Source organism: Lactuca saligna, chromosome 7, assembly GCF_052625555.1.
Source record: "Lactuca saligna cultivar CGN05327 chromosome 7, ASM5262555v1, whole genome shotgun sequence".
Lineage (NCBI taxonomy): Eukaryota > Viridiplantae > Streptophyta > Magnoliopsida > Asterales > Asteraceae > Lactuca > Lactuca saligna.
The window spans coordinates 709,277-781,365 of NC_136423.1; the positions used below are offsets into that span (position 1 = coordinate 709,277).

The following is a 72,089-nucleotide window of genomic DNA, read 5'->3' on the forward strand; positions in this document are numbered from 1 at the left end:
CGATGCTCATACTCGTGTATTATGATCAGTGGGTCGATCGGATGGAAGATTACTTGAATGGAATCAATGAAGAGTTATGGAAGTGCGTTATTGGTGATGTTCGTCCACCACATGTTGTTCAGAGTATTGGAACTTCTTCTAATAATCAAAATGTTCAAGGGATTGCTGAAAAACTAGCAAAGAATGAAAAGAAATGCATGAAAGAACTCATAGGTGCTCTACATCATGTTGTTTACAATTACATTCGTAGTTGTAAAATTGCTAAAGACACCTGGAACACTGTGAAGGAAAAGTTTCAAGGGAATGAAAAGACAAAAATTAATTCAGTGAAAAATTGTCTGGTTAAATTAAGGAAATTCAAACAAAGAGATGGTGAATCTATCAAATTGTACTACGATCGTCTGAATGAGTTGATTTACAAGTGCAGTCAATATGGAATCATCGGGTCAACCATGGAGTTTAATCTTATGTTTGTTATGGGGCTACGAAAGGAGTGGAGAAACGTGAGTTTGATGGTGAAAAATCAACAAAGTTTTGATAATTTTTTGTTGAATGACTTGTACAATCTATTGAAAACTCATGAATCTGAAATCAATGAAATTGTTGAAGAAGAGAAAATTAGTCTGGGAGGTCCATTAGCTTTGGTTTCGAAAGTAAGTGGAAGGGAAGCAGAGAGAGAAGCTAATGAGAAGGAGGGTTCAAATGTTGAGGTTCTGATTATAAATTCCGATGATGAGGCAATTACATTTTACTCTAACAACCAAGTAAATAAATTCTTTAAGAAGCCATTCGATACAAGGTTGAAAAGTAATGAAGTGAAAGGAAGTGTTGGTGGTAAAACTGGAAGTGATGAGAAGAAGGAAGAAAAGAAGTAAGTTTGTGAGAAAGAGGAAAAGAAAGATATAAAGCTTAAAGGAGATGCTGGATTCGACTGCCATTATTTCAATGGGGCGAATTATGTGCCATCTGACTGCCTTCTTCGAAAACGTGATGAGAAGAAGAACAGAGTGAAAGATGAAGATTATTATGTGGAAAAGTTAGAGGAAGTTCGTGCAAAGGGAGAGGGTTTGTCTTTGGTGTCCAGGGGAGCAGATGAAGAAGATGGTACTTATCAAATTTGGTCGTTAGGCTCGGATGATGAAGAGATGCGAAATCCTACACAAGGAGCGATGTTGTTGTGTATGAGGAAGGAGAGAACAAAAATATAACCGGGAAGTGCTTCATGACAACATCTTCGCATAAATCTCCGATGACTTCTCAGGTATGTTCTATTTTACAGTCTTTTAATATTCCTTCAAGTGCTTATGATTCGATTTAATTTGAGTTTGATGCAGCCATTACTTACGTTAATGATTTACTTACTTTTGCTAGTAATGAGGCTAAGAAGTCAAATACTCAACTCTTAGAAATCCATAAGGTGTTAGATTCAAAGAAAATAAAAATCAAATACTTAGATATGCAAATCACAAATTTGATGTGTGATAGGGATAATCTAAATGTAGATGTTAAACTTTTCTTAAAACAACGAAATAGACATTGTAACTCTGCCAAAAGATTGTATGGAAAATTAACAGCTTTGCATCATTCTTCGGACATTAGCAATGAACAACATAGGAAACTTTTTCCCTTTTTAGAATTTGAAAGGGAGAAAATTGATTATATTTCCTATGATTGTGAACAAACAATTGCTGATTTTGATAAAGTTCCGGATAATAGATATGCATATGGACTAGTAAAAATTGATGAATGTTTGAATGCTAATGAATTAGTTGATATTGTAAATGACACCTTGACCAAAGACGAACAAATTAAGATTTTGAAAAGAACTGAGAATTCAAAAACTGATCTTTAAAACAATTACGCTGATATTATAAATGATTATGATAATATTAGCAAAATTGAAGAGGAGGAAGTTATTGATTGTTCTTAGTTGTCTATCATTAATGTCTCTTCAATGGGTAAAGGCAAAGAAAAATGTAATGATTCTGAGGTTAAGATTGACAATGATCAACATTCAACTTCGAAAGTTGTTGATCATAACCATGTAACTGTTGAAAATTGTCAAACAGATAGTGACAATGATGAAGAGGTGTCCACAGAGACAAATGTTCCAAAAGTTTCTAAAGACAACAACATACCTCGTATAGTTGAATATCAGGTGTATGAAGAGACAAAGGAATTCAACAAAGTCATGAAAGAAAAAGGTTCTCACTATCTTCAACCCAATTCTATGGTTTATCTAAAGTTTAAATGTTCGGATGATGTTGTTTTTCCAAACCAAGTTTTTGTTACAACGGGTAATGGAGAAAGTGTAAAACCTGAAATAGACAAACTGGTTGATGAGGATAATAAGAAAGCTTCAAAGGAAGGATTCTTTTCGAAAGCACCGTTAAGAACAACCTTACCAAAAGCTGTAACACCTTTCAACGTCAAAAATCAAGTCGAAACTGGACCAATAAAACTGACAAATCTCAAGTTGAAAAAAAAAATAAATGTCAAAGTTACTGAAATATCAAAACAAGTTTGGGTTGAAAAATCTGAAAAATCAAAAGAAGTTTCAAAGGAGGATGAAGTTATATCTCAAATTGTCTAAATCAATTCTCAAGATTTTAAAGATCAAGTTAACAAACTTTCAAAAGAACACAATTTCAAAAAGACAGGCAAGATTTTTTTTTTGGCATAACATTGAGTCACGCAAGAAAAAAAATGTTTTGCTTAATGAATCTTCTGAAAAGAAAGTGTCTAACAGTGTTCAGATTTCTTTTGAAAAGAAACAAGTAAATAAGCCAAATTTCACTTAAACTTCAACGATTTCATCTCCTCAACCATCTCAAAATGATTCTTTTATAAACAAGGAGCATGTTTCGAAATCAACACCAAATTCTAATGTTCAAACTTCTTATCCTGAGAATTATGTGAAAAATAATCAATCAAAGAGTTTTCAAAAGAATTAATCTAATCAAAGGTTTCCAACAAATACTTTTCAACGAAACGATTTTAGATCAAATGAACAAACGAATTATTATCATGTTTCACCTCTAATTCAATTCGTGAAATCTCAAAAGGTTTTTCAAAGAAATAATGTTGGTTATCAAAATCGATATACTCCTCATGTTTCAACACAAAAACCAACCATACACTTTGAGAAGTTACAATTTCATGGACGAAAGTTCAAATCTTATAAATCTAATCAAACACCTTTTCCAAATTCACCCTTGAAACAATCGGTAAAACCTTCATTTGTTAAAGGGAAAACAAATGTGAAGAATCTCAATCGTTGGTTGGAAGGTAAATGAAAGATATTTTAATCTTCGAATTTTTCTCAAGAAATAATCAAGGAAGAATATGAGAAGTATCTGAATGAATCATCGAAAGGAAGTTCATCTTCACAAGAGTCAAATATTTTGGTCAAACAATCGAAAGCTCTTCCAAAGGAAAAAGTTAATGAGAACCAAGCTTCAAAGAGAAAGGAAAAAGTCAATGACGATCTTAAACCAATGAATACTTACTTTTATGTGCCTTTACCTAACGAAGTAGACGTAATTGATAGTCTCAAGTCTAAAGTTCGTAATTGGATTAAAGGATCATCGTTTCACAATATTTTTCAAACTAATTACCACAGACCCAAACAACCTTGGGGACCTAAATTCTTTCATTAATTGCAGGTCATGAGTGACGAGGAGTATGATGACAAATGGTATATTGATAGTGGTTGCTCTCGTCAGATGACTGGTCGGAAGGAGAATCTTCGTGATTATAGGTCTTTGGAGAATGCTAGAGTAGTGAAGTTTGGCAACAACAACAAATGTCATGTACGAGGATACGGAAAAGTCACAAATGGGAATTTCACCATCAACAGAGTTGCATATGTCGAAGGTCTTCAACATAACTTGATAAGTATTTCGCATCTTGCTGTTGGCACTGGCAATCAAGTGGTGTTCAACGAAGAAGGCAGTGTAATTTTGTAACGACCCAAATTTCAAAGAAAAATTTTCATTTTAGAATAGGAAAACATATTCACATACATTAAGAAACCCAGTTATAATTTTTTTCAAAATATAAGTCAAATACAACTTTCATTGCAAACATCAGAGTGTCCCATAAAACGCCTATGAGAGAGTGCACACCACACCATCACACCCTGTCCTTGCCCTTGGGATCAGAAGTACTTGAAACCATAAACAAACCTGTAAGCGCGAAGCTTAGTGAGTTCTCCAGAGCATACCCCACATAAAATCGACATAACATATTAGCTATAAAAGCTACCTCTACCTCATGACACATAACAATTAGCTATAAAGCTACATTTACCACAAAATGCATATCAATTAGCTATACAACCTACCTCTACCACATAATACATATCAATTAGCTATAAAGCTATCTCTACTATAGCCACAAAGGCTATCTCTACCCTTAGCCTCAAAGTCTATATCTACCATTAGCCCTGGAGGCTATCTCTACCACTAGCCGTGAAGGCTATCTCTACCACTAGCTGTAAAAACTATGTTGGGATTAAAACCCTAATTGTGATTTGATGAACAAGATGCTGAAAATAAGAACAAACACAAATATGAAGATTATGTCGAATGATCACTTGATTTATTCAAGACATGAGGAATAAATCACACTTTCAGCATAGACTAAAGAATCTAACACTACATAAGAAACCTCACATGGCAGATACATTTTGCCTCACTCTCTTAACCCTAGTAATGAATAATACATGACTATTTATAGGGGAAAAGACAAGTCTTGGGATTTTAACCTACACTTCATCAAAGGGGCCCATTACCATCATCCATGGAGTGCTTTGAAACCCTACAATCTCCCCCTCAAAGTATGGAATGGATGACAATGCTTTAACTTCCAAAACAAGCATCTAGGGAATAAAAAGATCTTGCAATAAGGAATAGATGAAGCAATCCACGAGTATTGATTCTTCAATAGTCTTCAACCACGGGCTCTAGGATATATAAATCAAGCACTGAAGTAATTTCTTTAAACTTCATTTTCGAATGTAATCCCAAAAAAATCTTCATGAAACCAAGCCTGCCATAAAAACCCATTTCAGAACAAGGAAACCGAATCACTTCTTGTCTTTGAAGAGCTCCCCCTCCAAGTCACAATGATCTTAAAATAAGCTAATGATATAAGCCATCAAAAAATATCATGTAACAACCCAAACTTTAAGATTCGTAATGCCACTTGATCGAGAAAATACTAGAATTCGGAGATATAACAAGTCCTTAGTAGAGTTCGATAAAGAACTTCCGCTGTAAAGGATACTTCTCTATAAAAGCTTTAGCAGAGCTCGATGAAGAACTTCCACTGTAAAAGCTACCTTCATAATTTTACCACAAGCTTTATCAAAAATCCTCAACTTTGAAAAGTCGCAAATCCAATTTCGAATGACCATACCAAATTCTCCGCCGATTTATAATATAAAACATGATTATAAAGCCTTCAAATGGTCATGAGAATGGTCTTGAATAAATAAAAATTTACTAAGCTCCCCCGCGACAAAATGATATACACAATAAAGTATAAAATCTGAAAAAAGTCATGAAAATTTGACGTTATCACGAAAAATGACTTTCCGACCCGCCAAGACTTGATTGAATCTATAATTTCCTGTTCACGAAAAAATGTATGCATTAAAAATTTCAAAACTGTTCACCGCCCCCCAAAGATTTACTACTTTTTTTTGAATAATGGGTCGAAACTGTCACTTGCTAAAAGATAGGGGCTGGAATGGTAATTCAGAAATAATATACCCCTTTATTTGTAACAACATTTGGAAATGGTCCAAAACTGCCAAGGCATGAAAAGTATAGGGACCAAAAGAGTCAATTCGCTGAAGTTTCAGGGACTAATAATGTAACATGTTTATCTTCTTCCTCAATTCATTGACCGCATAAATGAACATGACTGGAATCGTGAAATCATCAAAGCGAACACCGATAACAAAGAGAACGTGCAATCCACTACAAGAAAAATGCCTTTTAATGACGCACGAACAATGAGACTCGCTGATTTACGATACGCATTTTTGTGCGTACTTAAAAATAATGTCAGACTTCCAAAATTTGAAGGATAGACAACACGGATTTTTGCGTGCCCTTAAATTAGTGTCTTTAGGAAAAAAAATAAAAACACGGAGGGCACTTTATCTTAAACGTGCGTCCTCTATAGGTGTCGCTTTATAAATTTAGTGAAGCGACCTTCAGAAGACAACGGGGGAAAATGAAACCCTAAAATTTTGAAAACCCGCCTTTCTTTTCTACCTTCTTTTTTGCATCTTCACAATCAACTCTCAGCTCTTGTTTCTCTATTGTGAGAAGTGACGGAAATAAGGGAGATTGGGATGGATTTGCCGGTGATGATGAACGGAGGTGCTTTCCGGTCAATTTCGGAGATGGTGTTGTCGATTTCGATGGTTGTTTCCCTCTTGCCCTAATTATCTTATCGATGCTCCTTCGTTCCTCGTCCAAATTGCCGCCTAACCTTAGTTATCGACGCTCCATCCTTCCTTCCTCACTTGTCATCTTCTCTATCTCTTCACTGTTTCCATCTCCTTCCATCTCGGGTCATGTCTTCACAAATTCGACGAAAAGAACTAGGGCTTTGAACCACATCTCAATAAATGTAATTAAGCTTTTCTTTTTTGTACTTCAACGGTTCTTTTCCTTACAATATCTCCAGAAGTTGATCCCGAAGCTTACCCGTGTCAATCGGAGGTCGAAAATTACGTTGAAAGACAATCGCGTCTCTGCCCTTTGTTTATTCTTCGCTTCTATAACCGTCTCATCTTCCTTCATCTTCTCGGTTTTCCATCAGGTAATTATCGGTTTCGCTTCTCTTTATTTTCTTGATCTGAACTTAAGTTCTTCATATCCTATTGAATGATGTTAGTTTTGAATTTATTAATCATCGTTACACTCACACACAAGTAATTTTGATTGTATTTTGATCGAATCCAAGAAAACAAGTTCATATACCCCGTTTTGAATTCTACATGTCAATTTATGCATTTGAGAAAGCTCAAAAGTTGGATCCCACTTCAAAACTGTCCATCTTCAATGGATTGAAAGGTTAACCACTCTCACTCTCTAATGGTGTTCTGGGTTTGCCCTCACTTTATGTTTTTATCAGGAACATGATCCAAACTTTGTTTCCCTCTATTTTTTTATGTTTTTGTTTCCCTCTCGTTAAATTTAAACTTTTTCTTCATTATTTCATACTTTCTGAGGGTTTGAATCTAATTTGGGGATTCTATTGATTTTGGGTGGTTAAACTCAAAGAGAATTTGGAATATAGCGATGCATAAACTTAAAATCGTATGATATTCTTTCTTTATAGATTTATTAGGTTATTTTTCCAATTTCAATTGACTTCTAGATAATTGTTTTTGGATTGGACATTTTTGCCCTTTCCTGGTCAACCATGTAGTGATACATACCATATTTTCTCCATTCAAGATTGGTCTGGTTCAATTATACTTTCCCTCTTTCTCTCACAGGTAACGTGATTGATCTATTTTTTTTTTATTATTTTTGTTTATGTTCTTCATCATTTTCTTCCATTCTGAAATTAGGGCTTTTGATAGCTAACGTGATTAATCTTTTTGTATTATTGATTTTGTGTAACAATATGAAACATGTTCATTACAACCTCTCTAGCAACTTTAACTTTTAGTTGTATAATAATCTTGATGTGTTTGTTTTTTTGTTTGTAAGTGACTGAAATAGGAGCAACTGAGAATTGCCAATCACCTGAAAGGACAATATATCTTATGGGTCGGGCTTTTGGGACTTGCCTTGTACTTTCTGTTGTTACACACAATCCTGAGATTGATAATCTTTTAGTTTTGTCCAACTCAGGTGTGTGTATGTTTCAACTGATGAATAATTTCTTTTTTCCACCATTAACATATTCAATTAATAGTGCTGTCTCCTTTGCAGCTACATGTTTCAATGGGTTACAATTTCGTCCTTTGATACCCTTTTTAGAAGCCATGCCAAAGAAAATTAGTGCCAACTTGCATGATATGCTAAATCTGATCAGATGTATTGAATCAAATTTACTGAAAGCTATAGTCCTAAAAAGATAAAGACTGTGAAAAAAATGAGTTAGTAATCACCTGTAGCAAATAGAAATGTGTTAGTAATGCATACTTCCTCTAAAAAAAAGATAATAAATCAGAAGAAGTTGAATAACAGATGTGAGACATGAGCAAGAAACATGTTTGTGAAGCTAATTTTATTAAGTAACATACCTTGACATGTTTCATGCTAAAGTTAGATACATTTCGGTAAAGCAACTGTTTTTTTATGTTAGCCTTTAGTCCAGATGTCATCTCCTGATTAAATAAAATAAAAAGCATAAATAGACAGTATATAATAATATAAGAAATATGATGTTGGTAAATTTAAAGAAGAAAAGGGGAGCAAAGGCAAGAGCTGTATTACATGAAGCTTGGTGTGAAAAGCTTCATAATAACAGAATCTTTAAAGAAGGTTAATCATGCTACATTCCACATAGAATATTCATGAAGTGTTTACTGATGTTGTATATACTGTAATTGCAGGACCCACGACTTCCTTCAGATCTCAAAGGAGAAACCTTCCTCGCCTAGTTGAGTTTCTTGAGGTTGCTACTAAGCAACTAGTATAGCGACAAATATTAGTTATCTTTTTTATAAATGTCAAATGTCCTTTATTTATTTATTTGTTTATTATCTGAATCATCTAGTATTTTTTGGTGTTAGTTATGAAGGGATTAATAAGTCGCTGATTGAAAATAGTGCAATCACCCTGGATCAATGAAAATAGTGCAATCATGATCCTTACTAGTTACTTCAATACTTGCATAGTGCATACCAGTTATATGAAACCAAAAGAGGATAGACCATCGAATAATTAACCCTAACTCTAAATCCACAACCAAACAAGGAACAGGAAGTAAAGCAAAGATCACAGATTCTCAGTCTATGACACCTTAGTCACATACAACCTTGGTGTATCCACTTAGCAACTATTGACATACTAGTAAAGACCTTTTTAGTTCTCAAGTAAGTAATTATAGTAACACAAAATACTCCTATAGTATTATAAGTTTATGTTCTGTTCTAATGTTTTCATTGTAGTAGTGTTGGTAAGTTTTAGCCTTGTTACAACCTCACAACCATTCTTAGGTACATGCTAGTCACTCCTCGGAAGATATAGTTGATCAGCCTATATCACTCCTAGATTTGACTATACGTCTCTAAGCCTAATTGTGTTGTTCAACAATCATAATAATTTTCTTCTGTCCTAGAGACACTGATTTTAGTATGAAAGCAGGTATGTATACTTAGTTAAATATTTTATTGTTTAAAAGTATAAACTCTTGGTCGGAGCATTTGAATTCTGTTGTGTTTATAGTTTGTATATCTTTTATGGGTTGATATACACGATTCACTATAAACAATGCTCTAATACAAATCTGTTACACCCTAAAATAGGAACGGAGGAAACGTTTTGGGGGTGGAGGACGTCATGTAAAGTATTACAACAAAGCATAATAGTAAACACACAACAACATCATCCATCGCATTAATAATATAATTTAATACAAGTGTGTTCTATATAATTATAAGACGCCAAAATATGAATCAAAATAAGAGACGAGTCTTGAAAGCCCCGTCTCCTCAAAAACCTGGCATCGATACCTATCTACTGATGACCTGAGAATACAAGTTATTTTGAAAGAGTTTATCAACATAGAGCTGGTGAGTTCATAAGCATTTTAGTGTCATTGTTTCTATGAAAATTTTTGTAAGCCTTTGATGTATCAGTTTGTAAATGTTTGTAGTAAATGTTTGTATCTCTTATAAAATCCTATATTTTCTACTAAAAAGTAGCCTTCTACCAAGGAATCAAATGTTCTGTATGTTTGTTTCTTGTAAACGTGTGTATTTTTCCCAAGTGTGACTATCATTAACAAAATATAGTTTTTACATTACTGTTTATGTGAGAAGATCACAATGTGAATGCAATGGGAAAATAATAAAGTACTGTAGTGTTGTATATAATATCTACTGCTGTACTAACTACCTTAAACCAATTGTTAATTAAGGTATAATGAGATATGGTTGTAACCATGATCGACTAGTAAACACGACGCTCGAAGACGTCGAAATGGTATGACATTCTTCACCCGTAGACCTGTAGGTCCCACTGGAGCTAGCAGCAAGGTGTAGGATGGTTAGTCTTGTATAGATCTATACACAAATTCACACTCTCCCTCCAGGAGACTCTGGTTACAAATCGAGCCGTATCAGTGATGCCATGCCCCGAAGTAGTGGCTCACATTTATGTTATAGTATTCTTGTATATGTATTGTATGTACTAGTGTAGTGTATGTTCTCTCTGTCTAGTATGTATTATGTTCTCTAGTGTATAGTGTGTAGTATGTATTGTTTCTCGTTATAACATTCTCTATTTGTTTCTCTTTATAGTGAGTATTGTTTCTCATTATAGTATTCTCTATATGTTTCTCCTTAGAGTGAGAATTGTTTCTCTTTATAATATTCTCTATCTGTTTCTCTTTATAGTGAGTATTTTTTCTCGTTATAGTATGTATTGACTCATGTATGAACTGACTCTTTGTATGTTTTATTGTACTAGAAATATTAAGTAGTCACTTCATAAACTATACCTATTATAATTTACTTGTAGAGTTGTTTGTATAACTGAGTGTGTTCAACTGAGATAAAAGCTTTTATCTCTATACATATATACATAATATATAACTAAAGATCAAACGACACTCAAACAAACAACAGGGTTGTCACACCTCAAAACCACGAACGGCGGAAACGTTCAGGGGTGGAGGAAGTCATGTACAGTATCAGAACAGTGTAATATAATAAAAAAGCAACAACATCATCCATTGCATTATAAGTAGAGTTTTAATACATGTGTGTTCTTTCTTAATGTACAACAATAAAATGAATAATCAAAATAAGGTGAGTCTTGTCTGTGCTCCATCTTCTCGATAACATGGCCATCTCACCTGTCTAACTGATGACCTGATAATACAAGTTATTTTGAAAGCGAGTATCAGCTTTAAAGCTGGTGAATTCATAAGTAATTAAGGTGTCATTGTCTGGCTTATGAAAATCTATTATGAAGGCCATGTAAACCTTTAATGAAAATGTTGATGTAAGTATGAAAAACCCTAGAAAACCCCTTGCTTTCTATAAGTATGAAATGTAGTCTTCTACCAAGACCCGAACATTTTGTTAGTAAAATGATAGTTTTTCCTTCTATTGACTAGTACTAAAGTACTTAGTCTACTCATCGTTTATGTGAAAGTATCAGAAAATAAAGTAAATAGGAAATGTATACTAAAGTAAATATTATCCTGAGGTACTAGGGCTAACACAACGTATGTAACTGTTAACCTAAGGTACTAGGGCTAACACGACATTTATAACCTAATGGACATTCGAAGATTGTCCAATTGTCCTCTGTAGCAGCAGCAGGGCGGAGGAAGGGTTAGTCCCGTAAAGGTACTCCTAGTATAAGTAATAACCGTAGGCATCCGTAGATGTTCATCACCCACTGTTGCTAACAGATGGGTTCCGGAATGGTTAGTCCCGTTCGTATATCCTGAGGTACTAGGGATAGGGGCCCATCTAGGTATCCCGAGGTACTAGGGATAGGGTCCTGTCTAGATATCCCGGGGTAGTAGGGATATACAGGAAGATTTACACAGAAGGTACTAATAAATCATCCTCGCAATTCGAGATACCAGTATTCATGTTAATGTACACAGTTAAGTGTATCTACGTAAAGGTACTCATGTAATGCGTTCATGTAAGCGTGTTCATGTATCATGTAAGTATATGTAAACGTACTCATGTATCGTGTAATCAAATGTAAATGTACTCACGTATCATGTAATGTACTGGTATAGACTCATGAATGAACTGACTCTTGTGTGATTCCTTGTAATAGGAATTATGTTTGATATCTCCAAATTATCCATATGATAATTTACTGGAAGGTAATTGGTTGTTCAAGTAGGTTTATACACTCTTACTACTCAAGGGTGTCAGAAACTAAATGAAAGTTGTAAACTATAACATCAATACATATATAAGAATATAAGTGTACATGCATAGTTTTGTTCAAGAATGTAAAATGATGGTTTTGCAAGATATCTAGGAGTTTTGAACAATAATTAAGAATGACTTGATGTCATTTTAATAAACATTTCAAAACTAATACTTTTGTTATCAAGGTATTTTAAGATAGAAACCCACTTCATGTGTCACCTTTTGAAATATGTGAAATCTACTGAGTGAAAACACAGTTATAAAATACATAAGATTGATTTAATAACATATTGTTTTCTACTTGTATTCCCCCCCCCCATTAAATCGTTTAAAATCATTTAAAACATTGATTAAGGGGTATGAACTCACCTGTAGTTGGTGATTGGGATTAACTAACGGTATAGGATTGCTAGGTGTCAAGCGAGGACTTGTACACACACTACGATCCTAATGAACATATAATCACACATATATGAATTCAATTAGTCCTAAATCACTAATTGATAATGTTAAGACATCCTAGACATAATAAACACTTTATATAAGTGTTTTAAGCCCTAAGGATTGCATCTAAGCTAATGTGGGACAAGGCACTTGTGTTTAGGGTTCCAAAGGACCATATATGTGAGTTTACTCCCCATATACCATCACACATAGAGTTTACGGTTGTAAACTCTTGAGTTTACAGCCGTAAACTCCCAACTTTGGGGGTTTGGTGTGTTTTGAAGTCCCTAATGATTCGTAGAATTATTCCAACTTGGTGGCTAAGTCCTTGGAAGGGTTTAAGGTCTAGAAACACTCCATTTAGGAGTTTACGGCCCTAAGGCCATTCCCCTTAGAGTTTACGGCCGTAAACTCTAAGTATGGGTGTTTTGGATGATTTCAAGTCTCATGCACAAGTGGTATAATTTCTAGGCATTTGTTTAAAGCTAATGGGGACCCTAGGCACACTTTGGTGCCCTTTCTTGGTGTTTACGGCCTAGGAGCATTACCAAGGCCGTAAACTCACTCTAAGAGGTGATTTTGATGTGATTTTGTCCTTCAATTAAGTGGGAAACAATTCCATGTAAATGTCTAAAGCTTTAGGTGACTTAAAAGCACCATTTGGTCCATTTCAATGGAGTTTACGGCCTAAGATTACTCTTGGGCCGTGAACTCCCATGTGTTGGTGTTTCTTGATTGTTTTCTTGTCCTTAATACACATACAAATGAGTCTAAGGCAGTAGCATAACACAAGGGTCGGTCTCGACTTTGTTTCGGGAGTTTACCGCCCAAGAACACCTTGGGGAGTAAACTCCTAAATCTAGTGATTTAGCCTTCTAAATCATGTTATAACTACATATAATGCTTTCTAACACTACTAGAAAGAGGTACTCATGATTTGGGATAAAAACCCGAAGATCCGTGAGAGAGAAAATGGCTTTTCTTTAGTTGGAAATGCGAATAATGAATGAATTTGGTTCAGAATTCTATTTATAGTCCCGAGATATTTTTGGTAGAAAATATTTTTATTCCTGAAATGACCTCTAATATAATAGGGTGATGGAATAATAGAGTTGCACTAAACCCTAGTGCATCCACTCTCCTGATATCTCCTGAAGTGTAAACTCTGAATTACTCAAACTTACACGAGAAAGTCTGAAAATTAACTGTGACTGCTATAACTTCTATTGAAGTGATATAGTTTGTACAGAATGGAAATTTCGGATTGTCACATCATCCCCCTGTTAAAGGGAATTTCGTCTTGAAATTAGAATTTAGCCAAGGAATTAGGTACGAATGATCGATTCGTTATGCGAACTTCCTAATCGACTGGTTATCGCGCCCCTAAGTGAAGTCGGGTTCTCGGTTGGTATTCCAATGAACCTTCACTAATGGGTAACGATGTTGCTTCGTCTGCTTGACCAGTCGGTCGAGGGTCACTACAGTTCTAATACGGAGTCAAGGATCTCATAAATCTCGATCTCGTCGAGAGGGCTTACGAAAGTCCTAACGGAAAGATACTGTTTCAAATTCGAGTCGCGAAGGGTAACATGTACGTTATTGAGTTCGCGGAGTAGGTCTAGTTTGTGAAATGCAAGACCGATTCTAGTAAGAATCTCGGAGGTCCTAACTACATTGGATTTTTAGCTTTCCACGCTTTATGAAGCGTATTAAGCCGTTCCCAGAGTGAGGTTTCCTAAAGAATTTGGTCTCTCACTTGGAATTCCAAATGTTCTTTCTCTCGCTTACTTCCCAGTCAAGGGCCATCCCTTGCTGGGTCAAAGTCGAAAGGGTTCCTAAAGTTTGTGGGGAGTTCCAAAAGGACTATGATAGTAGGTCTGTAAGGCCTAGAATTTGGCGAATTTTCCGTCAGTGACTACGGTGCCGACAAATTCCAATGGTTTTGGATAATTTGATAGAGTATTCAAGAATTTCCACAACACTAATAGTGTGTCTCAAGAAATTTGTTTCTAAATTCCAAAACTCTTGTTCAGAGAAATTTATGAAGAGTATCTCCGAGGGTAATGTTTCTATGGGTTCTTTCTTACTACGATGGTAGATATGTAGTCATTATATGGAGAAATGACGAACTGATCCCAGTAAGAAAGGCGTACTCCACTCATATAGCTCAGGAATACTATGGGCGTATTGGTCCTATCCGAGGGGTGTCACTACGGACTCGAAGTGTCCGTATCGAGTTCAGAGGGTAGTCTTTAGGACATCCTTCCCTAACACTTGAACTGGTGATATTCGGATCTCAGGTCCATTTCTAAAAGTAACACTTTCCCTGTGGTTGTTCAATTAGCTCTTCTAAGCGAGGCAAAGATAACGATTTCTAAAGGAAATCTAAACGAAGTCTCTAGTCGTCGAGGTACATATGATGCACTCCATCGACTTCTGGTAAGAATAGACCGGAGCTCTCAAGGGTGAGAAGCCTGGTCTTCAAATTCTATTGTTGAGTAGTTCGTGGTGTTGTCCGGACTGTTCTTGTATCTTCCGTAGGTGTTTAGAGTGAAGGCGATCTGGTTATAAGAGTCATATTGGGTTCTAATTTGGTTCCTATGCCAATGCAATTACTCGGACTCCTGGACAGTCTCCGTCCTAAAGTTCATATTAGAATTCATACGTGATTCAATGATCACAGTTTCGTGTATACGAGTTGTATGTAATTAAGACTGAACAGGTATTCGAATAACTGATTCTTCCTTAATCTCACATCCCATCGAGGGAAAAGAAATTAAGGTGGAATCATCAATTCTAAACCTGTAGAACATTAATTATATATCACTCTCATGCATACATTCTTCAGTGATAGATCAACCGTATGAATCCTGGAATTGAACTTGACGTACTGCACGAGCGATAATGTGGGGATTCCTTCGGAAAGGAAAAGAACTATAAGGTACTCCTGTCATGAGTACTTCGGTGTTCTGATATGACGGCTTCGCTAAAAGACGTTTACTGAGAAAGAGACGTACTTATGAAGCTGGTATTGAGAGGATCGAATTGAATCGAGTCATATGATAATGTCGGAATCATAAAGAAACTTAAGGACATTAGATTTGAGCATAGAACGTTTACAAACAAAAACAACCGTGCAACCATAATTAGAGTTACAGTACTTTAGATTTGCTACAAGACTATTGCTGCGAATCAGATATACTACAAGTATACGCAGCACGAGCATCCCTATACCGACAGGATCCCACAAAAGATAAGACTCTAGTTGCACTAGTTTTAAACATGTTTTTGAACATATAGCATACTGACGACTTGGAAGGATCCTATACTATATTAGGGTCCTTAACTGCCTCTTTGCATTCTGAGGTCAAACTCCTCTGGATTTGCCATTGTCCTTCTCCGATGGACAGTCCCTCTTGAAGTGTCCCATGACGCCACATAGATGGCATATCTGAGAGGTTTCAATATTTGTGGTTGAAGTGATGTGTGGGATCGGGATATTGCAATAACGAATGGTGTGTCCCTTTTTGTTGCAGTTTAAGCACTGCATCTCCCAACAAGGTCCATGGTGGTGATAATTGCATTTGATGCATTTTGGGAGTTTGTATGCATACGGCCTGACTGGGTTATGGTTAACTGGGATAACAGAAGGGATGGTAGTTGGAGGTGCTGATGTCGTGGCTGTGAAGGTTGTTACTGGTGGTTGTTTCCTGTTCTCCCTTCGAAGTGACTTGTTCTTAGAGTTAGTCCAAGTCTTTCGTTTGATACTCTTGGTCTTAGGACTTGGGGTATCGTGGTAGTTTGTTGCTTGTTGAGGTACTGGATTGTTACTTGGGTTGGAATTGTCGTTAACAAACCCGCTAACACTTGCGTTGTTGGCGTTCATGTGGGTCAGAAAAGCTGACATGGCAGCCGAGACTGCAGCTTGAAAGGTAGCTGCATCAATCTGAAGAGTTGGTGTTCGGTTGATGGGCTGATTGTTCTTCTTGGGAGCCATGATTCCGTTACTGAAAGGAAATGAATTTGCAAGTGAAAATGGTTGAAACTAGACGTAGTTCGATCGCTCATGCAAATAATAGAAGTATGTTCTCTAAGGTTCGACCTACATCCCTATGATGCAGTCCTAGTACGGAATGGAAGTATGTTCACGATGGTTTGACCTACATCCCTATGATGTAGTCCTAGTACAGAATGGAAGTATGTTCTTACAATGTTCTCAAGATGTTTGTTGTTCTAGTCGAGATGTCGCAGGTTGGCGTATAACGTGATCCAACCGTTAAAAGATACTCGGAGATGTCTCAGGAGTTAAATTTCTATAATCCAATGACTTGACTAAAGTATGTTTTAGATATACTCTAATGAAAGTATGATAAGAGTATTCGAATAAAGAATGACATAGAAGTTAGCTGACTGTCAATATATTTGATATTCATGACGTACAAGTTTGGGAAAATGACCTTGTAAAAAGGTCTTATATCATATCCAGAGAAGATAGTTCTTGAGAACATAAAGTCCTAACTAAAGTACTTACAGTACAAGGTAGTTTCATAGAAAACGTAACATCGGGCATAGACAGGAACATGATTCCTTTCTAACAAGGAATATAAAGTAAAGCATCCACTACTGGCGACGGTCATCCCTCTGGTGAACTCTCAGTTCAGCTAGTTGGCGTTCCACATCAAGTAGGTGTCTTTCGTACACTCTCTAGCTTACGGAAAGTTCCATGACTTCGGCTCGTGATTCAGCCAGTGCTTGCAGCAGGGTTTCATGGTCTCTCTCATACCCCTCACGAGCATGTTCAAGGTGACTGGTGCGAAGCATATGCATTCCTCCATTTGTATCAACTTCTATGATACGTTGTAGGGCTGTCCTACCCTGAATTTCGTTTCGGGCAACTCTTCGGATCAGAATTGGCATGATTCTGTCTGCTGAGCCCCCATTGCTCAGGTCATACAAGCTTCGGTCACCATTAAATGGCATGGGCTGATCTTGTCCTTGGCTCCATGTTTCCAAACATTCCACCCACTTAGGCGTCGGGCCATTAAAAGGTAGACGAGGGTTAGGAATCGGAATGGGAGCTGCCTGGGGTAGGTTCTCAACCTCAGGTTCGGAGATGGCATCGTCTGAAAGGTCGTCAGCATGATGATCATTCAGAGGGATTGGATGATCATCATCTGGTTCTTCTCCAAACCATCCAGCAATCACTTTGTTCGGAAGGAACAGGTTGTCGTGGGGATGGAATCCAACCATGTTATCTACGCGAGAATTGAGGTAAGAAAATAATTATTAGACGAACTATCTAGATAATTATTTAGTAAATCTTCATTAGTTCCATCGCTATTTGTAAAGTGCATACCAGTTATATGTAATCAACACAGGATAGGCCTTCGATTAAGTGACCTTAACTCCAAATTCACAAGGAATAGGGGTAAAGCAAAAATTTCACCGATTCTAAGTTTATAACATCCTAGTTACATATAACTTTAGCGTATCCACTTAGCAATTATCAACTTAGGAATGGAGATTCCATTTTAGTTCTCAAGTATAAAGTACTTATAGTAACACAAAATACCCCTATAGTATTTTAGACTTAGGTTCTATTATAATGTTCTCATTGTGGTAATGTTGGTAAGTTTTTAGACTTGTTGCCATATCACAACCATTCTTGGGCATGTGCTAATCACTCTTTGGAACATCATAGTTGATCAGGCTATGCCACTCCCAAGGCTGACCATACATCCCCGAGCTTACCTGTGATATTCAACAATCGTAATACTTTTGTTCTTGTCATTGTGACACTGATTTTAGTATGAATGCAGACACGTATACTTTGTTAAATGTTTTATAATTTATAAGCATAAACTCTTAGACAGAGTGCTTTAATCCCAATGTGTTTATAGTTAGTATATCTTTTATGGGTTGATATACTTAATTCACTATAAACAATGCTCTGATACCAATCTGTCACACCCCAAAACCACGAACGGCGGAAACGTTCAGGGGTGGAGGATGTCATGTACAATATCACAATAGTGTAATATAATAAACAAGAAACAACATCATCCATTGCATTATAAGTAGAGTTTTAATACATGTGTGTTCTTTCTTAATGTACAACAATAAAATGAATAATCAAAATAAGGCGAGTCTTGTCTGTGCTCCATATTCTCGATAACATGGCCATCTCACCTGTCTAACTGATGACCTGAGAATACAAGTTATTTTGAAAGCGAGTATCAACTTTAAAGCTGGTAAATTCATAAGTAATCAAGGTGTCATTGTCTGGCTTATGAAAATCTATTATGAAGGCCATGTAAACCTTTAATGAAAATGTTGATGTAAGTATGAAAAACCCTAGAAAATCCCTTGCTTTCTATAAGTATGAAATGTAGTCTTCTACAAGAACGCGAATGTTTTGTTAGTAAAATGATTGTTTTTCCTTCTATTGACTAGTACTAAAGTACTTAGTCTACTCATCGTTTATGTGAAAGTATCAGAAAATAAAGCAAATAGGAAATGTATACTAAAGTAAATATTATCCCGAAGTACTAGGGCTAACACAACGTATGTAACTGTTAACCTTAGGTACCAGGGCTAACACGACATTTATAACCTAATGAACATCCGAAGATTATCCAATTGTCCTCTATAGCAGCAGCAGGGTTTCATGGTCTCTCTCATCTTGAAGATGAGTTTTTGAGAGAAAATGGGGAAAAGTGAGAGAATATGAAAAGTCTAACCCCTTCACTGTCGTTGCTTTGGAGAATAAGAAAAGGAAAGGAATCTTTGATGCATGGGGATCTGGTGCTCCATGCATGGATAGTTGGTGGGTAAGGCATGGGATATTGTGATTTGCATGAGAAATGAGGAATTTTATCAAATCACAAAGTCAATCCCTTTGTCCTTTTCTTGATTTAGGATTAGGTTTTCCTAAATCTCAACCATTTATTTTTATGAAGAATATGCTTAAAATAATTAATTATAGCATAAAATAGGGGTCTAAGGGGGTTTAGGATAGGAAAAATACGAGTTTGGTGTGATTTTCGGCGTCAAAATATCCTAAAATGATGAAATGGTCCGAAAATGGCAAAAATCCGGAGTTTAGAAACGAAATCCGAAGTCATTATGAAATTTCCAGAGTAAAGGAGGAAATTCCGAAGCAAACAGTGAAGTTCCAGAACAAATCTCGCAATTCTGGAGTGCTCTTCTCGGATCCGAAGTCGTCTGATCAATTCCGAAGCCATCCTCCAAATTTTGGATTCATGCGAGCGACGTCCGGTCCGGCCAGCAGTCTTCCGAAGCAAGAAGGTGGGGGGGGAGGAGGGGAAGTTCGGAAGTGGTGAGTACCTTCTGATTCCTTAGAAGGGTGTTTGTGTAACAGCCCGGAATTTCAGGTATTGTTATAATATTGTTTTGGGGTGTTTTAGGAGGGGACTCGGCGAGTTGGAGCCAGACTCGCCGAGTAGGACCACAGACTTGGTCGCGGGTTCGCGACTGGACTCGACGAGTCCAGATATGGACTCGGCGAGTCTGCGCTGTTCAGCGGAAACCCTAGCCATTTGGTTTTGGAACGTATATAATGCACTTATAGGCCGTCATTGTCCGTCTTTAGTCGACTGAGAAGAACCCTAATCGGTTGTGGGCATCTAGAACAAGATTGAAGGCCATTGGTGACATTGAAGAAATTGTTGTGCAAGGAGGAGAAGAGTTTTGGCTAAAGGAACAGCAAGGGAATCGAGTTCTGAGTATTGGGGACACAGAGAGTGCATTATTCAGGTAATATTTCGGATCATTTCTGCTATGTTGATGTGTGCATGGATTTAGGGTTTATGGAACCCTTTTGGTGATTAGATTGATTGTTATCCTTGTTACCCAAACGACTATAACCCTGTATTAGGACCTTTAGAGGTCCAGAAGGTCCCATGCCTGTGTATTTCGGGACAATACTTATCTCAGGAAGCAGTTTGATCGACTGCATGGCATGGACTCGCCGAGTCCAATGAACAGACTCGGCGAGTAGCTTGGAGATTGACTGGGACTCGTCGAGCTGTTCTTCAGACTCGGCGAGTGGAGTCGGGGTGGCCCCACGATTCTTCCATGAGGATCTCGTCGAGCCAAGAGAGATACTCGACGAGTAGAAAAGGAACATCAGGGAATTGGGGAGGACGTCTAGACTCGCCGAGTCGCCTTTGCACTCGCCGAGTCCGGTCAAGTTGACCGTTGACCGTTGACCGTTGACCAGAGTTGACCTACATGTAATTTCTTAGGGTCAGTTGTCTTGAAAGATAAAAGTATTAATAAGGGGTATACGATATTATAGGGAGTCTGCAGCTCGGCGGATCGAGTGCGAGTGATTTCAAGAGTCGCTAGTTTTCATTACCCACGAGGTGAGTCTTCTCACTATACTGTACCCGGAAGGGTTTGACTGTGTGACCGGAAGGTCGGATATGATATGTGTTATACGTGCTATAAATGGAAAGGTAATTGCTATGCGTGTAATGTATGTTTATGTGGGCCGGAAGGCAATATGTTATGTGACAGCAAGGTCAGGTATGATATATGATATATGTGCTATATGTGTTAGGATAAATGTATTATGTGCTGTGTATGTTTATGGGCCGGAAGGCAATATGTTATGGGCCGGAAGGCAATATGTTATGGGCCGGAAGGCGATCATGTTACGGGCCGGAAGGCGTTGTGTTGTAGACCGGAAGGTCAGGGCCTGGAAAGGCGTATATGTGTAAGTCGTATACTGGGGAACTCACTAAGCATTTATGCTTACAAGTTGTTGTGTATGTATTTCAGGTACTAGTGAGGACCGTGGAAGGCGCCGACGTGACGCGTACACACTGTTGTTATTTTGAGATCTTGGGGGTTTTATGATTGTATTTTGATATGAAACTTAGAACATTTTTAATCAGTTGAATAAAATCACTTTATTTTAAATGAAAAATTTGTTTGAAAATTTGCGTTGTTACAATTGGTATCAGAGCCTTGGTTTGAGGGATTCGGGTGTACCTTCGGGTGTAACTGAACTCAAACCGAGGATTTGAGGAAAATCTTTTAAAAATAATAAAGGCATAAACTTTTATAAATGGTAAAGTGGTAATCAAGAAAGAAGCAGTGTGCACGATCAGCCAGCGCCCGAACGGTAAAGATCCCCAGAATACCTTACAATGTTATGTTATGCAATGAATTATAAATTGTTATGCATGCTAGAAGACTAGGTATTCATGATAGGACTAGAGTGGCCTGATTTGTGATGCCTTAGTCTAGGGAGTTTGCCGATATGAGATATTTGATAGCGTGCAGGTAGATAGAGCATATCGAAGTAGAGTACTCACTTTTCGGGGTTTAGGGAGGAAGATTTAGGGCGAATGCTGATACGGTGTGGTCGGTAGTATTGGGCCCGTACTACCGAAGACACCGGGTCGGTGGAAGACCCAAGTAAGAATCCCTGGATATCGGAGATTGAGTAGGGTTGCGTTATCGAGTACAATTGTATTTGATGGAGTCTCTGATAATTTTATGTTGTATTTGTTGGATTAGTGTCTAAGTCCATAACTATATTGGTATGTACTTGACCCGATTATGAGCATGGTCCTTTTGGGTTGCCTTCACCATAGCAATATGTAGGATGATTTAAGGAGATTAAGTTTTAAATATGATTTATTAATATATTATGAGAATAATATATTAAAGTAGAAATCATATTGTTTAATTAATATTAGTCAAGAATTAATTAAGAATTAATTTTGTGGCTAAAAGAGATTAATTAAATATAGGGGACTGGACTGCAATTATTGGATAATTGAGTTATTGGGCTAAGGAATGCTATAGGAATAAGGGGTGAACGAAATTATGATGGAAGCCCTTCATATTTTCGTCCATAGCCTTGTCCAGAAAGTTCCATGGGCTGCTTAGAGTTTAAGTTGTCCATTAGGGTTTTGACTGAAACCCTAGAAGCCCACACTAGTATATAAAGGACCCCTTAGGCCCCAAAAACGTGTACAACACTTCCATTAGGGTTTCCAGCCGTTTTTGGTGCCTCCTTTTCTTCTACTCTTCATCCAAGTTGCATATGGTGTTTGTGACTCCATTAGAGGTACTACACTTGTGGTACTTGCTTTCAAGAGCTAAGGAAATTCAAGGAACTAGTTGTTATTGCTATATAACAACAAAAGGTATGTATTCTAGCTATATATATGAATTTCGAAAATTATAGTAGCATGCCAGGTTTCTTTTTGTGTTCATAAAGTTGTATAACTAATAGTGAAAACATAGATCCAATACTAGGGTTGCATGCACACATAGGATTGTTTGTATTAAACCCAACAGTGGTATCAGAGCCTGGTTTTTGTTTTCAATTAGCTTTTATTCAAATTTATGAACTTGACATATTAGGGTTTATGGCTAATGAACCCTAAAGGCTAGGTAATTTTCGCAATTAGGGTTGCAAAACCCTAGATGGCGATTTTTGCTAGGGTTTCCCAAATCCTTTCCTTAGCCTCCAAGATTTTGAAATCTAGGGTTATCCAACCCTTGGATTTCAAAATTACCTCCTTCCCTAAGGTTAGATCCTAAATTTTAGGGATTTGGATAATCCCATATCTTGTAATTATCTTTTAATTGTTAAATATGGTAATTCAAGATCATGAATTATCCCATCCCTTATTTTCGAGATTTAGAGAGGGATTCAAGGGATTAGGATATCTTAGATGTATAATTGGTAATTATCCTCATAATCTAGATAATCCCTTGTGATTTAATAATTTAAATTAATTGGTTAATTTATGGTAATTATTAAATCAAGAGTTTTAATATTTAAAATTTTAATTTAAATGTCTTAAATTCGAAAATTTTAAGTGAGATTAAAACCTAATTGTTTTGAAGAGTTTCAAAACTTGCCCTCAAGTTTTGGAATTTAAATTGTTGATTAAAAGTAAATTTTGAAAGTCTAAAATCCAAAACCCTGATTTTGAAAAGTTCAAATTAAACCCTTATGGTTTTATTAAATTAATTAAGTGTATAATTAAAAGAGATTTAATAAATCCATAATGATTTTGGTTAATTAAAAGTATAATTTAAACCACCTGGTATTTTAAAAGTGTAAAATACACTCTTATACTATATATAACATTAAAAGCTTAATATTATATATGTATAACTGAAAAGTCAGTCTTACCGTTAGTAGGCCTCATTCACGAAGCTAGTCTATAAGGGGTGTTTAAGGAAATTGCCTATAAAATGGCGATTGAATGGGTATCCACTCTTACCCACCGCACTCTTGACTAGTGGAGGGTCGTTAGCCAAACGGGTAGGATAGGACAGAAACCTTCCATTATAAGTACAAAGTAACTAAATGCTTTTTCAAATTCCCAAATCATAGTTACTTTAGGCAAAATGTGAAATTGTATGCTAACCCATGGAATTACACTTCGTACCCTTGTCAAACGTTAGTGGAGCGTGTGTGGTTAACCGGCACACTAATTTGGGGATGACATTGGTAGCGAAGGGTGACTCGATGTTTGTCATAGATAAATGGAGCGTGTGTGGCTAACCAGCACATTGATTAGGTGATAGTAACATTGGGTGCACCACGTGATTCGTATGGTTATTTACACCTTGTTTGTGATCCTCGGCATCCCAGTCACAAATAGTAGGGCATAATCGAGATTAAACATGCCATTGAAAAGTTCAATGAATCTCAAAAGATCTAGGAGTTTCAATTCATTTAAAACTTAAACTTCTTTTTCGTTTTTCATGGTGGAAATTGGTAAATCGTCATTTACCTACCTTCAGATATTCTGCAACTAGATTACGGCATCCCTCTTCTAGGTTGTAGAATGTTGTGTTGGATCCTAGCTTGATGTTTCATTTGGGTGTTGCATCAAGAATTCTAATCAACTTAACTTGAATTTTCTCCCGTTTTGTAGATGTCTGAATCTTACAATGATCTTCCCAAATCCTTTGGAACAAGCTTTCCAAATGAAGATGACGTTCCGAGATACGATCAAGGAAATGAGAGTCATGCTTCACCTCCTCCACCTCCTCCAATTATTCTCCCTGACCCACAAGTTCAAAGGCTTGAAAAGTTCAAGCTTACTCAAGCCCTTTTGGCAAGTAAACACGAAGATGGGAAACCTGTGTGTGCGCACGTCTTGGAGATGAAGTCATACATTGATAGGTTAAACATGTTGGGTGTCGAGATTTCAAGTGAGTTGGCTGTTGACTGGGTTCTTCAGTCACTTCCTGAATCATATAGTGAGTTCGTTAGAGAGTACTATATGATGGACCACGACGTGACCCTAATTGATCTCACCTATTTGCTTATAGCTGCTGAATCAGCAATGATTTGGCGTGCTGGTCAAGCAAACTTGTCTAGTGAATCAAACTCCCAAACTTTAATGCACACTGGCAACATTGGAAGTCCAGAAAGAACTAAGTCTGTGATTGTCCGATGTGTTGTGCCAAAGGAGTCTATTTGCTTTTATTGCCAAGAGAAGGGGCATTGGAGACGAAGCTGCCCTAATTACCTGAGAGATCTAAGAGATGGGAGAGTCAAGACGTATGGCTCTGCTTCAGGTAAAATCCATTAACTAACTCTTTTAAGTTCCTATTCTAGATTCTTAATACATGATGTGATAAGATTACATTTTGATGTTTTGAAGGATCGAGGAAAAGAGAGGAAGCTTGAGAAAAGAAGTGAGCTGAATCTAATCATGAAGAAATGGATGTCGATCGCATTACTTGAAGAATGGATTCTTGAGCTACTACTTGGAGTTAGAATAGATTGTTAAGAAATATATAATAACATAGTTTTTCAATTGAATTACATTGTAAGGACAAATTTTTTCCGCAATAAAATAAATTTTGATTTTGTGTTATTTATTTATCCTTACAATAAAATATATGAAAAATTGATGTTCATGTACTTCTATTATTAGCAAAATGGATTTGATTCTTAATTATGGAAATGTCAAAAGTGTACCAAATAGGGAGACTTTCTCATCGCCCAAGTTTCAATTGGACAGAAACTTGGAATCTTGCAATGTGTATTGTATGATGAATGGAAAACTTTCACATTTGGGAAACTTAGACTAATTCTTTGGCAAAGTGTCAATTAAAGGACAAGGAGATCAAGTACACAAGGTTGTGTGTTGATCAAGTCCACCACAAGAGTGACAAAGATATTCGTCATGATTTACTAAAGCTTAGTAAATATGATTATACTTATAAGATTAAGTATAATTCTGAGTTGATTGAAAAAGTTTCAATGAATAGTAGAACGAGTAAAGAAGAATCAAGTAGGCAGAAAGATAAAAGTTTCTCTTTTCTAGGAAGAAGGGAGAGTACCTTTTATTGTGTTTTATGATAAGTCTTAAAGATTAAGAACCATGTCTCAATAGATCCTCTAAATGATTCTAAGTGCAATTGCATGTCTAAGAAGAGGAATCAAGTATTGTAGAAATGGTTAAATCAAGAAGTCAATCATACTTCGTTCCAATATCAAGTCTTAAAGTCAAGATTGTGACATTGAGTGAAAAGTCTTAAGTAGGTTTATAACACTCATCAAATGTGGAATTTGGAAAAGTTTTCTTATTCTTGCACATTTGAAATTGGTAAGTTGTGTTGTCTTGGATAAGACAAAGACCAACTAGGACCAATTGTGTGAAGTGTTTTGTCTTGATAAATGCTTCACTAACTCTTGAATATTTGTTTGTCAAGAAATGTTTCTTGACAAGAGAATCTTATATGTCAAGAAGTCAGTGGGAGTCTTAATGGTCATGAAAAATTTCAAGAACAAATCAAGAATAAACCTTATCGATCATCACTAGCACACGACTTGAGGTTTACAACCTATCGTGCTGATATTGTTTTGTTTCTTTGCCATTCCAATTGAGTTAATTGTGTATATGAGTTCTATGAGTTCTCATTTGAATACACACTAAAGCCTTAGTCGATGGAAAGTAAATTGATATGTAATGACAAGTTACTAAACTACTTGGAAGGCATGGTGGGCACTCGTGTTACCATAGGGCAAGAAATCAAGATTAAGAAAGTTCAGTCCATATGAGTTTGGATTTGTTGCAAACCTTGGTTTTGGCAAATTCACATGGATAGGAACTCATACACCATAAAATCTAAGTGTCATAAGATTCCCTCCTTCATGAAAATGATTGTGAGGAAATGCTTTCACTAAGAGAGATTTTAAGAAGATAGCAATAGTGAAAATTGTATTCTCAAATTCGATTATAGTTACGGCATCCCTTTCCATAGTTCGAATTGTGAGATTTGGCAATTAGTTTCAACATTTGGAGCTTAGTAACATAAGTTATGAATTGTTTAAACACACATATGAGCTATCTAAGGCAAAGGTGTATAAGGTTAAGAAGCTTAGATAAAGGCTTATCGAAGCATCTGGTATTAGAAATATGAATTTCAGAAATTCAATAGGCATTGTTTTCTGGAAGTTCATTTGTTTTCTGAATACATGTCAAAGCTAGTGGGAGCATAAATGTTATGCTTATATGATAATCATCATGATAGTGGGAACATAAGTGTTATGCTTGTATGATTGTTATGGCGAGTATTGCAAGTTAGCAATATTAATTATAGAAAAACAAAGATTCCATTTGCAAAGTTGCATGGGTTGAAAAGTTGTTTTGCTATAATTAAGGGAGAGAATATTATACTCCGTTTCAAAATCTAAAGCTTAGATTAAGAAATTTTAATATTTTCAGTCAAAGGATACATTGTGTGTTCTTAAAATTCGATTATGATTACGGCATCCCTCTTCATAGTTCGAATTGTGAGAACATGACACATAAAATATTATGGCAAAAGATTGGTAAAGTATCATATCTTTATGTAAGACATTATGCATCGTGTCCCATACGCTTCGGGTATAGGATCGATTGTAAATGCTATAGTATTTTACCATTCTAAAATTTTTCCAAATGTCTAGCGCATTAAGAGGGAAAAAGGACTAGAATTGGTTTTGACTGAAAGAATTTAACAACTATCAAAGGACGATCCAAAGTTCGCTGAGGATTGATCGCTTGTAAGTAGTTGGAAGTATGGTATTGGATGGACCACATCGACATTATTATGAATAGATAAGATTCTATTAAGAATGAGTTGTCATATGGCAAATGTGGAAATGTTTCCATATTGGGAGTTGGATATTGAGAGTCTATGCCTGGATTAGAAACTTTTATGCAAGAAGGATGTTCAAAGGAATGTACTTTGAATGTGAGACTTCACATCTATGGATTTGTCTTGTAACAATTTCTAAGAAAGTACTTTGTAATTTCATTAGCTACGTCTTGGTGACTTTTGTGCTATGATTTTGCAAAGGGATCGTTGCATAAAATGTTAGAATCTAGCATATTCTAGTAGTGGCAAGAACCTTGTGTTCTTACACTAATAATTAGGATTAAGGAATTGTGAAATGAGCATCATTGGAAAAGTTTTCAGGTGATCTATTTCACAAAGCATGGACCATAGGAAACAAAGTGTGCATGTTTAGAGCATGGGACAATTGTTGGTATAATTCAAGTAATGAGTTGATTATCCAAAACATTAAATGATAAATAATGAGTAATCAATATGGTGGATAAATAGAAGGGTTTTATTTACTCTCACAAGTTTGGGGCCATATAGGATTAAGTATTGTTGTTATGTTTCACTTTGCATGTTTTGACTTCCAGAATAACTAGGTTATACAAACATCCACAGTCGGTTATACGTTGGGAGTAGGTATGAAGAAAGACTGTCATGAATGTGTCTGTAGATTGTCTGAAGTGTTTAGACATGGCACAAGTTTGCTGCAGAGTTCATGAGTGCTTTGATAAGATTAGAGTATAGGATTAAACCCACGCTCACTTGGATCACTTCATGGTTTTATCACGAGTGATTAGTGAGACGGTAATATTGTATATTCTTGAAACCGAGACATGTGAGTTGTTATTTGTTGGTCGGTTGCACATTGATAATAAGTAAATGCACCAGTAACTTGGTGTTATAAAACTTATTGTTGTGTGTGATTTGATCAGTAAATGCAAGCGAGCATTTGAGTCAAAGTTTATCCATTCCTTTTACCCAAAGTGGGATAAAAGCGATATATGTGGGCCTCTCGATGATTTAGTGATGAAACCTAAGCGCTTGGCCAAGCCGGGACTAAGTTGATGTGTTCAATTGCAGTCTGTTGTCAGTCGTCATAAATCGGAAGTCGGGAAACAGTATAGAGAGAATGATTGAAATTCATGTCTTATGTCTATACGATATCTTGAGAATGGAGGAATATATAATCCCTTATCTAAAGGACACGTTATCTGATAAGATCAGAGTTGACAGCGGCTTTTGAAAGCTACGATTGCTGATCAGGTTCTGAAGTCATACGGAAAATAGTTATTAGACTTATCCAAGTGGGAGACTGTTGGATTAGTGTCTAAGTCCATAACTATATTGGTATGTACTTGACCCGATTATGAGCATGGTCCTTTTGGGTTGCCTTCACCATAGCAATATGTAGGATGATTTAAGGAGATTAAGTTTTAAATATGATTTATTAATATATTATGAGAATAATATATTAAAGGAGAAATCATATTGTTTAATTAATATTAGTCAAGAATTAATTAAGAATTAATTTTGTGGCTAAAAGAGATTAATTAAATATAGGGGACTGGATTGCAATTATTGGATAATTGAGTTATTGGGCTAAGGAATGCTATAGGAATAAGGGGTGAACGAAATTATGATGGAAGCCCATCATATTTTCATCCATAGCCTTGTCCAGAAAGTTCCATGGGCTGCTTAGAGTTTAAGCTGTCCATTAGGGTTTTGACTGAAACCCTAGAAGCCCACACTAGTATATAATGGACCCCTTAGGCCCCAAAAACGTGGACAACACTTCCATTAGGGTTTCCAGCCGTTTTTGGTGCCTCCTTTTCTTCTACTCTTCATCCAAGTTGCATATGGTGTTTGTGACTCCATTAGAGGTACTACACTTGTGGTACTTGCTTTCAAGAGCTAAGGAAATTCAAGGAACTAGTTGTTATTGCTATATAACAACAAAAGGTATGTATTCTAGCTATATATATGAATTTCGAAAATTATAGTAACATGCCAGGTTTCTTTTTGTGTTCATAAAGTTGTATAACTAATAGTGAAAACATAGATCCAATACTAGGGTTGCATGCACACATAGGATTGTTTGTATTAAACCCAACAGTATTTCAGAGACATCATGGTTACCACACGCCACGGAGCGAGTTCGAGCAGTGTGAGCGACGAAGATATTCGTCAGATGATTTAGGAGGAGGTAGCTGCAGCGATCCGGGCTGAGATCCCGGAGATGTTTGGGTCTATTAAGACCACTCTGATGGAGACGTTCGAGGAGTGGTACGCCGCACTGACTGAGGCTGCAGCCGCTGCTGCTACCGTAGCCGTGGCCGCTACCAGGCCGCAAGGGGGCGATTCGTTGCTATTCCGGGAATTCAGCAACACGAAACCCCCTGAGTTCGATGGGACGCAGGATCCGATTGTTGCGATGCGGTGGATCGCCGACATCGAAGGGTGCTTCTACACTTGCTCATGCCCGGAGCACCTGAGGGTACGGTTCGCCTTGAACCAGCTCCGTCTGGGAGTGAAGGATTGGTAGAAGTTCGTGACGGCGAACTTCACTTTGGCAGAGATTACAGCAGTGACATGGGAGAGGTTTACCGACATGTTCAGGGACGAGTACGTTCCCCCAGTGGAGAGGGAACGGTTGATTCAGGAGTTCTTGACCCTTAAGCAGGGTACTGATTCGGTTGCGGTGGTTACACGGAAGTTTCATGAGAGGGCGATGTTCTGCCCCGAGCTGGTGTCTACTGAACAGTCACGGATGAGCCGGTACTTAAGCATTTTGAGGAGGGATATCCGGGAGTTTGTGTCAAACTCCACCTATCGTACTTTCACTGAGCTTTAGGCGAATGCCAGGAAGCGCGAGATCGAGTTGGAGACCCAGGCCAGGGAGGAGGCCGAGTCTCGACAAGTGGACAGGCGGCCGGCTCAGTCTCAGCCGGCAGCCAAGCGGATGAAGTCCGCTGATTTGAGGACGGGAGGTCAGAAGGGCCGCACTTGCGGAAAGTGCGGCAAGGGTCATGAGGGGGCGTATCGAGCTGGTGGTTGCTACAAGTGTGGCAAGGAAGGACACATTGCCAGGGATTGTCCTAAGGGGTTTATGGTTTGCTCTCATTGCAACCAGACAGGCCATCGGAAGGCCGAGTGCCCGCAGCTTCATCAGGGATCTACACCTACTACTAGGACTACTGAGACCCGACCGGCGAAGGTCGAGGCCCCGAGGGCTCGCGGGAGAGCCTTTCAGCTGACTGCGGAGGAGGTCCGCGCTGCGCCTGATGTCGTGGCAGGTATGCTGTAATTCATGTATTTATTTAAAATCGAAATGTTATGCTTATGTTAATATATGTGTAGGTACTTTTCTTGTGAACTCAATGCCTTCTCTAGTGTTATTTGATTCGGGTGCGAGTAGGTCCTTTGTATCTTTAGCTTTTAGTCAGCATATCAGCATTAGTCGTGAGCCGTTAAGTCGGCCCCTGAGCGTTTCTATAGCGGCTAAGAGGGTGGTTTGTGCCACGGAGGTTCTTCGGGGATGCGTACTGGAGATTTTCGGGGTTGAGTTTCCGATTGACCTAATTCCTATTGCGATGGGTGATGTCTGTGTCATCGTGGGCATGGACTAGTTGAGCCGATTCAGTGCTGTTATCGACTGCGAGCGCCAGCTAGTGACTATACGAGACCCTAGTGGGGGAGTTCTTACGGTGTACGGCGGGGGTACCCGCTCGGGATCAGCTTTTTGTTCGGCCGCTAGGGCGAGGCAATGTCTACAGCAGGGATGTAAGGGTTTTGTGGCGTATGTGATGGATACGCGGGAGGCTTCCGAGAGACCGAGGACAGTGGAGGAGGTTCTAGTGGTGCGTGAGTTTCCAGATGTTTTTCCCGAGGAGCTGCCGGGAGTACCTCCTGCGAGGCAAGTAGAGTTTGGTATCGATCTGATTCCGGGGGCTGCGCCTATTGCGAAGGTGCCTTATCGTCTCGCACCTCCAGAGATGCAAGAGTTGTCCTTGCAACTCCAGGAGTTGCTGGGGAAGGGATTTATTCGGCCGAGCAGCTCGCCGTGGGTAGCATCGATTCTGTTCATCAAGAAGAAGGATGGTTCACACCGGATGTGCATTGATTACCGGGAGTTGAACAAAGTGACGGTCAAGAACCGTTATCCGTTACCAAGGATCGATGATTTATTCGATCAGTTGCAAGGGGCATCATGGTTTTCCAAGATCGATATGAGATCAGGGTACCATCAGGTAAGAGTGCGGGATGAGGACGTCCAGAAGACGGCATTTAGGACGCGATATGGGCATTACGAGTTCGTGGTGATGCCTTTCGGGCTCACCAATGCCCCGGCAGTGTTCATGGACCTCATGAACAGGGTATGCAGGCTGATGCTGGATCGGTCTGTGATTGTATTTATCGACGACATCCTAGTGTATTCGCGATCTAGAGAGCAGCATGAGGGACATTTGAGGGAGGTCCTTGAGGTACTGAGGTCAGAGAAGCTATATGCAAAATTCTCCAAATGTGACTTCTGGTTGCGGGAGGTCCAATTTCTTGGACATGTTGTTAATCAGGCAGGGATATTGGTCGATCCGGCCAAGGTTGAGGCAGTGATGAGTTGGGAGGCACCGAAGTCACCTTCCGAGATCAGGAGTTTCCTTCGGTTGGCGGGGTACTATCGGAGGTTTATTAGGGACTTCTCCAAGATCGCAGTACCGCTCACCAGATTGACCCGGAAGGGTGTTACATTCTCATGGGGACCCGAGCAACAGACTTCCTTCGAGACACTTCGCCAGAGACTGTGCGAAGCCCCGGTATTAGCTCTCCCGGAAGGGATGGAAGATTTTGTCGTATATTGCGACGCATCGATTTCGGGACTGGGTGCAGTGTTGATGCAGAGAGTTCATGTGATAGCTTATGCAGCGAGGCAGCTAAAGCCTCACGAGGCGAGATATCCCACGCATGACTTAAAGTTGGGGGCAGTGGTGTTCGCTCTCAAGATTTGGCGTCACTACCTGTATGGGGTTCGTTGTACGATATATACGGACCATAAGAGTTTGAAGTATTTGATGGATCAACCCAACCTAAATATGCGTCAGAGGAGATGGTTGGATGTGGTCAAGGATTATGACTGTGAAATCCTATACCACCTGGGCAAGGCTAATGTGGTAGCCGATGCATTGAGCCGCAAGGCGGAGAGCACTCCATTGCGAGATGTATGTTTGAGACTGACGATGATGACTCCGGTATTGGATACTATTCATGGGGAACAGGCCGAGGCTGTGAGATCTGAGATGCAGAAGAAAGAGCGGGTCGTTGGGTTAATCTCAGAGTTCGTTAAGGATGGACGAGGACTTCTGACGTTTCAGGGTTGGATTTGGGTACCGTTCGTGGGTGGTACGCGTGCTACTTTGATGGAAGAGGCTCACAGATCGAAATTCTCGATCCATCCCGGTGCTACGAAGATGTATTTGGACTTGAGGAAGGAATACTGGTGGCCTTGTATGAAGAGAGACGTCGCCTGGTTCGTTGAGAGGTGTTTGACCTGTCGTAGGGTTAAGGCCGAGCACCAGAGACCGCATGGCAAGTTGCAGCCTTTGGAGATTCCTGAGTGGAAGTGGGAACAGATTACCATGGATTTCATCACCAAATTGCCGAGAACTGCTAGGGGAGTCGATTCAATTTCGGTGATTGTGGATAGGTTGACGAAAAGTGCACATTTCCTTGCCATCAGCGAGAGTTCATCAGCGGAGAAGTTGGCGGAGATATACGTGAGGGAAATAGTATCTCGGCATGGAGTACCGATCTCGATTGTTTCGGACCGTGATGTACGCTTCACTTCCAGGTTCTGGAAGAAATTCCATGAGGAGCTGGGTACTAAACTGCATTTTAGTACCGCATACCATCCCCAGACAGACGGTCAGAGCGAGCGGACGATTCAGACATTGGAGGACATGCTTCGAGCGTGTGTGTTAGACTTCGAGGGTAGCTGGGATGCGCATTTACCCTTGGCAGAGTTTTCCTACAACAACAGCCATCATTCGAGCATTGGTATGCCACCTTTTGAGTTGTTGTATGGTAGGAGGTGTCGGACCCCCATTTGTTGGGGAGAGGTGGGACAGAGAGTGATGGGCAGTACAGAGATCGTACTCCAGACGACAGAGCAGATTCAGCAGGTTAGACAGAGGCTATTGACCGCCCAGAGCCGACAGAAGAGTTATGCGGACAGACGCCGGTCCGAGCTTGAATTTCAGGTTGGCGACTTCGTTCTCCTGAAGGTTTCTCCTTGGAAAGGAGTGATCCGGTTCAGGAAGAGGGGCAAGTTGGGGCCCCGGTTCATAGGTCCATTTCGTGTGATTGCAAGGGTAGGCCGGGTAGCTTATCGGTTGGAGTTGCCAGCAGAGTTGGGACAGATCCACAATACTTTTCACGTATTGCAGTTAAGGAAGTGTATAGCCGATGAATTGGCAGTGGTTCCATTAGAGGATATTCAGGTGGATGCGAGCTTGAATTACGCCGAGAGACCAGTAGCTATCAGGGATCGGAAGATCAAGGTTCTGAGGAACAAGGAAGTACCTCTGGTGTTGGTTCAGTGGCAACACCGGAAAGGATCGGAGATGACTTGGGAGCCGGAGCGTGAGATGCGGGAGCAACATCCGGAGTTATTTGCAGAGTGAGACTTCGAGGGCGAAGTCTAGTCCTAATGGGGGAGAGTTGTAACAGCCCGGAATTTCAGGTATTGTTATAATATTGTTTTGGGGTGTTTTAAGAGGGGACTCGGCGAGTTGGAGCCAGACTCGCTGAGTAGGACCACAGACTTGGTCGCGGGTTCGCGACTGGACTCGACGAGTCCAGATATGGACTCGGCGAGTCTGCGCTGTTCAGCGGAAACCCTAGCCGTTTGGTTTTGGAACGTATATAATGCACTTATAGGCCGTCATTGTCCGTCTTTAGTCGACTGAGAAGAACCCTAATCGGTTGTGGGCATCTAGAACAAGATTGAAGGCCATTGGTGATATTGAAGAAATTGTTGTGCAAGGAGGAGAAGAGTTTTGGCTAAAGGAACAGCAAGGGAATCGAGTTCTGAGTATTGGGGACACAGAGAGTGCATTATTCAGGTAATATTTCGGATCATTTCTGCTATGTTGATGTGTGCATGGATTTAGGGTTTATGGAACCCTTTTGGTGATTAGATTGATTGTTATCCTTGTTACCCAAACGACTATAACCCTGTATTAGGACCTTTAGAGGTCCAGAAGGTCCCATGCCTGTGTATTTCGGGACAATACTAATCTCAGGAAGCAGTTTGATCGACTGCATGGCATGGATTCGCCGAGTCCAATGAACAGACTCGGCGAGTAGCTTGGAGATTGACTGGGACTCGTCGAGCTGTTCTTCAGACTCGGCGAGTGGAGTCGGGGTGGCCCCGCGATTCTTCCACAAGGATCTCGTCGAGCCAAGAGAGATACTCGACGAGTAGAAAGGGAACATCAGGGAATTGGGGAGGATGTCTAGACTCACCGAGTCGCCTTTGCACTCGCCGAGTCCGGTCAAGTTGACCGTTGACCGTTGACCAGAGTTGACCTACATGTAATTTCTTAGGGTCAGTTGTCTTGAAAGATAAAAGTATTAATAAGGGGTATACGATATTATAGGGAGTCTGCAGCTTGGCGGATCGAGTGCGAGTGATTTCAAGAGTCGCTAGTTTTCATTACCCACGAGGTGAGTCTTCTCACTATACTGTACCCGGAAGGGTTTGACTGTGTGACCGGAAGGTCGGATATGATATGTGTTATACTTGCTATAAATGGAAAGGTAATTGCTATGCGTGTAATGTATGTTTATGTGGGTCGGAAGGCAATATGTTATGTGACAGCAAGGTCAGGTATGATATATGATATATGTGCTATATGTGTTAGGATAAATGTATTATGTGTTGTGTATGTTTATGGGCCGGAAGGCAATATGTTATGGGCCGGAAGGCAATATGTTATGGGCCGGAAGGCGATTATGTTACGGGCCGGAAGGCGTTGTGTTGTAGACCGGAAGGTCAGGGCCTGGAAAGGCGTATATGTGTAAGTCGTATACTGGGGAACTCACTAAGCATTTATGCTTACAAGTTGTTGTGTATGTATTTCAGGTACTAGCGAGGACCGTGGGAAGGCGCCGGCGTGACGCGTACACACTGTTGTTATTTTGAGATCTTGGGGGTTTTATGATTGTATTTTGATATGAAACTTAGAACATTTTTAATCAGTTGAATAAAATCACTTTATTTTAAATGAAAATTTTGTTTGAAAATTTGCGTTGTTACAGTTTGGACTAAGAGGGTTCTGGACCAAGAGGTTGAGGACCAAGAGGACGTCGGACCAACAGGGTTCCGGACCAAGAGGGTCCTTTTGGGGGGTTTCCTCTTCCGGTTTTGAGTTGTTTTTGACTGAGGAAGGTACTTAGGGAGATTTGAGAGAGATTTGAGATATGTGGAGAGATTTATGAAAGATTTCACATACTTGGAGAGATTTGGGAGAGATTCACTATACTTGGAGAGATTTGGCATTCTTAGAGAGATTTGGGAGAGATTCACCATACTTGGAGAGATTTGGGAGAGATTCACTATACTTGGAGAGATTTCGCATACTTAGGGAGATTTGGGAGAGATTCACCATACTTGGAGAGATTTAGGAGAGATTCACTATTCTTGGACAGATTTCACATAATTAGAGAGATTGGGAGAGATTCACTATTCTTGGAGAGATTTAGGAGAGATTCACTATTCTTGGAGAGATTTCGCATACTTAGAGAGATTTGGGAGAGATTCACTATACTTGGAGAGATTTGTATTCTAACACTTTATGGCTCCTAAGGAACTCATATGGAACACTTAGGAATACTTAGAGAGATTTGGGAGATATATATATATATATATATATATATATATATATATATATATATATATCTTTATGTGATATATGTTGAGAAACTAAATCACATATGTTAGAATAAAGAATTGTGATCAGGTACCGTGTCACATGGTCTTGCCCTATATGAATTTTATTTTCTTATCTTGATGTTTGATTCTGAAAATATAATAGAAGTAACAACTTACTAAAAAAATAGGAAAAGAAAACAAGTAAATAATAAAATAAAAAAGTAGTAGATATATAGTAAATATTAACTAATAGGGGTATTTTAGGAATTTTAGAGGCTGAATGGGGAATGAACTTTCGTTCCTTGAAACTAGTGAGCTACTCTCATCTTGATCACACAAAGTTACAAGAAATTAAAAAAGATATCAAATTTTAAAAATGACACCTGTAACTGTGCCAACCTGGCACATGTTCTTAGAGTTGGAGAAGGTGATTCCTTAAGTAATTCAATGTTGAAATTTGTCATCCACTCTGCCCAATCTTCTTTAGTGCAGATCAATAATTCATTCAGCTAACTTCAATAATAACAAGAAATCATCACATGTGACATGACAAAACTGAGCATTGAAAAATTATTCAATGGTAAGTAGATCCTAAAAAAGAGGAAATAAATCAATCACATTCCTACTACTAGAAAAACGTAAATAAAACAAAAACCTTAACGTTATAAAAAAGCACCACTAATGTTTTTCCCCTTCACTTTGCTTGGAAGCACCTAATTCCTTGATTTCATCTCCCTCATCCCGCACCCCAAAAAACACCTCATTCAGTCATTCTTAATGGTTAAGCTAAAATTTTCTTTTTAATGTATGAATAAAATGGTTATTTTTTAAAATATCATTTATCTAGACAACATTTAATTTATAAATATCAATACCTGCATGAAGGTGTTGCATTATCAAAGTGATGTCTTTGTAGGAGTCCTCTCCTAATGTTTCCAACTTATCAACTGCTTCATCAAAGGCCTTCAAATTTATACAAAATGTTAATCCATCTTCAAATTCAGAATTCAAAAAACCTCTTATTTACATAAACAAATCAATAGAAGTAATAATAAAATATGTACAAGGGTTATAAAGAATGAATTTTGAATTGTGTTACCTGTTTAGCAAGACTACAGGCACGATCTGGTGAGTCCAAAACATTGAGAAGCTTCTCCAGCAACACACAATCTAGCATCATTAACCTATTGGAAAAAGTAAAACCATGATTAAGTTATAAAATTTCGTGTTTAAATAATATATACATTTTTAATACCTGATGAACTTTGGGTTGTTTGTGAACATCTTTATAAGGATCATTCTCCATATCACTCAAAGGATCACTAATAACCTCCACAGGAGGCTGCTGGATTGATTTTTGTGTTGCTACACTGGCAACAATTAAAGGTCTCCGCCTTTGTAATCGCCCTTCAATCTCATCAAATTCCTTGTGTTGAATGTGAAATTTATGTAAAAAATTTATATAGTTCTAGAATGTAACACATGATTTATTTTAAGAAATTAAGTAATGATTACAAAATATCAACCCACAAGCGATGCTTTATGATAAGTTTGTGAATTGATGGGATGAAAATGGTAACCCCCCCCCCCCCCCCAAGTGCATGTGCCAAACAACATAGTGCCTCAACAACATCCTTTCTTAGCTCATTGTTTTTTCTTCATGCACGAAAAATGTTTTAAAAGAAAATAAAAGTGAACAGGAATTCATGTTAAGAGAATAACAAACTAACAACATACCCATCCAATACAAGCTTCAAATGTTGCACAAGTGTTGGAATGTGTCCTCTAACCTAATGAAAAGAAATTGATGGCGTTCAGTCAATAATTTATGAAATATATAATTATAACAAACCCAAAAGATAAAATCATTCATTAACCTGAACATGAGGGATTAAATAGACGTATGAGGGCAGGAAGAAGTAGATGTATATGTTCATCCAATGTTGTTCAACTAAGTGCAGGATCTGATCAGAAAGTCAAATTACATTATAGCCCTTTAACACCTGTGCATTGTAGAAAATACATATAGTAAAAGTACATTTTACCGGGGGTCTATGAACATGACGATTGGCTGCTGGGAGACTGAATGATGACCATAATTCTGATATTGAAGAAAGCAGCTCGGGTAGATACTTGCGAATGTGATGGAATAGCAACCAGTAATGGTTAATGATGACCTTGATTATGTATTTAGAATCTTTTTTTTATTTGTAGATGTCTACATCTCTGTTTTGGGGTTTCTTTTTGCTAAGAAAGTACCACACATTTACTTATTCTCCCAACACCATCAACACCATTCCATCCAGATGGAAGTGTCCATTTTGAAACCCTAATTAGACGTTATGTGTTCAAATCTGGTGGAAAATGGAAACTGTTTGATTGGTTGTCCCCTTTTCATATCCAGACCTTCAATAATTCAACTTTGACTAATGCCTGCCATTTAAAAAGATTTGGAGTATCGATAGGATGAAGCCAAGTAAGTGACTAAGTACCAGATTGTTGCATACATAAGCTTAATCCATCCCTGTTATAAAACACGGTGTGTGGCTGATAATGGACAACATGCATTAAGTAATTTAAATTGTAAAGTCAAATATAGATATAGAGTTTAAACTGTAAATTTAAAATGAGAATCCATAAATGGTGTAACGTGTAGGAAAATGTATTTACTTTTGTCCTATTGGATGTCATGTGAAGTAGAATCAAAAGTCTGTAGTAAGATCACTCTATATTAAAAGCTTTAACATCCATTCTTTGCTATGAGAGGAAAAAGAAGAGACATTACCATTAGTTAAATAGATTTTTGAGTGAGAAGGTGACAAAATTATTTAACGAATACAAAATGTGACTCACCTTCTTTTCGAGCTCAAGAAGTAATAGTCCAGCACTAAAAGCATCAGAATTATGAGTGACAACAGCTATACCTACACGAGGTGAAAGATAGGCATCATTTCGAGAGGAAAACAACATATTTCCCCCTTGTCCCACATAGTCCTGCGGGGAAAACATGTTGGGAGTAGGGGTAATGTCGTCAATTGCTTCTAGAACTTGGATGTTCCTCCTTGAGCCAGTTGATTTTGGCTTTGAGAGACAAAAAGTACCCCTAAAGCTAAATTTTACAGATCTGGCAGGTTTTGTAACTGGTAACGGATCTGCATGTGCACTCTTTGAAGGGTTGATTTCTACCACCTGATATGTAAGGGGTAAGAACAGTTATTACTTATCCAATATGGGTAAAAAAATCATATGATGTGAAAGAGAGGAGTCCATCAGATGAAAGCCTATATAATCAATAACTTATCAACATGTTCAATATTAACCTTGCTAATTTCTCAAATTTAATCAACACTTGGATTATAGGAGGGACACTTACAACTCTTTCATCTTTGAATCAAATTAAGCCTCATCAAAATAAGATCCTTCATGAACCATAGTCGCCATGACTGCAAAAATAGCAACAATAATCACTCTTAAGGAAAAGAAACTACGTGAAACATATCTGAGTCTCATTATCATAAACAAGATATAGTGAGAATACAGTGAGAATATAGGGTTCTTGATTCCCATGGTTATAAGAACTCGTAGAACCAAAAACCCTATTTCACCAAATTTATTTAATTATAAACCATGTGATGAATGCAGGTATACTACGTTGCTCGTGGTTTCACTTTTCTGTTATGTAGAAACATTCTCCTTCTCTGGACTTCTCTTCTATTTTTTTACCCTATCTGGACAGGAATGTGGACTCAATACATTCTTTATTGTCATAACCCTCATTCTTGTCTTTGTGTTTGTCATTATCACTCTGCATCCAACAGTAAGCCCCTAGCTATTTCTTTTCTAATATGCTTTATTATTATAGATAGAAATTTTGTTAACCAAAAAAATATTAGAACAAAAAATAGAGACTCTCTAGATATATAATGATAAACACAATATTAGCTAGTTACCTCCTCACCCATGATAAAGACACTAGAATTAGCAGCCATTTCCTCATCAAGAGCAGAATTCAAACATCTCTTATTTTAGCAGTTTCTCTAAAACCTAATTTCAACATTATGCAAAAGGTCTACTACTGTTTAAATCCTCTTTTGGTTCAATATTATTGATATGTAAAATCAGAAGAATCCATATTACATCTGGTATCGTTCCAAATTGGGAAAGCTCGTAAAGGGTCTTCTTGAAAGATAATATTGCAAGGTACAGGGCAAAAGAACAATATTACAATTACTAATGACATGGGGATACCTTCAAAGGATGTGATTAATAAGATGGTTCAGGAAGCTGGGAAGTATGAGTATGGAGATGGGGAGCACAAGAAGAAGTTGGAGGTGAAGAATGCTTTGGAGAATTATACATATAACAAGAGGAACACAACAAAGGATGAGAAGATTGGTGAAAAGTTGACTCCGGTTGATAAGATTGAGGATGCGATTGTGTGGTTAGATACGAACCAGTTGCCTGAGGGGGATGAATTTAAGGATAAAATGAAGGCGCTTTTTCCCATTTTGAAACTTTTAGGTTGTAGAGAGAGAGAGAGAGAGAGAGAGAGAGAGAGAGAGAGAGTGATATTGCCATACTTATACCTATTTTTAGGAAATATTTAAGTACATATTTATATATAAGCTGGTAATTTGTTTAGAATAATGGTACTTATGAGTTTAAATATTATTTGCAGCCCAAAAAAAGACATTTTGAAGAAAAGGGACAAAAAACGTCAAAGGAAGAAAATTTGGGAGTTAAAAGATTAAAGGACAAGAAAATCAGGGAAAAGCGTTCTCACGTCGTGAGAACTGGAAGATTCATGACGTGAGTTTAAGTTCTAGAAGATATGTACGTAGGTGATGGAATCCTTGCCGAACACGGATATCTTGTATTAACGACGTGAATAACTTATTATTCACGACGTGAATTATGAAAATAGAAAAACTATATATATCCTCGACCATTACGGCTTAAAGAACTTTTGGGGTGATTAGAGGGGTCCCTGAAGACGAAAAATTAGAGGAGAAGGATACCTGGAAGCTGTTTTCAACACTAAAGAAGAGGAAGTTCATAATTTGCTTTATAAACTTGGTAAATTTATCATGTGTTTGACTATAGATTTTTACGGTTTAGATGTTAATATGTCCAGCTAAATCTAGTTGCTTCTGTTAGCTAGATGAAGCTGGAACTCATGGTTTGAATACATTAATTTGACTTTATTTGTTGGTTATATGCTTGTGCTGATTGATTTTACCTATCATGCCTAGTTGATGATTTAATTGCTTTAAATTCTTGTTTTGTGTAGTTAGTGAACACAAATCTGCATGAATATGAATACCTAATAACAAAAGTGAACACCAGTTTATTAGAGCTAAAACCAAACCAATCTTAGATAAGTAATTGAATCATTAAATCAAGCTGTGTTAGAGAACTCATATTATGAATGTAATTGTGTTTTGATCAATCAATCTTCATAGCTCTAATATTACTTAATAATAGATTCCGTGTTAACTATTTTGTGACCACACATAGATTTTCATGAATTGGTTAATAATTAGTAGGTTTAGAACTAAACTGCTAATACTTCTTAAATTGGTTACCAACGGTAATAGTCTTGACTAGTGTACAACCATTTAGTGAAAGTGGATTCGAATTAATAGAAGTATTTTGTTTATTGATTAACTTATCGTTAAAGAATTAAGTTCATCTAAACTTGCAAAATTAGATAAAAACCCTTTTAGCTTGTTAATAACTAAATTAATTTAATAGTAAATTAGTAACACCGTTCCCTGTGATCGATAACAGACTTACCTAAACTATATTGTAATCTGACTAGATACACTGCCTATAAGTGCATAGTTAGTCTAAATTTGTTAGGTTATAAATATTAAAATTAGTGGGTACTTTCGTGCACATCAGAGAGAGAGAAAGATATATATATATATATATATATATATATATATATATATATATATATATATATATATATATATATATAGGAGAGGAGATTGAATGAAGAAATGTTAGAGGCACTAGAGGTGGGTGAAGGTGGAGGCCCTAGGGCTTCTTGTTGCTAATTCAAATATCAACATCGATGGCAAAAGGTGGAGGCATCAGTAGAGGGAACAAGGTAAAAATATAGGAGATTGAACCATTTAGTGTGAGGGTCGATTTGGAAGAAATCTCAAACCCTTAACCTTAAACATGATGTGAAGCGATTGATCCGTAATCTTCTTTGTCTCCGTCAATTCCTTGGGCTCACATAAGCGGACGATGGTGGTAAATGAAGCGTTCTTCGAGAAGGAAGGTGCATCGCCGTAATTTGAGGCTAGAAGAGGCAATGAGGATTGGAGGAAGTGGATTTCTTATATATATATATATATATATATATATATATATATATATATATATATATATATATATATATATATATATATATATATATATATATATATATATATATATATATATATATAAAACGACATTCACAGAGGACGCACAAGTGCCCTCCATGTTTTTAATTTTTTTTTACATGAGACACTAATTTAAGGGAACACAATAATGCGTGACAAAAATCCTTAAAATTTTTGAAGAGCCGACACTTTTTTAATGTTACTCTCTTTTGCGTAACATAAATCAATGAGTGTCGTGGTTTCCGCGTCGTAAAATGATCTTTTTCTTGTAGTGCACGGTGCCAATTATTAAATCAAAAACAAGAAAATAAATATGGACCACGTAAATAATATTTTAGTAAATGAATATAATCACATATAGTTATATTTATCTAATCATATATGATTTACGTGGACAATATTCATTTTTGCATTCTCGATTCACTAGTTTTTCGCGTGTATTTAATCACATGTGATTATATGTAATTAATAACATATAAATCATATATAATTCGATACTTATAACCACATGTGACTCGATACATATAATCATATGTGATTATATACAATAGAAAACCTAATGAATCAAAAACAAGATAACAAATCTTTGTAGGTGGCGGTGGTGGTGGTTGGTGGTGGTAATGGTTGTGGTGGGTGGGTGATGGGTAGTGGTGGCGGTGGGTGGTAGTGGGTGGTGGATAGTGATAGGTGCTGGGTGGTGGTTGGTGATGGTAGGTAGTGATGGGTGGTGGTGGCTGGTGGTTGGTGGTGGTGGTGGTGGTGGGTGCTAGTTATGGAGGGGGGTAGTGGTGAGTGGTGGTGGTTAGTCATGGGTGGTGGTGATGATAGGTGGTAGGTAGGGGTTGTGGGTAGTGGTGGCATGTTATGGTGATGGGTGGTGTAGGTGGGTGGTGGTCGTGGTTGGGTGTTGATGGTGGTGGCGGGTGGTGGTGATGGTGGTGGGTGGTGGGTAGTGATGGGTGGTGGTTGGTGGTGGTGGTGGGTAGTGATGGGTGGTAATAGGTGGTTGGTCGTAGTTAATGATGGTGGTTAGTGATTGGTGGTGGTGGCACATGGTGGTGGTGGGTGGTGTTGGTTGGTTGGTGAGTGATGTTAGTTAGTGGGTTTTTTAATTGTTTGTAATTAATTTTTTATTTCTATGAATATTATTTTATAATTTTAATTAAAAAAATTGTGTTTTTCGAATTTATTTTTAAATGTTCTCGCGATAAGAAATGTTCTTGATTTATATATAGCGAATATAGCGAGCGTTCAATCAAGAACATTTCTTATCGCGAGAACATTTAAAAATAAATTCGAAAAACACAATATATATATATATATATATATATATATATATATATATATATATATATATATATATATATATATATATATATATATATATATATATATATATATAATATTCAAGATTAAATAAGAAGAAAACTTTTGGTTGGAAGATAAGAAGTTATTTTTCTACATATTTTTTTAGCAAACATACAAAATGAATCGTTTGATGATTCAAAGTTAAGATGATTTTCAAGAAAAAATTCTCAGAAAAATATCTTCATAATTCATTTTTAAATAAAAAAAAAGATTAACTTTTATGACAATTTTAGTGAATAACAATGAAATTATTGTATAAATGAATAATCAGTGTGTTTTTCTTTTAGATTTTTTTTTTTTTTTGTGAAATATATTATTTTTTATTCATTTAGTGATTTATTTTCTTTTGTTCATCAAAAAAGTAAGTAGAAAAAATATTTTTTACCTTCCTAACAAAAAAAATTATTACCGGATCTATATATATATATATATATATATATATATATATATATATATATATATATATATATATATATATATATATATATATATATATATATATATATATATATAGATGTAGGTTTATTTGAGACCATTCTAATTTTGTGAGACCGTGAGACCAAATCTAAAAATAATTTTAAAATGCAAAATAAATGAAAAAATCCAAAAATTCTTTTTTTAAATATTATTTTCGGAACTTGAATTAACTAAAAAAAATATTAAAAAAATAAATAAATAAATAAAAAAATTCCGTTTTTTTTTTTTGAAAAAATACGTGAAATATTCTAAATAGAATATTACACTGACATATTCTAAAAAATAATTTTAAAATGCAAAATAAATGGAAAATTTTAAAAATTCTTTTTTTAAATATTATTTTCGGAACTTGAATTAGCTAAAAAAAAATAAAAATAAATAAAAAAATAAATAAAAAAAATTCTATTTTTTTTGAAAAATACGTGAAATATTCTAAATAGAATATTATACTGTACATATTCTAAAAATAATTTTAAAATGCAAAATAAATGGAAAAATCAAAAAATTCTTTTTTTAAATATTATTTTCGGAATATGAATTAACTAAAAAAAAATAAAAAAAACAAAAAAAAAATAAAAAAAATCAAAAAATGCGTCTCACGGTCTCACAAAATATAGGTGGTCTCAAATGAACCTAACCCTATATATATATATATATATATATATATATATATATATATATATATATATATATATATATATATATATATATATATATATATATATATATATATATATATATATATATAGGTTCAGGTTCATTTGAAACTATTCTAATTTTGTGAGACCGTTAGACAAAATCTAAAAATAATTTTAAAATACAAAATAAATGGAAAAATCCAAAAATACTTTTTTTTAAATATTATTTTCGGAACTTGAATTAACTAAAAAAAAATAAAAAAAATATATAAAAAAAAAAAAATTCCCTTTTTTTTTTAAAAAATACGTGAAATATTCTAAATAGAATATTACACTGATATATTCTAAAAAATAATTTTAAAATGCAAAATAAATGAAAAAATCTAAAAATTCTTTTTTTAAATATTATTTTCGGAACTTGAATTAACTAAAAAAAATTAAAAAAAAAATAAAAAAATTTCTATTTTTTTTTGAAAAATACGTGAAATATTCTAAATAAAATATTACACTGTACATATTCTAAAAATAATTTTAAAATGCAAAATAAATTGAAAAATCAAAAAAAAAATTTAAAATATTTTTTTCGGAACATGAATTAACTAAAAATTATAAAAAAAAATAAAAAAAAAAATAAAAAAATGCGTCTCACGGTCTCACAAAATATAGGTGGTCTCAAATGAATCTAATCGTATATATATATATATATATATATATATATATATATATATATATATATATATATATATATATATATATATATATATATATATATATATATATATATATATATATATATATATATATATATATATATATATATATATATCGAATCAATTTGCCCTTTATTTAAGTTTTCTAACACAATTATTAGCTTTTTCTGTTTGAATTATTTTTAAATAGAAGGAAGAAAATAATCAAGAGAAAAGGGTTTTTTCGCGTGTATAGGAGTTGTGGGCCGCCAGGAGTATCAATATAGGAGTAGATTGAGAGAGGGAGAGTGAGATAAACGCACCAATTAAAGTTAATTGCGTATTAAGATGTGTTTAAGAGGGTAATTTAATGATAATTTCCAAAGGCGTTGGAATTATTTTTAGTTCCTGTCAAGATCTAATGAGGTGGCACTATTCATATTTTATGATTACAAGAAATGATGGCGAAAGTTCTTAATTTTGTATGGTAGAAGGTATTTTGTTAATGATCAAGATTTCTTACAATTGTAAACTTAATATGTGCTCATCTTAACCTAAGTATTAGGTCTTCTAAAATCAATTTAAATAATAATTTATCATAAATGGATTATCAGTTGAATATTATAAAATCAGATCATATAGTATACTGATATACTTATTACTAATGCCATATAATAGAAATAATATAATGTAAATTTGAGTAAGCACACACGTCAAATATTTGATTAAATATTTTCCTGTCATATGAAAAAGAAAAACAAGCATATGCGTTTAACGACTTCTCTCATTATTGTTTTTATGTTGTCATTATTGTTTTATGTTGTCAAGCCACAATAAAAAAAAAAAAAAAAAAAAAAAAAAAAAAATTCAACTTAGTTTTATAAATAAACATGATGATTATGTACCGACTAAAGAAAAATTCAAACAATAAATAATAGACAAGATATTTGAAGGATATGCTTCTATGGGTAAGTCACTTGATATGGACCAAATATTATTTATGGTTAGACATCCACACTTTAGAAAGAAGAAGACATCTTTCAAAATCCAGCAAGAAAGAATATTAGCGAGTTAACTTTAACAAGTTTTTAAGCCATTTTTTAAAGACCATAGAAATTGCTTAGAACCACGAGATCAAAACTCTTTCAGGTTGGAAGGAATGGTCATACTTTCATCCCTTTATGATAATATTTGCATCAACATTGTATGGTATCTATGGCGTTGCGGTGATGTTTGTTTTTTCGAAGCGAAAATTCATAAAGTCTGCAGACCACCTCTGCAATTCTCTATAGCAGAAGATGTGGAACAAACGGCTGCAACCTATAATAAGAAACATGTTTGTTTTTTAACATCTGCAGACTGCTGCAGTAAACTAAAATTTAAATAAACTAATTTTATAAACTGAAAATAGTTTTCAACACTGAAACCTAATAATTCTAGTCTTAAACATTGAAATAATAATAACAAGAACATGTAAAAAAACAAAAATATAAAACTTTTTTTAAAAAAAAACTTAAAAGAAAGAAGCTAATAGTTTTATTCTAGAAAAAAAACAAATTTTAAAAAACATTAAAAAAGAAAATAATAAAAAATTAAGAAAGTATTGCAAACGTTGTCTACAAAGTTCGTAAAAAATTACACACGTTCAAAAAGATGTAACTGAAATTGAAAATATTATTACTAAAGCGGTAAAAAAAATTAAAAAAATCAAGTTAAAAAAGTCGTGGAAATTATAAAATAAATTGTATCACATCCGTAAATAAAAAATTTAAGAAAATCAAAGTTTAAAAAAAAAAATAAATAAAAGTTATACAAAAATTCTTAAAAAAAACACTTAGAAAAAATGAAAGCTGAAGATGTTAGAAGAGGCAAATCAAGTGTTGCGCCACGCAACACACGCGCAGAGGTTTTGTAGTCTAAAGTCTTCCAAAAAACAAACTGCTGCGAGATGGTAAGTGTTGCGCGTGTGCTGCGCTGCGCAGCAATAAGTGGTTTGAAGAGGTCTTTATAGAAAAACAAACAACACCTAACTCTCTCTCTCTCTCTCTCTCCTCCCAAAAAAATCATTGAGACAATACTTACCTTTCTATCTCATATTTTTATTAGAAACTAAACATATACCCATTTGAGAGTGCAACAGTCGGGAAAGTTACCTTGATATGAGGTGTTTTGCTTCAATACCAAAGCATCATGACGGTATTCATGTTGATGTCACTCCATCCTGAGGCTCCTCCATGTCATTTGATGACTACGCGTGAACAAAGACGAGTACTTGACCCACTTATGTAGAACTGGAACTGATGGTTCATAATTGGAAATGGAACTTGTTAGACCACTTCCTAAGTTTTTGGAATGGCTCCCGGAACCAGTTGGAATCGGTTATGGTTCTGGGTACCCGATTTTAAGTCTTTGTGCAGTTATGTGGAACAACAGTAATTGATTTCTATATATATGATCCATGCCTCTCAATACCAGTAATGTACTCTTAAAAATGAAGTACCCACTCTTCTTAATCAAGAGGGAAGAGAATTGGAATTCTGGTATTTGAACCAATGCCACTTGACAAGTTAAACGACACAAAACAAGAGTCTTCTTTTGAGAAGATTTCAATGAAAATTTGAGAAATGAATCAAATCGATGAGTGAAAAGAAAATTCAAATCGAAACAAGTTTCAGAACAATAATTCCAAATCAAAATGATAATAGATTGCAAATACATAACAGATCCAGAAAAATAAAAAATAGGAAACGAAGAACTCGATGAACAAAAATGAATTCATGATTTGAAATAAACTCAAAGATTTCCTTGCTTTGATACCACTTGTAGGATTTATGTAAAAATTATAAAAGAATGAAATCGTGTTTGAATCAAAGTAAAGATTACACATGTGGGACAATAAGATTTTGATTTGATTTAAAGTTAGAACGATCAATTACAACATTGGATGTAAGATCTGCAAAAAGCTTACTCTTCTTTCTAACTAATATCCTTATTTATAGCTTGACACCAAGGTAGTGAAAGACTATCAAACAATTACACATATCTCACTACGAAACCTAGTGTACAAAACTATGAAACCAAACATAAATTTAGAATTAATCAATGAAGAGTAATATATTAAAATACAAGCTTTCACAATAAGATATTGACACAACACTACAAACTTTGAGACCTAACAACCATAGAGAACTTACCAATTGGTACATGGTTGTTGTCCTTATATAGTAAGGCTTGAGTAGTGGAACGTTCTTTATGAGAAAGGAACATCATTCTTGATACGAGACAATGATGTTCATTAGCAAAGGCGTCATTTGTTTCCTTCTCTAAGCTATGATTGGCTTGGAGGGGATTTGGGTGGTGGTGCGTGTACCATCCAGTTTGTTGGCTAATATCATTTTGTTACTAGGCGACTTTACCATCATTATACCATATGGGACTTGGTGCTAGAAAGCTGCCTCAACGGCGCTGCTTTCCAGGCTGGTAGAGGATCACTCTCGTCTGGTCTCCAGTGTGTGCTTTGCGGTGTCGCTTCCTACTATACTTTATCATATGCTTGTTGCTCTCCCTTCCGAATATCTATTTAAACTAAAGCACTTGGCCGATACAAACCCAACTATGATATCGGTTCATGCTGCATCACCAACTGCTTCTCTTTTAGAAGGAGAGAAACTAATTTCCACAAGTTATCGGAAGAAGATAGTTAATAATTCTATCAAGAAGCAATATGCAGAATCCCCCTTGAAAGCCAAAGCCACAAAGAGACTCAAAACTAGTGAATACTCTAAAAAAGGATTCACATATCGACGTTCGATATGAATCTTGGTCACTACTACCCATACTAAGCTAATCTTCCAATGTACTCATCAGTGATTCAATATCATAGGCACACACACACAGAGTCTCATATAATCCACTCTCGACCTCTCAAAAAGATGGAGTAGGTTTTAAACATAACTCGTCGAATCCACTTAGAGCAAACCCATAAGATGATTTGCAATCTACTAATCCTTTCACAAAATCACGACCTATAACACTTGTCGGAAGTTCCAAACAAACCGACACTACGAAAGTCCTTCCTGTATTGGATGCCACAACTAAAAAGTGATCCGCCATAGAACTAAGAGATCTATATCCCCAAGACTCATCATAAAATGATATGGCTAATGGCATATGATCCTCTAAGGTCACACCATATATCATGTTACTACCAATTGATTATTTATTAGTATAATTTGATTTTTAATGAATATAGTAATCACTTGTATTTAATTAGAACAAGATTATTTTATGAAAATAATATTTTACCAACATATTGGGAACTATTGTTTATAGGAAATAATAATAAAGAGAACAACAACTAGCTTAATATCATAAGTTATGAATATTAGAGTTGTGTACAAACTTTTGGGCACTTAAAGTAACCAACTTAGATTGATTCCAACTAGCCAGTTATGCTAGTGTGTAAAAAACTCTTCCTTGACTTTTTGGCTTGTGAAATTCGTAGGTATGGAGTCAAGAAAAGGATTTCTTGTAGTCTTGCATTATAAGCTTCATGCTTGTCATAAGATGTATTGTACCTTCATTTATTGTTTCCTTGACACTTTGGTTCGTTAGGATTATATTGTCTCTTAAAATGGCAACCCTTTTTCAAGATTTTAAGATTTCTCACTTCTCCATTTCTTACATTCTTGGTGCGTACTTTAGATAATCAAGTTGCTTCTTACATGATGTTTTATTTCGTATAAACAACTAAGGCTTAAGAACAACTTATATAAGGAAGACTAACATGTTTTGCTGGTTTACTCTTGCTAGGTGGATATCTTTATAGAAGCTATCATTTGAGCAGTTATCCATCTCCATCAACTTCCTAGTTGCCCAAAAAGCCAAATACTTCAAGTGTTGTAAGTCTTTCCTTTTCTATTCTTGTTGTTTTCTTTCCAAACTTTACAAGTAGATGTTTTTCTACGAATAAATCTAGTTTTATATTATTCAAAATAAAAGTCTTTCGTTGCCATATTTATGTTTCTGAAACAATATTTGAATTGAAACCCAAGAAAAAGAAGGTATTTTGGGTGCTACTAATGTGCCATGTGTAGATCCAAATATTCTCAGGTTATAGACATCTTATCCTTAAGAAATGTTGGAAGACATCAAAATTTTCATTCAGAAGAGGAAAGAACATCAACAAGGATTCTTCCTTTGACAAACAGTTATTGATGATTTGTTCAAGGGCGAGATTGAAGTGGAAGCGAGTTCCATTTTTGGAAGTGAAAATGTAGAGGTGAATGCAAAATATAATCTAGAGAGAAAAATGAGAAGAAAAATGAGAGGAAAGACGAACTAAAATAATCTATGGTTCTGATGAAGATTTTGTGAAAAATTAAGATGACGTTATTGAAGAATTCGTGTTTGAAGTAGATGACACTCTATTTGTAAATGTTTAAAGGCCAACCAGTTTGACATGAAACTTGGAAGCCTCATCCTCCAACTCATACATGGAGATTGACCTTCAATTTTCATTGGATGACATAAAGGAAACTTTGGTTGGTGGACCTTTGGAAAATAATACTAAGGGTGATGAAGGAGAAGAACAAATAGTGGATGAAGATCAAAGAAAGGGAGAATCTAAGCCTGCAAATGATTATTCGAATAAGATGATCTTTGTTCCATCTTACTTCTTCAATGTCAAAGAAAATTTTGAATCGGTTGAAGTCAATGTTCGCTCCTTGACAACAAGATGGATATAATGCTCAAAACACTTGAAGTATTCAAATCATCTACTCCCTACTTTTAATACTGAAAAAAGTAGGTGAGTTGGAAGGGACTCAGGGGAATCGGGTCCCCATAGAGACTTTGCGAGTCCACGCCAGACTCGGTGAGTTGGGGTTAACCGTTGACCATTGACCAGAGTTGACCGGTGTTGACTTGATAGGGTTAGTTAACCTTAGTTGGGAAGTGTTAATTAGAGATGTATTGTGTTATAGGAGGACTATAGCTCGGGAGATCGAGCACTAGTGATTTCAGGGATTTACGAGTTACTGAGATACGCGAGGTGAGTCTTCTCACTATACTTTACCTTAAGTAGGTAAATACAGTTATGTGATACAGTGCTTTATATATATTGTTTGTTGTACTGCATTCTTCTATTTGATTTATGCTGTGCATACTTGAAAAGTTAGAACCTGAGGGTTCACAGAGTTTGGGTGCACGGACCCACAGAGTTATAGCCTCGAGTGGCTAATATGTGTTGTATGTGGTATTTTGGGGAACTCACTAAGCTTCATGCTTACAGTGTTTTGTGTTATGTGTTTTAGGTTTCTCTCAGGATCACGGGACGGCACCGGCTTGATTGTACACACTAGAAAAATAGTCATGTTTTATGAAAGTGAAAATTGAGTTATGTTTTGTAATTTGATGATGAATGAGATTTTAAGAAAAGTGTTTTTAAGAATTAAACCATTATATTTAAATCAAAAAAATATTTTCGAAAATTTACGATGTTACAAGTTGGTATCAGAGCCTTGGTTTGAGGGATTCGAATGCACCTTCGGGTAAATCTGGACTCAAACTGAGGAAGTAAGAAAAGTTTTCAAAGAAATAATTTTCTAAAGCGAATAAGAGTTCAAAGAGAAAGAAAGAAAGAGCAGTGTGTACAATCAGCGAGAGCCCAAACGGTGATTTCCCAAAATACCATTGCTTTTGTGTTATGAGATAATTATGATACACTTTATGAGATATCATTGCATGTTAGAGACAGGCTAGGTATTTCATATCTTAGGACTAGAGTCGCCTAATTTGTGATGCCTTAGCCTAGGAATTGCTTTTATATGCGATGTGCTTTTGAGTATGTGATGAGTGAGAATATTTAGATGGAATCCTTTAGGGGGATTTGAGTAGAGGAGTAATCTAGGGGAGATACCTAGATGAGTACCGTGGTACTTAGCGAAAGAATAGTTAGAACCCGCGTGGGGAAGAGTTGCAGAGTTTGGTGGTACTTTTGAGGATGAGCAGAGCAAGCGGAGTTATCACCCATAGTGAGTCCTATGTATTCTTCGATGCTTGAATGTTGCTTGCTTCATGTTTCGTGGAACTCTCGGTGATGGGAGTTAGCTACCAAGCGAATATGACGATATTCAGGAGGTAGATGGCTAGCATCATTAAGAGCTCTTCAGCAGCTGATGGCAGAGAAGTGTGGTAATCTAGGAAGAGCCTAGGGAGTAGCCTTAGCCAGATGAGTGTGCGGATATAGTAGAGAATTTCACTGGGGAGCGAGCACGCGCGACATAATTGTTGAGCGAGAAGGTCGAGCAGCTACTTAGGAGCTCCGGGATAGTCCGTGTGGAAAGTATGGGTAGATGTGGCAGGTAGTATGGGCCCATACTACTGAAAGCAAAGGACCCATACTTGATACAAGGAGTATTCTGAAGGTTCTAAGGAGCAGATGGCGGAGTGATGTTATGGTTCGAGTACCATACATCGGAGCAGATGGAGGAGTGATGTTATGGTTTGAGTACCATACATCGGAGCAGATGAGGAGTGATGTTATGGTTTGAGTACCATACATCGAAGCAGATGGAGGAGTGATGTTGTGGTTCGAGTACCATACATCAGAGCAGATGGATGAGTGATGTTATGGTTCGAGTACCATACATTAGAGTAGATGAGGAGTGATGTTATGGTTCAAGTAACATACATCGGAGCAGATGGAGGAGTAATGTTATGGTTCGAGTACCATACATCGGAGTAGATGGAGGAGTGATGTTATGGTTCGAGTACCATACATCGGAGCAGATGGAGGAGTGATGTTATGGTTCGAGTACCATATATCGAAGCGGATGGAGGAGTGATGTTATGTTTCGAGTACCCTACGTCGGAGCAGATGGAGGAGGGATGCTATGGTTCGTGTACCATACACCGGAACATATTGAGACGAGATGTCATGGGATGAGTACCATGGTTCGTAGTGAATAATGCTCGTGGTTCCTCGGTTATCCGTTCATGATTGATAAGGTAGAGATTGGACGCTATGGGCTTTAGGCCAGTGGGCCATGATTGAGTTCGAAGAGACGTTCCTTGAGAGGAAGGTCAAGAGCCTTTCGGAGTATTTTGGTAAGGAGCCAGAGGGAGGGGAAAATCTCGGTCTGAGTTGAGCAATTAGTCGATAGAGGAGATGTCACCTTCTATGACTTGGGTGGTGATATTTATGTTCATGTACGAAACATGAGAGGCATGATGTTTAAGTTTTGGGTTTCGGGGAAAACCCTACAGGTTGTCATTGAGGATGATTTTCCATCAGAGTATCAGGTAGCATGTGTGCCGCGAGGCAGTAATTTTCTATGAGTAGATAGTCAGTTGGGACTGAGATAGTCGAGGACCACGTTACACCTATTTGAGTATAGTAGGGCGTATTGTATAGGTATCAGTGGGGAGTCCAGTCGAGTTCATCAGTGCAATGGCTTTTCTATCTATGTTGAGTATTGAATATGGGAGTAGGTCCCTGTTCTTGGGAAGATCCATGTGATGGAACGTTGGTTGATGAGTCGAGGTGGGGGAGTATGAGGATTTCGTGGTCCAGTCTATGAGTCAGTGATGTTATTGGACAGTTGAGTTGTTTGGTTTTGGATTGGTACAAGACTTGGAATGACTAGAGGCAGTCGTGACGAGAAGTTCTTGAGGATTTCATCTGAGGTTCAGAGTATATGAGATCAATTGATTTCCTTAAAAGGGATTATCGGGCGTTGCGTAGCACTTTCCAGGGGCAGGTGCGTTATTACTGGTGAAAATAGTTGTGAGATTGTTGATGTGTCAGATAGTGTTGGTTCGAACCGTAAGTGGGGGAGAACCGGGTGGTTTATCGAGAGAACTAGAGATTTGTGCAAGAGCGGTTAGGGGTTTGATACAGAAACCTGCGACTTGAATTCATGAGATCAGGGTCATTGGGGATCAAGGAAAGGTGCAGGGCGAGATAATGCATGTGGTATATGTCTAAGAAAAGGATGGGTGTCTCCACGGCGGGTGGCCAATGTTCAGGAATCTGGTGGTGGTCAGAGTCGTTTCATGCGGAAGACTCGTAATGATGGTATGGGCAGTTGAGAACTTCTGGGTTGAAATATGGGTAGTAGATTGTTGAGTAGCCAACTCCCGGGCTGGGATGTGTATTCTTGCTTTGATTTTAAGCAGTAGTGGAAAGGGTTTCGGAGGATCATCAGTGTGTTCTGAAGAGTTAGCGCCTTCATTGTATTCCAATTGAGTGTTTGGATGCACTGAAGTTGCGCATTGGGTGAAATAGGAAATTATTATGGGATTTAGAGGAAATGTATTGATGTATGTGTATGGTGCTAGGAGTGAGGGAATCAGTGGTAGAGGCAGGACATTGTGATGCTCTGTTATGGTGTTCCGTGGTTTCCATGTATAGTGTCCTGATTTCGGAGTTATTTAGAGTCTTGGATTTAGGACGACTAATGATGTATCATGTATCTACGGTTTCAGTGGGAGCCCTTCATGTATTGTCATCAAGAGGGATTATTTAAGGAAGTGGATCACCGTAGAGGTAGTTTCTGTGTTATGGCGGTTGCCGCCAGAGTCTGTAATGCATATCGAGGCAAGTGTGTGTGTAACTATCTATGATAGTCTTCGGTGCATGAGTTAGTGAACATAGTGTGGCGTTGTAATGAGAATGAGAGTATAGGGTGAAGCTATGGGGAGTTGTAGTATTCACCAGTTAGAGGGTGTTGTGATGCTACAGGAGCCGTAGTACTCACAAGTCAGTGAGAGAGAGAGAGAGTCGTGATGCTACGGGGAGCCGTAGTATTCGCCAGTCAGAGGGTGTTGTGATGCTACGAGGAGCCGTAGTACTCACAAGTTAGAGGGAGGGAGTCGTGGTGCTACGGGGAGCTGTAGTACTCACTAGTTAGTTGGCGTTGTGATACTACGGGGAGCCGTATTATCACTAGTCAGAGGTTGTCGTAATATTGCAGGAAGCCATAGTACCCACTAGACGGTAAGAGAGTATGATGATGGAGTGTTCTCCGATTAGTGAATGATGCAGAAGAGTTTTAGGCTTGAGTAGCCCTAGTGTTGAGTTTATGGAGCCTAGTGGTTAAACCGAGGCGAGACTGGGGCCTTCGTCTCTGTCGGGAGGGTCAGCAAGGTGCGTGGGAGAATATGCGCAGCAGGCGCGAGAGGTTAGAGCTGAGTCAATCTTCGATTGGATTGTTTTTTATGAGGGAAAGGGAATTTCGTGACTTGCGTGTCACTGGGCTGTGATAGTGGTCACGGGGAGGAAGTTAGTGAGATATTTTGGATCATATTATGTGGGGGTTCAGATGTGGGGCCAAAAGCTGACCTGGTGCTCGGTATCGAAGATGAATATGAGAAATGAGCTAGAGTTTGCCATGGTAATGTCTGTGGACACTTCAGAGCGAGCGAACGATTCAGACGCTTGAGGATATGCTTTAGGCATGTTTATTGGATTCCGGGGGGGATTGTGGCCTGTAATTGCCCTTGGCAAAGCTTTCCTACAACAACAGCCATCATTAGTGCATCAGTATGCAACCTTTTGAGCTGATGTAGGGAAGGGACATTTCCGGGGGAGAGGTAGGGCAACGTGTGATGGGAAGTACAGAGATCGTGCTTTAGATGTCAGAGCAGACACAGCAGGTCAGACAGAGATTGTTAACCGCTTAGAGCCGCTAGAAGAGTTATGCGAATAGACGACAATCCGAGCTTGAGTTCCAGGTCGGTGATTATGTTCTACTAAAGGTATCTCCTTGGAAAGGAGTGATTCGATTCAGGAAGAGGGGCAAGCTAGGGCCCCGGTATATTGCACCGTTCAGAGTAATCGCGAGGGTGGGCAAGGTAGAGTATCGCTTGGAGCTACTTGCGGAATTGGAGCGGATTCATAATACCTTCCATGTGTCTCAGTTGAGGAAGTGTATAACCAACGAGTCGGCAGTCGTGCCGTTAGAGGACATTCAGGTGGATGCGAGCCTGAACTACGCGGAGAGACCAGTTGTGGTTGTGGATCAGAAGATAAAGGTCCTAAGGAACAAGGAGGTACCTCTCGTTCAGGTCCAGTGGCAGCATCGGAAAGGGTCGGAGCTTACTTGGGAACCAAAGCGTGAGATGCGGGTGCAACATCCAGAGCTATTTCAGGGTTGAGACTTCGAGGGCGATGTCAGATTCAAGTGCGGGAGAATTGTAACATCCGGAAATTTCAGGTATTATATTTATTGTTTTTATTTTGAGTTTTGAGGAAGAACTCAACGAGTTGGTGCGTAGACTCGTCGAGTAGAGATGCGATTTCTCATACGGATTAATGATCGAACTCGACGAGTCGCAATGGTGGACTCGGCGAGTCAGCGCTGTTTAATGAAACCCTAATTTCTCGGGTTTGGGGCCTATTTAAAGGGCCTTATGGCCGTCATTTGTGCTCACCATCCCCTAGAACAAAACCCTATTGCATTTGAGCGTGCGGACTGAGAGAAGGAGCCATTATCAACCATTGGTGGTGTTGTTTAGCAAGGGAAAGGAAGTTTTAGCCAAGAGGAAGCAAGAGGAACAACTTCCTGAAGATTTGAGGTCCAGAACATCACATTTGAGGTACCATTTTTGAACCCTTTTCTGTTGAGGTGATGTTCATGTTTATTTAGGGTTTGTTGAGCCCTTTTGTGGCTAGATCTAGTGCCCATTTGGTCCCATAAGCGAGTTAGCTTCTGGATCTGGACCCTTCGAGGTCCAGAGTGTCGCTTTGTCCAAGCTTTTTATGAATCCATGGAGGTTTTGGGTTGGGATCTTTCTGTTTGAGGTCAAAACACCATTTATGAGTTTTTAGGTGTGATATGAGAGCTAAGACATGAACTTACGTGATAAATAAGCTTGGAAGGACTGGATCTATGAGTTATTGGAACAGATCTGACCTCAGAAGGTCGTTTGGGGTTCTGAATGGAATGCACTAGTCGAGTCCATTGGAAGACTCGACGAGTTGGTGTGGGTTGTTCAGGGTTTTCAAACCAGGGGTTGAGTAACCGAGTTGGGTGAGTGACTCGGTGAGTCGGAAGGGACTCAGGGCAATCGGGTCCCTATAGAGACTCGATGAGTCCACGCCAGACTCGACGAGTTGGGGTTGACCGTTGACCATTGACCAGAGTTGACCGGTGTTGACTTGATAGGGTTAGTCAACCTTAGTTGGGAAGTGTTAATTAGAGATATATTGTTTTATAGGAGGACTATAGCTCGGGAGATCGAGCACTAGTGATTTCAGGGATTTACGAATTACTAAGATACGCGAGGTGAGTCTTCTCACTATAATTTACCTTGAGTAGGTAAATAGAGTTATGTGATACAGTGCTTTATATATATATATATATATATATATATATATATATATATATATATATATATATATATATATATATTGATTGTTGTGCTGCATTCTTCTATGTGATTTATGCTGTGCATGCATGCAGAGTTAGAACCTGAGGGTTCACAGAGTTTGGGTGCACGAATCCACAAAGTTATAGCCTTGAGTGGATAATATGTGTTATATGTGGTATTTTGGGGAACTCAGTATGCTTCATGCTTACAGTGTTTTGTGTTATGTGTTTCAGGTTTCTCCCAGGATCACGGGACGACACCGGCTTGATTGTACACACCAGAGAAATAGTCATGTTTTGAGGATTCTGGTTTATTATGCAAGTGAAAATGCAGTTATGTTTTATTATCCTGGGGGATCCTGGGACCTAACTTTCCCCGCTTCTTGAACCAGATGACACATTTACAAGGTGACAATTTTAGGAGAACCATATACCCGACCTGGAACTCCATGTCCGAACGGTGCTTGTCGGTATAACTTTTCTGCCAACTCTGAGCAATCTGAAGCCTACTCTAGACCTGTTGGATGCTCTCCATCGTATTGAATGCCACTTTGGTACTCTCCGTGACCCTTTTTCCAACTTCTCCCCTGCATATCGGGGTACTACACTTCTTCTCGTATAACATCTCGAATGGATGACGGTCAATAATCGCGTGGTAGCTATTATTGTAAGAAAACTCTGCTAGGGGAAGGTAGGTATCCCAGCTACTACTAAAGTCTAAAACGCATGCCCAAAACACATTCTCCAAAGTCTGGATGGTTCGCTCGCTCTGACTACCCGTCTACCGGTGAAAAGCAGTGTTGTAGTGTAGACAAGTAACAAACTCATTGTGAAACTTCTTCCAGAACCTGGAAGTGAATTGTATGTCTCGATCAGAAATCATAGAAATTGGTACTCCGTGTCGTGCTACTACCTCCCGAATGTAGATGTCGACCAACTTCTCGGCAGAGACGCCCTCCAATATCGGTATGAAATGGACACTCTTGGTCAATCAATCCACAATAACCCAAATGGAATCCACTCCCGGTGCGGTCTTGGGAATCTTTGTGATGAAATCCATAGTAATATCTTCCCATTTCCACATAGGGATATCCAACAGTTGTGACTTTCCATGAGGCCTCTTGTGCTCAGCGTTGACCTTCCTGAAGGAGAGTTATCTCTCGATGTACCAGGCCACATTTCGCTTTATGCTGGGCAACCAGTAATCAGGACAAAGATCTCTGTACATCTTCGTCGCCCTTAGATGGATAGAAAACCTGGATTTGTGGGCCTCATCCATCAAAATCTACCATACTCTTCCCCATTACAAAACCCAGACCCTCCCGTGCAAGGTCAGCATCCCACAACTGTCATAGTCAAATGAGACCACCTGGCCTATGATTCGCTCGCACTTCTGGCGCTCATCCTTCATACCCTCAACTTGCGCCTCTTAGATCCACTCCAAAAGTGGAGTCACCACTATCATCCTCAAGCAAATATCTACGATTGGGGCTTCCTTACGACTAAGCACATCAGCCATGACGTTGGCCTTCCCTGGGTGGTAGAGGATCTCACAATCGTAATCCTTCACCGCATCTAGCCACTGAAGATGCCTCATGTTCAAATTCGGCTGATCCATGAGGTAGCTCAAGCTCTTGTGATCCGTGTAAATGGTTCATTAGACCCCATAGAGGTAGGGTCGCCAAATCTTGAGGGTGAAGATAACCAGCCCCAACTCCTGATTGTGCATCGGGTAGTTCACCCCGTGAGGCTTCAGCTGCCTCAAGGCGTAGGCGATAACATGCCCCCCTCTGCATAAACACCACGCCCAAACCTGAAATGGATGCATCACAGTATAATACAAAATCCTCGAACCCCTCTGGCAAGACTAGCATTGGAGCCTCGCATAGCCTATGTCTTAATGCCTTGAAGCCTGCCTGCTGATTAGGCCCCCAGTGAAAGACCACAACTTTCTTTGTCAACCGGGTCAAGGGTACGACTATCTTGGAGAAGTCATGAATGAATCTCTATTAATAACCTGCCTATCCCAGGAAACTCGAAATCTAAAAAGGAGACTTCGAAACCTCCCATCTCATCATGACCTCTACTTTGGTCGGGTCAACCAAAATACCGTTCTAGTTGACAAGGTGCCCAAGAAATTGCATCTCGTGCAACCAGAACTCACACTTAGAGAACGTGGTGTAAAAGCTCTCCCTCATCGGGGTATGAAAAACCTCTCGCAAGTGCTGCTCATGTTGCTCCCGCATCTTGGAATAAACCAAGATATCATTAATGATAACTATCACAGACCGGTCTAACATTGGTTTTCATACGTGGTTCATGAGGTCATGAACGTAGTAGGAGCATTGGTGAGCCCGAAGGCCATCACCCCGAACTTGTAGTGGCCATAGCGAGTGTGAAAAGTAGTTTTCTATACATCCTAGTCTCTAAACCTCACTTTACGGTAGCCTAAACGCAAAGCTATCTTGGAAAACAAAGATGCCACCTGTAGTTGGTCGAAGAGATCATCAATCATCGGGAGTGGATAACAGTTCTTCACCGTTACCTTTTTTAGCTCTCTGTAATCTATGCATATTCCATGTGACCCTTCATTCTTCTTCACAAATAGGATTGGGGCTCCCTAGGGTGAACTACTCGGCCTAATGAATCCCTTGTCTAATAGCTCTTGAAGTTGTGTAGACAACTCCTGCATCTCAGGAGGAGCCAACCGATATGGTGCCTTGGCTATGGTTATTTAGGATGGGCTAATCTAATATGATAGTCCATGGATAGTCAATGGAGGTTTAACCCATGGATCCTAAGTAAGATGAAAGGTCATGCACATTTGGGTTTACATGGGTGTAACCCTAATCCTTGCCACCCTATAAAAGGAGTCCCTTGGCTCATGAAATCGGCCACTAGTGATCTTTGGAAGATCATAGTGGATTTTTGTGTACTAGTTATTCCCTCTCAAGTATTCCATTGTTGGTGGTGTTTTGTGAAGCATTTGAGGCATCACATTTTGGGTGCTAGGCTCTTAAAGGTCCAAGGTATCAAGCTATAAGAAAAGGCATGTCATCTAACTAGTTTTTTTTATACAAGTACCCATGTTTTGTATGCTAGTTAGGATAATGCCTTGGAAAATCAAATTGCATGTATAATTAGAGAAATCATAGATCCAAAGCATTTAGGGTTGTATGTGCACCATAAGGTTGTTAGAGTGCTCAAAACCCATCAGTGGTATCAGAGCCTAGGATTGTTATCGATTACACTTGATGTTTATTGGTTTTAAAAGTTTAAAAAATCGAATTTCTGCAATCTGACTGGTGAATTCGCCGAGTCCACTAGGTGACTCGACGAGTCCACTCAGAAACAGACCAACTCGACGAGCCCAGTTCATGTACTTGCGGATTTGGTGCTCCAGTGTGCAGAATTACAAGTTTTGGCCAGAAATTGGATTAGGATCATTACCTCAAACTATTTTATGAACCATGAAATCTGTTTTTTCATAAGGTAATGATCATGCTTGTCCAATCAAAAGATAATTATCATAATTTCAAGATTTGTGTTCGTTTATATGATTTGGCTAATTTCTTAAATATTAATGATATGAATTATCTTGTTCTTATAAGTTTAACTAGATCATGTATGAATTATTTGATTATTGTGTTAATTAAAATAATGATCTAAATGCTTTTAATGGTCTCCATAACTTGTCCTCAAGTTATGGAAAATAAAAAGACTTTTCTTTAAGAAGTCATTAAACTCATAAGTTATGAAAATGAAAAGTTGTGAATAGTTTCAAAACTTGTCCTCAAGTTTTGGAATTTGTAAATTTACACTTATGAACACTTTAATTCCAAATCCTAGAATTTTAAAAGTCTAGAATTCAACACTTATACTATTATAATATTAAAAGTTTAATAATTATATATTTGTATAAGACAAGTCAGTCTTACGGTTAGTAGGCCTCATTCACGAAGACGATTTATAAGGGGGTATAAGGTTACTGCGTATAAAAAGGTGGTTTAATGGGTGTCCACTCTCACCCACCGCTTCCTTAACTGGTGGAGGGACGTTAGCCAAATGGGCATGATAGGACACTAATTCTCATTAAAATTATAACAATAATTATAAAGTAACTAAATGTTTTATTAAATTCTCAATCTTAGTTACTTTAGGAAAATGTGAAATTGATGTTAATCCATGAAATTGCACTTTGCACCTTGCCAAGTCATTAATGGAGCGTGTGTGGTTAACCGACACATTAACTTGGACTAGTAAGGATTGCAATCGGTAACTTGATGTTTGTCATAGATCGGTGGAGCGTGTGTGGTTAACTAGCACATCGATTAGGTGATAAATGACATCAAGAGTACCAAGTTAACTTAGACGGTTATTCACACCTTGTTTGTGATCCTCGGTATCACAGTCGCATACTTGAAGGGCATAATCGAGATTGAAACATGCCATTGAAAAGTTCAACAAATCTCAAAAGAATTTAGGAATTTCAATCCAATTAAAACTTAATAATCTATTTCATTTTTACTGTGGAAATTGGTAAATCGTCATTTACCTACCTTTTAATATTTTGCAAGTTGGATTATGACATCCCTATTATAAATTATAAAATATCTTGTTATGTCCTAGCCTTAATATTTCATTTAGGTGTTATATTAAGGATCTTATCTAATCTAAACTTTGGCTTTATTTCTTTTCAGATGTCTACCAACATTGCTTCTGGTTCAAACCCTACTAGCTCCTTCTCTCTCATGAACTTGTGTGGAAGAGTCATCTTTGATGGAACTAACTTTAATGATTGGATTAGGAACATCAGGATGGTCACTCTCTATAAGGACAAGGAATATGTCCTAGACAAGGAGTTTAAGGAAATTGATGAGACTTATGCTACTCCCGAGGAGATAGCTAAGTTTAGGATACATAAGAAGGATGCCACCAAGGTGTCTGTATCATGTTGGCTACTATGACAGCTGAACTCCAAAAGTCCTATGAGGACTTCTACCCTTTCGAGATGCACCAAGACCTGATGGAAAGATACCAACCGAGTGCTCATCAAGAAAGGTATCAAATCATCTTTTCCATGATAACAACTAAGATGAAGGGTGGAGAGTCCATCACGGCCCACTTGCAGAAAATGAAAAGGTTTGTGGACTGTTTACTAAACTTGAATGTGAACTTTGATGAGGAGTTTTCTATCGATATGATTCTACACTCCTTACCTCGATGTTATGATTAGTTCTGCATGACCTATCATACGAACAAGGAGAAGGTCACACTTAGCAAACTTCAAGGGCTTTTGAGGACTGTTGAAAGTAGTCTCAAGGCAATTCAGTTGTTACAAATCCTACTACTTCCCCTATTTTGGCAATTGGGCAAGGCAAAGGGAAAAAGAGGAAGATGCCTTCCAACGGTCAAAAGGGAATGTCTCTTGATAGATCCTCTACAAGTGGAACCAAAGGTTGTTCTGCTACTCCCTCAACCAACCCAAAGAAAGCAGAGTGCTTCTATTGTCATGATAAAGGGAACTAGAAGTGAAGCTACCCCAAGTACTTGCAGGATGTTAAGGATGGGAAGGATAAACCTACCCATGTAGGTATTTACACTACTGTATCAAAAAACTCATCGCATGCTAACTCTTGGGTCCTTGATACAAGTTGTGGATTTCACATTTGTTCTGATATGTAGGGCCTAGAAAGAAGTAAGGTTGTGGAGCATGGGAAGATAAAATTGATCATGGGGAATGGAAAAGTTTCACTGATCACCAAGATTGGAGTTTACTCTTTATTGCTTAGTAGTGGGTTAGAAATAGATTTGAATAATTGTTGTTACTCCTCTGATATGGCGAGAAATAGTATTTCCTTTCATGGTTTTTACAAACAAGGTTTTAGTTTTTCATTTGATAATGAAATTGGTGCTATCAATGCTTTTTATAATGGTGTATTTTTTTTTAAAGAATTGCCTTGTAATGGTGTATATGAAACCATGATGGTTGTAGACATCTTAGGAAATAATGTGTTACATATTGATTCTTACAATAGTTTGGATAAGGCATCCTTGTGGAATTGTTGTCTTGGAAATGTCAACAAGAAGCGCATAGGCCAACTCCAAAAGTTTGGAGTTTTGGAGTCATTCGACTTAAAGTCAGATGACAATTGCGAATCTTGTTTACTTGGAGAGATGACTAAGTCACCCTTCACTGGTACTTGTGAAAGGGATGATGGTTTATTGGATCTCATACACACCAATCTGTGTGGGCTCTTCAAAACCGCCACAAGGGATGCTGATCGCTTCTATGTGACTTTTACTGATGATTACAGTAGATATGGCTATGTCTACTTAATCAAGCATAAGTCAGAATCCTTTGAAAAGTTCAAAGAGTTTAAACAAGAAGTGGAGAATCAACTGGGGAGGAAGATAAAGATGCTCTGATCCGATCGGGGTGGTGAGTATCTTAGTATCGAGTTTCTTGACTATCTTAAGGAATGTGGAATTGTTTCACAGTTGACGCCACCTAGGACACCACAACTTAATGGTATGGATGAGAGGTGTAATCGAACCTTTTTGGACATGGATTGTTCCATGATGATTTGAGCTTTGTTAACTATATCATTTTAAGTGTATGCCTTAGAGATTGTTGCCCATAACCTTAATCTAGTCCCGACTAAGAGGGTTGCCAAAACACCTCACAAGATGTCGACACGAAAAGTTCCATCGTTAGCACACATCAAGGTTAAGGGTTGCGAGGCTTTCATGAGACATGAGACTCACGATAAGCTCGAACCTCAGTGAGCATTGTATTTTCATCGGCTACCTGAAGAAGTCCTTTGGATATCTCTTCTATAGACCAAGTGACAATGTCATCTGCGTTGCGAGGAGAGCAGTCTTTCATGATAGAGAGCTAATATGCCAAGGGGACAGTGGGTGGAAAATTGACCTTGAAGAGCTTCAAGAGTCAAGTGGTGAAAGAACCACAAACACTAGCACTCAACCTGAGGAGGAAACTCATGTTGAGCCAATTGACGAGTTCATACCTCTAAGGGATTCCAGTAGCGTTAGAGTTTCACCTGAGTTTTATGGTTTCCATATTACTGCAGAAGGTGATAAATTTATTAGTGACAACACATTGGTAAATTTGAATGAACCTAATAACTACAAGGAAGCCATGGTAGGCCCCGATTCTGCTAAATAGAAAGAGGCAATGGATAGCGAGATTCAGTCATTGTATGACAATCAAGTTTGGAACTTGGTTGACAATGTACCGGGTTGAAAGACAATCGGGTGCAAATGGATCTTCAAGAAGAAGACCAACATGGATGGGAAGGTACACACATATAAGGCGCGACTGATTGCAAAGGGATTTACTCAATCTCCTGGAGTTGACTATGATGAAACCTTCTTGCCAGTAGCGAAGACTAAGTCTATTAGGGATATGCTAGCCATAGATTCATTTCATGATTATGAAATATGGAAGATGTATGTCAAAACTGCTTTCGTTAACGAAAAGTTGGCTGAGGATGTTCACATGAGTTAGCCATTGGGTTTTGTCAAATCAAAGTACCCTAATAGAGTGTGTAAGCCAGAGAAACCCATTTATGCATTGAAACAAGCATCTTGCAGATGGAATCTTTATTTTGATTAGAAAGTCAAAGAGTTTGGATTTTCGAGAAGTGAGGATGAGTCCTTTGTATATGTCAAGGATAGTGGGAGTATAGTTAGCTTTCTGGTGTTGTATGTGGATGACATATGTCTCATAGGAAATGACATCCCAACCTTGCAGGAGGTTAAGTCCTGGCTTAGGAAGTGTTTCGCTATGAAAGACCTTGGAGAAGCTACCTATATTCTTGGGATAAGGATATTGAGAGACAGGAGTAAGAGAATAATTAGACTTAGTCAAGGTACCTACTTGGAAAAAGTTTTGAAAAGATTCAACATGATGGATTCTAAGAAAGGTGCCTTACCGATCCAAAGCAATGCCATACTGAGTAATACCCAGAGTCCAAGTACAAAGGCTGAGATAGATGAGATGAGTCAAATACCATATGGTTCTGCTGTTGGCTCGATCATGTACACTATGACTTGTATACGCCTTGATGTGGCCTTTGCTTTGAGAATGGTCAACAAATATCAAGGGAATCCCAGCAAGGCTCCCTGGACTGCGGTAACGAACATTCTCAAGTACCTGCGAACGAATAAAGATTGGGTCCTTAACCTCGGTAGGAGTGATGACTTGAGAGTGGTAGGGCATAGTGACGCCAACTTTCAGACCGACAAAGATAATTTCCGCTCTCAGTCTGGCTGGGTATTTACCCTGAATTGAGGAGCAATCACTTAGAAAAGCTCTAAGCAAGAGACTGTAGTTGATTCAACATGCGAATCAGAGTAGATAGTAGCAAGAGAAGTGGCGAAGGAGGTGATATGGCAGAAGAACTTTATCAGAGAACTTGGAGTTGTAACAGCTATAAAGGAGCCTATGGAGATTTTCTATGACAGCGAGAGTGCAGTTGCCTTAGCCAAGGAACCAAGGGATCATGGTAGATCCAACACATCTACAGAATATATCACTTCATAAGATATCAGATAGAAGAAGGAATCCTCTTAGGAAAGAGCGTATCATTAGAGGAGAACCCAACAGATCCCCTCACGAAGGGACTGAGTAGGGTTAAGCACTTATAGTATGCGAGGTGCATCAGGCTGAAGGATGATATTAGTTATAATGATTAGATAGCTGTTTAGAAAGTTGTAATAGTTGAAATGTAATTAACATTTGATGATTAAATAGAAGGTGTTTTTTTAATAATTAATGTTACTATCTTGTGTCAATCATTTACTATTGTTTCATTTTGCGTGTTTTGACTTCCAGAATAATTATATTATTCAAATTGACCATAGTCGGTCATACTTTGGAAATAGGTATTGAGGTAAGAGTGTCATGAATCTGGCCTGTAAATGTCTGAATTGTTTATACATAGCAAAGGATTGCTACAACATTAATGAGTGCTCATAAAGTATGAGTATAGGATTAAACCCACACTCACTTGTATCACTTCATGGAATTTATCTCGAGTGATTGTGAGACGATAATATCATGTAGTCTACAAACCAAGAGATATGAGTTCTTGACTATGAGTTGATTGTACATTGATAGTGCAAAACCGCATCAGTAACTTGATGCTATAAAATGTGCTATTTTGTACAATTTAACGAGTAGTTAGTACAAGCATATAAGAAGAATTTTATATGTTCCTTCTAGTCCTTGTAGGATTAAAATTGATATCTTGGGGCACTCAATGATTTTGTTTTGACTTATATATCGTGCCCGGTTAGAACTCAATTGATTTGTTTGATTAGGTTGTATGTTAAACAAATTGGAAATCGGGAAACAAAAGCTGGACAATAAGAATGACTATGTTGCATGTGTTTGTCTGACTGATATGTTGAGAACAAAGGATTATATGATCCCTTATCTAAATTGCATGTCATAGTTCGATAAAGGCTTTTAAGAGCTACGATTGCTAGTCGGTTCCTGAAGTCGTACTTGCAACTATAGTTATTAGACTTATCAAAGTGGGAAACTATTAGATAATACCTCTAAGTCCATAACTATATTTGGTATGTACTTGACCCGAAAGTAGCATGGTCCATTTGGGTTGCATTACAACGAAACAATTTATAAGGATTAACTTTTAATAAGAGGTTATATATGATTTATTATTATATTATAAGTTCTAATATATTAATATGAAATCATATTATTTAATTAGTATTTATAAATAATTAGTTTACAATTAGTTTAGTGATCAAAAGAGACTAATTAAATGTAAGGGGATTGATTTGGTAAATCAATGATTCTTATAATGTGGTCCTATGGTTATTTAGGATGGGCTAAACCAATATGGTAGTCCATGGATAGTCCATGGAGGTTTAACTCATGGATCCTAACTAAGGTCAAAGTTCATGAAAATTAGGGTTTACATGGGTGTAACACTAATCCTTGCCACACTATAAAAGGAGTCCCTTGGCTCATGAAATTGGCCACTAGTGATCTTTGGAAGAGCATAACCTATTTTTGTGTGCTAGTTATTCTCTCTCAAGTCCTTCATTGTTGGTGGTGTTTTGTGAAGCATTTGAGGCATCACATTAGGGATGATAGACTTTTAAAGGTTCAAGGTATCAAGCTACAAGAAAAGGTATGTCATGTAACTAGTTTTGTTGTACAAGTACCCATGTTTTATATGCTAGTTAGGATAATGCTTTGGAAAATCAAATTACATGTATAACTAGAGAAAACATAGATCCAAAGCATTAAGGGTTGTATGTGAACCTTAAGGTTGTTAGAGTGCTCAAAACCCATCACCTATAGTTCCAACAAGGTATCACACCGCTGAGTAGAAACAAGCTGCCTATTGTCCGTCTTCAGCATACTCAGATAACGTGTCACACCCACAAACCAGACGGTGGAAACGTCCGGGGTGGATGAATTCATTTGTAGTATCACCACACATGCATTATAGTAATCAAAGTACAAACAACCATTGCATAAATAAGTATAAACTTTTACATCTGTTGAATCACTATATATTGACACCAAAATAATTATAGAAAAAATACATAAGATATGACTCAAAATGGCTCCATCTTCTTAAAAGCTCGGGGAGTACCTGTGTACTGATTCCCTAAGAATACAAGTAATTTGAAAAGAGAGTATCAACATAAAGTTGAGTGAGTGCATAAGTATTTATGTTTGAAAGTATGCTTTCCGTTCTTTGAATATGTAAACTGTTTCAGAAAATCCTATATTTTCTAATATATATATATATATATATATATATATATATATATATATATATATATATATATATATATATATATATATATATATATATATATATATATATATATATATATATATATATATTGGATTTGATGGATTACATATTTAAGGTGTATTCTTTTGCCATATCAAATGTGCTGACAATGAGTTGATAGTGTATATCTCAACCATTAAGTTGAAGATTAAGTTTTGTAATAATAAAAATGTAGATTTAAAAGTGGGTTTAGTAATATGTAAGTTTGTTGTAAAAAATAATCAATGCATGTTCAACATAATTTAATATAGTATTGTGAAATTATGTGTTAAAGTAGCAAGGTGGCTTACAGAATTTCAATAAACAATTGGTTTGGTCATCTATCAGTTTTGCTTCTCTGATCCATGATCTGTACTTTAAATTATCAAGACCACATATTTTGAATAATTTATAAAATCATCTACGATATATGTGTGATATTTTAAAGTTAACTCAAATATTTGTAAAGTAATATAACTCAAATAATTCTAAAGTAATAGAAGAAGACCCACCGTACCATCAGATCCAATGATACATACATAAAGTAAACAACATGGTTCCTAGCGTTAAAATATTTACCGCATCTTTTCTTATAAAATGAAATCATTTTGTTTGATATTATTATTTTTTTATGATAATAAAGTATTTAGACTTGAGAGAAAACCATAATTACTATGCTTTAATAAGCGTTAGATCGTGTAACAATGTATGGCTTGAGCCCAATTCGGCTCCTAAATCAAGAAACAAGCCCTAGCTTCTTAGGTCGGACGGTTTGCAGGCATGTCGTAGGGTGCGGTATGTAACAACCCGGAAATCCTTCCGTTAATGACGTTAGCTTTACGTCACTTGAATAATTATTAATACGAATGATTTTAGCTTTATGATAAAATGAAATAATTTAAAAAAAAAAAGAAAAAAAAAGTGTTATTTATCATCTAAGAAAAATTAATCGATGTTTGAAGGGTATATAATTTGATTGAATTGATTTTTAGAATTATTATGGTAAATATAAGTCATTTAATTGGGTTAAATGATGTCGATGGGCTAATATGTCCTTAACTTTAATTGTAAAGGTATCTAGGATTAGGGTTGAAAGGAGTCTAAGATTGAGAATTTAGGGACTAAATGGAAGAAAATCACATCTAGTTCTCCATGTGCTACATTGACGATATCCATGTCTGTTTGTTTGTTTTTTTTTTTTTTTTGGTGGGCTATATGTTCGACTTTCCACCACACCAGTACATTCAAAGAAAAAAAAAACCGAATGCTTTAGGTTCTTGGGCAATTGAAGGCGTGTCAACATGAAGAAAAAAAAACATGTGATCGTGTATGAGCGGGGAGTTCATATGTTTTTTTTTATCTTGATGCATATCGGATCGATAAAAGATAATTGATTTAAATCGTTGAAGTGCTATGCGATGATCAACTTGATTCATATCGGATCGATAAAAGATAATTGATCTAAATCGTTGAAGTGTTATGCCATAATCAACAAGGCAAATTTTTTCATGTTGTTGTTGTAGTCCATCATCAAGGCAGAAAAAAAAAAGGATCATGCAGGGGAGATGCATGGTTAGCGACTGTTAACGTATCCCTCAGAGGAAACGTCAAAAAGAGAAGTCAGACCTACTACCGGGCTTGGCCTAAGCTGAACTCAGTCGGACCAAGTCTGTGGCCAAGGTTGGACCTTCGTCGACGCAAAAGACATAAGCACGATAGTTATGGTGCAGAGCAGCGTTATAACCTCCTCACCAAGGAATAACACCCTGGCAAGCATGGGACTGTTCAGAGCATCCCACGTGATCATCAGATGATAGTTGCGATCTTCGTAATAACTAAAATATTCTCCTCTATCCAATGAGGAGAGGATGCAAAAAGGGCATAATGAAGGATCTTCTAGTAGGAGTCCGCCACATTAATCCCCACGAAGGAATGTCCAAGAGAATTTGTTGGGACCCACATTCCTCTCAAACCAGGTATAAAAGGACCCTTCTTCCTCACTAAGAGGGGACATAACTCTTTTTCCTGCGAATACATTTTCTCTTTTAGAACATACATTGACTAGATCGCTGCAGCTTCGTCCTGTGAGCCCTCCCAGACGTCGACTAACGATCTACCTTCCATTTTTGTACTGTGATATCAGGAAAAGGCGTCTACACGGAACCCACCGGCTACCTCAATACAACCGTATCCTACATATCACAACATTTGGCGCCATCTGAGCGTATCTCTAGAACGATACACCCACAGACCAAATCCAAAGAGCAACAATGGCATGTGAAATCCCAATAGTGTTTGGAATACTTGAGAAAAGCCCGTTATGGCACGTAAAGTCCCATAGAGCAACAAAATCCATCGAGCTCCAGAGTAGTGATGGCAGCAACCTCCGCGGCCAACCTATGGCGCCCTGCAAGCAACCTAAACCCACAAGTTGCAATTGTAACTGCAACTCCACAAATTGTTGCAACACAACCAACAGAGACCCCTGTCTCGCAACAACAGTCTCTTCCACACACCTCCGATACTAGGACTTGGATTCCTCACACCATCCAACCACAGCCACATATTTCCTCCATGGTCTACCCGCATACCACCATGGCAGGCTTGCCCCATATGCCGCTCTACGTACAATAGTCGTCGATCTTCAACCCATTTGTGTAGAAGATCCCTTATTCAATCCATGAACTGAATCAGCTGCA

General features: G+C 37.5%; 1 long non-coding RNA gene across 6 annotated transcripts; it reads right to left on the bottom strand.

Moving 5' to 3' along the window:
- Positions 1 to 18,593: 18,593 nt before the first annotated feature.
- On the bottom strand, positions 18,594 to 41,034 carry LOC145005544 (uncharacterized). 6 transcript variants are annotated; one of them, XR_013662603.1, is made up of 12 exons: positions 40,851 to 41,034; positions 39,976 to 40,045; positions 39,456 to 39,791; positions 39,273 to 39,359; positions 38,648 to 39,035; positions 38,480 to 38,566; positions 38,340 to 38,392; positions 37,858 to 38,028; positions 37,702 to 37,786; positions 37,478 to 37,565; positions 36,986 to 37,115; positions 18,594 to 18,755 (listed from the first exon to the last, which is right to left on the bottom strand). It is a non-coding gene; the product is annotated as an uncharacterized LOC145005544 (long non-coding RNA). The 6 variants fall into 6 exon arrangements; XR_013662604.1 differs by having other exon boundaries at positions 36,986 to 37,111; positions 37,858 to 38,392; XR_013662600.1 differs by having other exon boundaries at positions 37,858 to 38,392.
- Between the last annotated feature and the right edge of the window lie 31,055 nt (positions 41,035 to 72,089).